General features: G+C 39.1%; 1 long non-coding RNA gene across 2 annotated transcripts; it reads left to right on the top strand.

The window, feature by feature from the left end:
- The first annotated feature begins 23,561 nt into the window (after positions 1 to 23,561).
- LOC147911742 (uncharacterized) lies at positions 23,562 to 51,935 on the top strand. 2 transcript variants are annotated; one of them, XR_015550619.1, is made up of 3 exons: positions 23,562 to 23,914; positions 48,994 to 49,038; positions 50,711 to 51,935. It is a non-coding gene; the product is annotated as an uncharacterized LOC147911742 (long non-coding RNA). The 2 variants fall into 2 exon arrangements; XR_015550618.1 differs by having other exon boundaries at positions 23,563 to 23,914; positions 50,767 to 51,935.
- Positions 51,936 to 72,089: the final 20,154 nt, after the last annotated feature.

Below are 72,089 nucleotides of genomic sequence, written 5' to 3'. Positions count from 1 at the left end.
GAACCCTGTATAGACTATGTTTTTTCTATACATACATACCTGTGGTAAGGTTTAATTTATAAATTAGGCGCCTTAAGAGATTAACAACAATAAATAATAATAAAATAGAACAATTATGACAATGTACTGTGATACAAGTTACTGTAGATCTTAGCAATTTCAGCATATGATTTTTTTCTTTATTAAGTCGAAAACTTTCACCTTTTTACTTAAAGGAAGCACTTTACGGCTTCTCTTTGGCATATCCAAATTGCCAGCATCACGACTCCTGCACTTTAGTACCATTATTAAGCAAAATAAGGGTGACTTGAACACAAGCACTGTGATGCCCGTGACAGTTGATCTGATAACCAAGACAGCTACTAAGCGACTAATGGACAGGTAGCAGATACAGCATGGATCCGCTGGACAAAGGGTTGATTTATGTCCTGGGTGGGACGGAGCAGGATGGCATGACATTTCATCATGCTACTCAGAATGGCAGGGCACAATTTAAAACTTCTGAATTATTTATTTCTAGAATTTTCCATTTAATATTTTCAGACCGCTGTTGGCCACGGGTAACTGAAACTGCAGAAAGCAAAATCATGAATAAATGGGTGACTACTGTATACAATGTCTTTTATTGGGTAAGAAGCATTTCACCAAAAATTATTTCTTTTTCAACCACTTATGTAAGAGTCATAAGTAATTATACTGACTGTCTTTAGTAAAGGTTAGTGCTGAAAAGGGTCCTAAACTGTGCCCTTACTTTTGGAATGAACAATGGTTGCCCTACCAGTGTTTCTCAAGGTGCGGTGTAAAGAATTGTGTCCATGATAACAATCACTTGGGGTGCCTGTTCAAAATAGAAATTCATGGGCCCTAACTCAATCCTACTGAATCAGATTTTTCAGGAAGAGGCCTGGCCATCTGTATATTTATTAAGCACTATGAGTAATTCTTACCAGCAAATAAGTATGCTAAAGTTTGGTAAGGAAATGTCTGCAGCAAAAAGGCATGGTGGTGGTTTCCTGTTCAATATGCAGATTCCTGGGTCTTCCTGACTCTCTCAGAGTGGGGCCCATCAGTTGAGAACCACTGGGTCTTTACTGAAGAACTATGTCTTTAGCATTGACTGTTTACCTGAACCCAAAATATAGTTCATTAGGTGTGTCAGAGGTCCAGTAATATTTTCAGAAGGGCTTTTTCTAGTTGAAAATGAAAGATAGAAATAAAAAGTATAAGATAATATAAAAGCTAGTGAATATTGCAGCCTAATAAATCCACACTTCAGAAATAAGTCATCTAGGTCTTGTAAAACATTGATAACATTTACATGGGAATTAGAGAAAAATTAAGTAGAACTAATGCAGTAAGTATAATAATACAATCATTATGATAACAGATATTTTTCTAGCTCTTTACAATACAAAGAGCTTTATAAAGAATATCTTTATATAGATCATCTCATTTGATCTTATAGCTACCCTGAGGCCTATATATGTAGGCTAGGTTTTACAGCTCAAGCAGTTGGATTCAAGATGCAATAGATAAGTGGCAGTCAGGGCTAGAACTCATGCTCATGTCATTTTTTCTAGAAGTTTTTTCCTAATCTACGTGTGACCCAGTTTTCTAATGTTGTTGTAGTTGCTTTCCCATACCCCAGTGACTCTTGCTGCTTGACACAGCTGTCCTAGAAGCCACAAGCATAGTTTATTACAGTCAAACAATGAATAACAGGGGACTTCTATCTTTAGGGAAAAGCCATGCTTAAATATCATAACACTGCTGAGGCCAAAGTGAAGGGGTTCTGTCATTCTAGGCCCTCAGATAAGACAGCCTATTATATATTCTACAAGAATTCTGCTGTATGTGATTCTACTCCCAGTGAGTTCCACCTTCATTCCTCCAAGCGGGAAATGTTCTGAGAAGGAGTCTGGCTTCAGCAACAAATGTTTGCTATAAGATTCTCATTTTATGGACTCCTCTCTCAAATGGTTATCCTGAATTCAACCTTGTGTTGTCCTTTTCCTATATATTCTCTGCAGGGAATGGTGGAAGTTGGTGGGCAGAGAGAAGAAGGCAGTGCATAGGACCTAACCATACTGACTGCTATCTTGTCTGCTCTTTATGCTCTTTGGAAAAAAAATAGAAATTTTGTACACAATATTAAAATACTACAGAAAGCAGAGTTGTATTGCCTTGCCAAATTCTTCTGTTTTGTATTTTGGAAACAGCAGCACTTGTCTGGATGTTTTGGCTATATTTAAATATTCATGATTATTTCTTTATTAACAAACAGCAATGTCCTTGGGAAAAGAGCATAGGCATAAGTTTGAGAAAAGAACGTTGTGCACCTCACAAAACATATCTGAGAAAACGTTTGCCCTCTGATTAGATACTACATTTCCCCCTGCTCAATTCCTCAACCAGGCATGTATATGAATCGTTGGTCTGAGATCACACTGGCCTAGAAATAACAATAATTTTATTCTCAGTATTAAAATGTATATTTTGTACAAGTAGATGTCAGTGAGTGTTTTCCTAGGTATTTGTGGGCAAGAGAATAATTGAAAGGGAGAAATCTAGGAGTTACTTGTAAGTAGTTAAACGGATTGTTCTTAGATTTAGAAGTTCTTTTCTCATTTGCAGCTTAACTGTTTCCCAAAAGGTAAAGAAGAGCCAGATATGTTGCACTCACAGCTTACCATTCCAGAAACTCCTCTGAGCAAGGTTAGAAGTAATAGGTTTCCTGGTCAAATCTGCTCTGAGAAAGTTGCCACAGCTTCTAGTCAGCCAAGTTCAGCCTTGACAGGAGAGGGAGACCAACTCAAAAAAATAAGGGGAAAGAGGCAGCTATGTAGAAGCAAAGGCTGGAGTAATTTTCCACCTATCCCATGACAAGTAGTCAGGCATTGCTTTAATTTGAGTTTGCTTTGTGAGGACAAAGCACATTTGGCCTAAATAAAACCTGTTTCAAGTGTTCCACCTTGAAAAACACTGCTTGATTACTGCTACAGAACAGGAAAGAAAAAAATTGGGGGTTGAGGGAGAATTATCACATGAAAAGCTTTAATTTTTATTTTATAGGAAATATATGATTAAATGTCCTAACGTTGTTTGCAAAAGTGGCCTCAGCCTAAGAAAAATATTAGATACCTTAACAGAATATAGGAAAACATGGCTTAGATTTAGGTATTACAGCAAACGAAATGGAAGAGCTGGAGAGACTGCATGAAATGCCACTAGGCAAATTCCTCTTGTCCAAAGTCATATTATAAAGGGCCAGGTTCAATATGATAATTGTCAGTGCTGATAATATCAGCATAGAAAAACAATCTAGGGCTGCCCCGTGGCTTAGCGGTTGAGTGCGCGTGCTCCGCTGCTGGCGGCCTGGTTTCGATCCCGGGCGCGCACCGACGCACCGCTTCTCCGGCCATGCTGAGGCCGCGTCCCACATACAGCAACTAGAAGGATGTGCAGCTATGACATACAACTATCTACTGGGGCTTTGTGGGGGGGGGGGGAAATAAATAAATAAAATCTTTAAAAAAAAAAGAAAAATAATCTTTTTTTTTTTTTGTGAGGAAGATCAGCCCTGAGCTAACATCCATGCTAATCCTCCTTTTTTTGCTGAGGAAGACCGGCTCTGAGCTAACATCTATTGTCAATCCTCCTCCTTTTTTTTGCCCAGAGCCCCAGTAGATAATTGTATGTCATAGCTGCACATCCTTCTAGTTGCTGTATGTGGGACGCGGCCTCAGCATGGCCGGAGAAGTGGTGCGTTGGTGTGCGCCCCGGATCCGAACCCGGGCTGCCAGTAGTGGAGAGCGTGCCCTTAACCGCCAAGCCAGGGGGCTGGCCTGAAAAACAATGTATTTTAATGGTGAATTCTTGCAGTTAATTACTTATACTTCCTTAGTAACTAATTTTCTTATTTTAAAAATTGCTTTTCAAGATTTACATTATGAATACTTGGCTGTGTCATTGATATGTGCATGAGTTATGGGTTTAATTAGCCTCATGGCTCTTGGGAGTTGAACACACTGGAATAAGAACTATAATTATCTATCACATAGAACATACAACAGCTATTCTACTTATGAACAGGATATGTTCCAGGCTCCTAAAGGCTATTCTCAAGGCCATTTGTTTCTAAGTTCTAAGTTGCACAATAAAAATGACTGCTAATGACACTTATCAGTAGAATGCAGTGTTAGCCATTTGTTCTGGCTTATGACTTTTTGGTATCTGTGCCTGGCAAGTCAAAACTTTTTGAGCAGTTTCTGTAATATGGCAGAAAGCACTGGAGAGTGTTGGGCCCAAATTATTGCTGTGGCTCTGCTAGTGTTTTTAGGCTGTTAATACGGTAAATTATATTAACTGATTTTCAAATGTTAAACCAATTTTGCGTTACTGGGATAAATACTAACTGGTCATTATGCATTAGCTTTTTTATATATTGCAGAGTTAAATCTGCCATTATTTTGTTAAAAATTTTTGTCTCTATACTCATAAGGGACATTGGTTTGTAATTTTCCTTTTTTTTTGTAATGTCTTTGTTAGGTGTTGATATAAGGGTTATGTGGACCTCATAAAATATGTCAAGGAGTGTTTCTCTTTTCTCTGTTTTCTGAAGAACTTTATATAAGACTGTTACTTCTTTGCTGGAAATTTGTCAGAATTCACCAGTGAAACCATATGTGCCTGAGGTGTCCTGGTGGGAGGATTTTTGATAAAAAATAAATTTATTTAATAGATATTAAAATATAATATTAAGATATTAGGATGTTAAATTTTTCAAGAAATTTGTCTATTGCATGCCATTGGCATAAAGTTGTTAAAAATCATTAATCTTCTTATTGTCAGTATAATCTGTACTGATGGCTCCTCTCATTCCTAATTTTTTTGTATTCCTTTTTTTCCTTGGTAAGGAATCTATCAATTTTCTTTATTTCTTCAAAGAACTAGGTTTTGGTTTTGTTCATTTTCTGTAGCATTTGCCTTTTTTCTAATTTGTTGATTTCTGCTCTAATCTTTATTTTCCTTTCCTTCTATCTATTTGGGTTTACTTCACTCTTCTTTTTCTCGATTCATGATGAGAACCTTAATTCATTGATATTTAAGCGTTTCTTCTTTTCTCATATAACTATTTAAAGCTAAAACAGAGTACTTCTTTAGGTGCATCACACAAATATTTATGTTGCATTGTCATTAATTTTCAAATGGCTCCTAATTTGTTTTTTGATTTTTTTGACTTACAGATTATTTAGAAATGTTATTTAATTTCCAAATTATCCTTGATATATTATTATTGATTTATAACTTGATTATTCAGATAATATAATCTGTGTGATTTAAATCATTTTGAATTTATTTGAGACATTTTATAGCTCATCACAGGTTCTATTTTGCTAAATATACATCTTTTGTAAAAGAAAGTATATTCTATAACAATTGTGTATTTGGTTCTATAAGTAGATTGAGGAGGTTTATAGCTTTAGATCAACTATACTTTTAATGAATTTTTGCCCAGTTGTTCTATCATTTGATGAGAAAGGATTGTTAACATCTCCTACTACTATAACTGGGAATTATCTCTCTCTCCCTTTAGTTTTATCGCTTTAGTTTTCATGTATTGTGAGATGCTGTTACCAAATATAGAAGCATTTGTGATTGCTATGTCTTCCTCATTTCTTTTAGCAAAAGAAAATGTCCTTCTTTGGCTTTGTTAATACGTTTTTTCTTAAAGTCTATTTTATCTGATATTAATATAGCCTCTCATTTCTTCTTAACCTTACTGTTTGCATGGTGTACCTTATTCCATCCACTTATTTTCAACCTGTCTTTGTCTTTATATTTAACATGTGTCTCTTGTGAATAGCGTATAACCAGGTCTTGATTTTTCCATTCATTCTGATAATCTTGGCCTTTTAATTGGAATGGTTAGTCTATCAACATTTAATGTAATTATTGATATGGTTGTATTTACATCTGCCATTTTGTTATTTGTTTGTTTATTATTTGTTTTCTGGTTTTTATTCCTCTGTTCTCCCTTTTCTTTTGGATTATTTAAATGTATTTTGAATTCCACTTTAATTTATCTATTGGCTTTTTCATTATATCTCTTTAAATTTTTTAGTGGTTCCTCTAGTAATTAAAATACACATTCTTAACTGTCACAGTCTACTTGGAGTGAGTACTACTTCATGTAAAATGTAGAAACCCTGCAACTATATAGATCCGTTTATCTCCTTTCACCTACCTTTATGTTATAGTTGTCATATATATTACATCTATATACATTATGATCCCCACATGATAATGTTATAATTTTTACTTTAACAATGTTATGTATTTTAAAGAAATTAAAAGAAAAACAGCATTTTTTCCAGATATTTACCATTTCCTTTTTTCTTCTTTCATTCCTGAAGATCTGAGTTTCCCTCTATTATAATTTTCCTTCAGCACAAAGAAATTGCTTTTTTTGTTAATGTTAATGCTTTAGCACTTCTTCTAGTGGAGGTAGGTGGCAACAAATTCTCTCAGTGTTCCTTTATTTGAAAGTGTTGTTACTTTGCTCTCACATTTGAAAGATATTTTGTTGGATATAGAATTTTGAGTTGACAGTTTTTCAATTTTTTTCCGGCAAATTAAAGATGCTGTTCTCCTGTAAAAATGTAGTCTCCTGGACTACATGCTTTCTGAAAAAAGTCAGCAGTTATTTAAATTTTTGTTTCCTTGTATACAATGTGTACAAGGTATGGATATCTTTGAAGTATCTTTTTTTTTCCCCCGAAGTTTACAGTTATTATCTTCGGGAGGGGCAGTTTGTTACATGTTTACTCCTCCATGTTGGAAGTGGAATTTATGGTAGAATTAAACAAATTTGGCCATTCTTAATTCTCAGAGTTCATCAGTAGCTTCCAATGATTGGGTAGGGCAAACTTGTAAGTTCCTTCCTGGTTCTATATTACAATGAAAATAAGTAATAAGTTGCATACCAAATTCAACCAATGAACAGACATTTATTAGCAAGCATGCATCCATTCTTTGTGAAGTCCCAGCTCTCTGTCCTTCAGGCATTTTGACAAGAACCTTGCATAAATGGTTCACTCCAGGCAGTTGTTGTAATCCAGTGGTAGGATTCCATTAATCTTCTAGTTGGATCTGGTGACAAGGTTTCTCCATTAAGGGGTGGGATATAGGAGAGAAAAGAATCCTAGGCATAGAGCACAATTTTGAAGGGTACTAGAATGCTGTGCTTACCAGTAATTACACCCAGTTAATGCAAGAACGGAGGTGCGATTACAATATTTCCAGCCAATTTACATATATTGAACATCACTAAATTAACCACAAAAACTTATTTCTAATGCCCATTAAGCTAATGAACCAAGCCTCTTGTTTAAATTCCGAAAATGATAGTTGATCCTGATTAGGGCCTGTCAAAGCCAACTACAGATAGTGTGCATTCTTGATTAGGGCACTTCAAATAATAGTTAATTCCTTCTAAGGATATAGATTAAAACAAAGTCACACATGTATGTCACACTGTCTATGCTGAAATATTTTAATGTAAATTATAGACAACACAAAAACCATGCAGTAGCAGAGTTTTTCTTCCCCCTTGTTATTGTATCATTATTGATGAAGTTCCCTAGTCCTCCTTTGTTGTTCTGGTCAACTCCCACTCTCCAATCCCCCATCCCTAAATAAAAACAGATGAATATACTGCTTCATGGTACTTATACCCATAATCACAGCACACTCCAAAGATGAGATAAAAAATAAGAAATAGTAATTGTTTAGCAGCACATGTTCTGCCTAGATGAATTTTCTCAGCCATTCACAGAACTTCCCATCTCTGGTTAAAACGTGCCAACTGACACATAATATTTTTACAGTAGAAAAATAAAAGATTCCCTAGGATTAAAATTGCCCTCTCAAAGAAAGGATAGATTAAAAAAATCACACTTAAATCTTGTCTTAGTCCATTTGGGCTGCTAAAATAACAAAATATCACAGGCTAGGTGGCTTATAAACAACAGAAATTTATTACTCACAGTTCTGGAGTCTGGAAGTCCAAGATCAGGGTACCAGCATGGTTGGATTCTGATGAAGGCCCTTTTCCTGGTGGTAGACTGAAACTTCTCACTGTGTCCTCACATGGTGGAAGGGGCTAAGGAGTTCTGTGGGGTCTCTTTTAAAAGAACACTAATCCCTTTTAGAAGGGCTCTACCCTCATGACCTTCACTTCCTAAAACCATCACATTGGACATTAGGATTTCAACATAGGAATTTTGGGGGGACACAGACATTCAGACCATAGCAAGGCTGTATGGATATACTTTATATCATACTTGGTATCTTCATATTAAAATAGCACTTTGACCCTAGAATAGAGAAAATAGGCTTAGCATTATTTTGATTGCATGTGAATTTTATATAGGAAGAATAGTTTATTTATTAGAATAAATTAAGTACAGCTGCTGACATCCGAATAAGTAAATGTTATAGATTGTGTTCCCTGGAAACAATCTGAGATGGAGAGTTGGGTGCAGGTTTATTGTGGAGTGCTCTTGGGAGATTTACCAGCAAGGAAGTGAGGAAGGCAGGGTTGAGCAAAGGGAGAAGCTGACATATTATAAGGTTACAAATGAGACTTCAGGCAACCTTATGGGAAACTTTGGGGCAGAGATGAGCTTTCAGAGTTGTCTCAAATTGAGGTAAGTGGGCTGGAGCTTTGTATCTCTGTCTCAGCTAGTCATTAGCCATGGGACAACCCCTGGGAGGGAATATGAGCATTGATTGAGCCAATTCCTTTCAGTCAAGAAGAATGTTCAGTGAGGAACTCAGCTGCAGCCATTAGCAGCTGACAAATCCACCCTCTTCCCCCCTTAGAGTGTATCAGCCAAGAACATATAGATGGTGCAGAACCCCATCCACTCTCTACACTTGAAACCGGCGAATGGCCATTGATGATTAAGCAGCTAGTAACTATGGGGGATTAGAATTTGCCAACTCAAAATACGTCTCTGCCTGAACATTTTGACCCCCACCCCCACTAACTGACTAAAGGAGTTTGGGATGGGAGGCCTGCCCCCAGAAAAGGCCATTACCATAGACAACCTCCAGGTACCTGGGTGGGTCTGCTAAGCCCATTCTTAGTTCTAGTTACCCTTTAAGAGACATTTACATTTGTGAAGAAAATCTCCATCTGTAAAGGTATCTTCTTCCCTGTACCAGGAAGAAGAGGGGGATGGCCTTACCTAGAAACTTATCAGAACAGAAGATGAGGACTTAAATCTGCATGATAAACTTACCCATTGTTAACTGTGCTGTTTAGGTAATATGCTATCTGACTCCCACTAAGTTCCTACAGATAACATCCCCCTGGAGCCGAGGTCACCATGGTAATGGGTGTTTGGGCTATTTTTTCAGGAACTGAACCCCTTGTCCGCTTCAGGCCAGATTGAGACCACCAACCGATCAACTGGGCCCTTTTGACGGCAAGAGGTTGGAACTCCACCCTCAGGGCATGCTAATGCTGACATTCTGTGAACATGTGTCCTACGAAGAGGCATGAAGGCTGACTACGCTTGCACAGATCATCAATTACCTCATCTTTCCTCACCTCCAATCATTTCAGACCACCTTGTCCCTTCTCCATAAATACCCCTGAGACCCTATTTTCGGGGAGGCAGATTTGAGACTTGTTCTCCTGTTTTCCTCACTTGGCTGCCTTGTGATTAAACCCTCTCTCTCTCTGCAATCTCGGCATCTCGGTGATTGGTTTTCTGGGCAGCGGGCAAAAACGGACCTGGTGCGGTAACACACTGTTCAGAACTGCTTGTTTCTTATAGTAAGTTTGCCCCAACTGGAATAGTTTGTCCAGGAATCTGGTTGGTCTTATTAATTTTATTTCCTGGGGAACCTTATAAGAGAAGGATTTGAAGGACAAATAGCCCTGCTGCTGCATTTGATCTTGAGACTACAAATGATATATATAATCCTTCTCCTCAAGCATATATTCTAGATTCCTCTCACCCTCAGCTAATACCTTTGTTGCCTTAAGTAGCTTGCCTGGTGGGATGATGTAGATTCTCATTCTTGAGCCCCTGGTTACTCTGTTAAGAGACACAGAGATCCACCACTCAGATCCTGCTTCAAGAAAGGACACATTGCCCAGATGTGAGGAATGTGATAAGCCAGCAGTTTCTAGCTGTTAGCTCCTTCAAGTCTCCTTTGGCTTTTGTGCAGAAATCATGTGCTTCTAGAATGACCTCAGCCAATGACAGAATAAGACTGTGGTATAAGAGCTGAGCCATTTCTGCCCAAAGTGGGAATCTTCTAAAAGTCAAACTCTGCTCTAGAGCAACCTGTTGTGCTGGCAGCATTGTGTCAGATCATGGTCTGAGGCTTACCCCTACCCAATCCTGCTTCCTCCCTCTTCCTTTCACAAGGAACGTATTCCTCACCAACACATCTTTGTACTCCTAACTTTATCTTAGTATCAGCTTCCTGGAGGACCCAACCGACACAGCAGTAAGAGAAGTGGTCTAAGAAAGCAGGCAGTGAGATGTGGTTGGAGGACTGAATCACTCAATGTGTGGCTGGCAGTGAGGACACCATCCTGGAATGTGTAGGATTCCAAAAAGGAAATCCAACTCCAGTCTCGGGAAGGCGCGGACCCACAGACACAGGAGACCGAGCTTGATGCAAATGCACGAGGTTTTATTAAGCGGAGCTCCGGGTCGACACGTATCTCTCGCAGGAGACAGAGGGGTCGACCCCGAACCTTAAGGGGCAAGCTCTTTTATAGGATTCGGAAGCATAAAGCGGGAAAAGGTTGGCACGGTCTTACATGATTGGCTAATTTAAAACATTTAAACAGTTACATTTTATGGCGCGAATTGCTATGGCGCGAAGCAATTATCAGGTTACACACACGCGTCCCCATCTGGACCCCCTCCACCCCGACCCTCCCAAACTTATCCCTCTGGAGCACTCTCTTGTTCTCAATTTTCCCCGAACAGTTTAGGGCGAGTCTTCTATGAATAGAGTCAGTCAGGATCGATAAACGTTCCCCCTTATACCAGGAATCCTTAGGGTGTGGAGGTGCCTGTCTCTAAGGTAGTAACTTTTAAATTTTTAATATAATTTACTTCCTTCATTCCCCACTTCTTCTTTTGTCCCTAGTTCTAATCTTAGAACTTAGTTTTCGGTGTCTACTATCAGTGGCTCATTGCGTGGGAGAGCTTGGTAATGGCGTTGGAGCATCATAGCATGCACTGCATTGACCCTTTTTCTTATGAAAGCAGTAATTCTATTGAAAACACACGGTCCGAAAACTAAGAGTAGACAAAGAATCAGCAAGGGTCCTGCTAGGGAGGATAGTAAGGTCGTCATCCAGGGGAACTTAGTGAACCAGGATTCAAACCAGCTCTGTTGCGCCTCCCTGCTTCGCTGCCTCATGTCTAATCTTTTCTTTAATCTTTGCATTGAATCTCGGACTACCCCTGTGTGATCTGCATAGAAACAGCAGTCTTCTTTAAGGGCCGCACAAAGTCCTCCCTCTCTTAAAAACAGCAGATCTAATCCTCTTCTATTCTGGAGCACTACTTCAGACAGGGAGGTGAGGGACTCCTCTAATTTAGAGATGGACTGTTCTAAAGTCCTGAGGTCTTCATCTATAGCATTGCTCAAGGCAGTTAATCCCCTTTCTCCTGTGACTAAGGCCGTAGTGCCAGTCCCTACGCCCGCGGCAACTCCCAGTCCCAGGAGTACAGCCAGGGTGAGGGATACTGGTTCTCTTTTCCATAATCTGGATCTCTGGTCAAATTCATCCTCGAAACTATTGGCAGTATGATAATAAATTCTAGGCACCAACTGCACAAGCACGCAAAAATCTTGTGACGAATTGAATACGCTAGTTGAGATGCAGGGGGTTAGGCCCGTGGTGCAGGCCCACCACCTATTGGGTCCTGGTACCAAAAAATGACCAGGAGTAGTCGGAAGGCTGACTTCAATCTTATTACATAGAGCCTGGTAGCCTGGGGGAATTTTTCCTAAGCATAGTCCTGAACCGGTCCCCGACACATCCGTTAGGGTTAGCCGCCCTTCTTTGCCCCAAAGACAAGTCGTGTGGTCTGGGGTGTTATTATAGACCCCCATGGTGGCAATTCCTTCATAATAAGGGGGGCTGACCGCTAGGCATAGCCAGCATGATTCAGTCATTTCAGGGTTGGAATCATTCAAGGCGTAGTAAGCTCCCCATACTAAGTTAAACAGTCTGTGCCATCTTTGCTCAGCAGGTACTGCCGGAGGTGGCGTAGATGGTGGTCGCAGAGCAGATCTGGTGACCATATCTACGGCCTCATTTAGGGTTATGGATTTTACCTGGGGGGGTTTGGGGCTATTTAACCCTATCGGTCTGCTGGCGGGGGATTTTTGGGACAGAGGGGGCCTCTGATCGGCTAGGATCCCGTTTGGCCCTATTGGTCTGCTGGCGGGGGGTTCTATTTTTAATCTAATAGAGAAGGTCAGGCCATCATCGTACCGTTCTTTGTACAATCTTATTCCCCATGAATGACCATTCCCGATCCAGGTTTTAATTGTTTTTCCCTTCCCTGTGAACTGAATGGTTAAGGGGTGGCACCAGGTATTGCATTCTGAGCCCCGACTCATCTGGTGGCTATAATTTTCTCTAACCCTGATTAAATCCCAAGAAGAGGAGGGTTCCCAATAAGTAGTCCCACTGGTTTCACATCCCCAGTTTTTACAGTAGAAGTCTTCTTTGCCCCCGCACCAGGAGTCAATTGAACGAGGTCTGTGGTGACCGGGGCACATGTAAAAGGGGTATGCCTTTAGTTTACCCTTGCGATGGGGGGAGTGGCATCCTCCGGCTTGTTTTGCCCCCCTTCGTCGACCCATGAAATCCCAGTCGGGGGTTCCTATAGCCAGTTTACAAAGGTCAGGGTGTAAGTCTGGCCACCATGTCCAAGGGGAAGCAGTTTTTTGGATTGACCAGGTTATATCTCCTACCTGGGAGACGACTTGCCACGTGAGCAGTTGAGGAGCGTGGGGATTAGGATTGGGCGACCTGCTCGCCGTTCCCATGACGCAAACGCAGCTTAAGAGGGTTATCAGTCTTTTCCACCTTCCAGAGATCTGCTGCATTCTGGGGTGCCTTCTTTACGTGTGTGGCGTGAACCCAAGAGGTTATACCGTCCACCTTGACTGCTGTGGGCGTAGTGAGGAGCACCACGTAGGGCCCCTTCCAACGTGGCTCTAATGACCCCGTCCGATGTCGTCTCACAAGGACAGAGTCCCCAACCTGGAATTGGTGCGGGATGAGCAGATCACCAGGCTGGTAGGCCTCTTTTAGCTGGTTCCAGATGTCGCGCCTGACGGCCTCGAGTGCTTTCAAGCGGGCTGACAAAGGTATAGAAGGTATAATGTCAGGGTCATGTATCCCTATTTGTGCCAAAGGGGGAGGGGTTCCATAGAGGATTTCAAAGGGTGTAAGTTTTAAGGGTCCTGTGGGGTGTTCGGGCGCGGAACAGGGCAAAGGGCAGGAGGGCTGTCCAGTCACTATCGCCGGTCTCTATGGACAATTTAGTTAGGGTCTCTTTAATTGTTCTATTCATCCTTTCTACCTGGCCTGAGCTCTGGGGTCTATAAGCACAATGTAATTTCCAATTGATCCCCAGTTGACTGGCCAGTCCCTGACTTACCTGGGCAACGAATGCAGGACCGTTGTCAGATCCAATTACCTTTGGGATCCCGAATCTCGGGAGGATTTCTTCCAATATCTTCTTGGCTACTACAGAGGCAGTCTCTTTTCGGGTGGGGAAAGCCTCTACCCATCCCGAGAAGGTATCTACAAATACTAGAAGATATTTATTTCCATACCGGGCCGGTTTGATTTCAGTAAAGTCTATCTCCCAAAAGGTTCCGGGCCTATCTCCCCGGAGTCTATGTCCAGTGCGGTATTTGGTAACTGCAGCATTTGTGAGAGCGCAAGCTCTACAATCCTTATAAATTTCCTCAGCCGCCTTTCTCAAATCTGGTACCTGGTACAGGGAGGCCTCAATAATTTTAATTAGTTTCTGAGGGCTCAAGTGGGTTAGCCGGTGTAGATGTGATAGATATTCTCGCCCTTCTGCAACGGAAAGGACTTTCTCTTCTTTAGTTAGTTCCCCACCGGAGACAGTTTTGTTGACCTTAGCTCCCTGGAGAGTCAGGACCATAGGTCCTAGTGCCGCCGCTTGTCTTCCAAATCTGCTAAGCGGTTCCCTTGAGCTATGGGGTCGGTGCCTTTCTGATGACCTGGGCAATGGATGATTGCCACCTTTTTAGGCAAATGTATAGCCTCTAGGAGGCCCAGAATCTTTTTTATTTTTGATATCTTTTCCGGCCGAGGTAAGCAGCCCTCTTTGTTTATAAATAGCCCCATGAACATGGGCAGTAGCAAAGGCATACCTGCTGTCCGTGTATATATTCACAGTCTTATTTTCAGCTAACCTTAACGCCTGTGTCAGGGCGATAAGCTCAGCCTTTTGTGCAGAAGTCCCTTCCGGCAAGCTGCTTGCCCACAGAGTCTTTTTCCCGTCTACCACAGCAGCCCCAGCCATCCTCTTACCTTCTGCCATAAAGCTGCTGCCGTCGGTGTACCAATTAGGGGCCCCAGCCCATGGCTCATCCGGCAGATCGGGTCGGGTCCCCGTTTCTGATGCCAAGATGTCGCCGCATTGGTGAACAGGTATTTCATCATCTGCTTCGGGCAGTAGTGTGGCCGGGTTTAAGATGGCCGGTGGGGCGAAGGTAATTCTCTCAGTTAGGAGCAGACTTTGGTAGTGAGTCATCCGGGCGTTAGTCATCCATCGATCTGGAGGCTGTCTGATAATGCTTTCTAAGGCATGGGGGGCTACTACGGTTATCTGTTGGCCCAGAGTTAACTTATCTGCATCTTTTACCAGCTGGGCAGTGGCGGCGATTGCCCTTAAGCAGGAGGGCCATCCACTGGCTACCGGATCCAGTTTTTTTGATAGATATGCGACTGGGCGCTTCCAGGGCCCAAGGGCTTGAGTTAGGACTCCCCGGGCGATTCCCTTTTTTTCATCTACATACAAGGTGAAGGGCTTGGTCAAATCGGGTAGGGCCAACGCGGGTGCCTCTAATAATGCCCGTTTTAGAGTCTCAAAAGCCTTCTGGTGCTCTAGAGTCCAGACAAAGTTCCCACTTTCCTTAGTCAATGGGTACAGTGGAGCAGCCAGGGTAGCAAACCCAGGGATCCACAATCGGCAGAAGCCGGCTGTCCCCAGGAATTCCCTTACCTGGCGAGCGGAGGTTGGGGCCGGAATCTGGGTCACAGTCTTTTTCCGTGCGTCGGTTAACCACCTTTGGCCGTCCTTTAGAGTGTAGCCTAAGTAGACTACTTTTTCCTGGCACAACTGTGCCTTTTTCGACGCCCGGTATCCCAACTCACCCAACTCGGCCAGGAGGCGCTTGGTCCCTTCTTCACAGTCTCCCGGGGTTTCCGCCGCCAACAGTAGATCATCTACATACTGTAAAAGAGTCACTTGAGGTTTTTTAACCCTATAATCTGTCAAGTCCCTGTGGAGGGCTTCATCAAACAGGGTAGGGGAGTTTTTAAAACCTTGAGGTAGTCTCGTCCAAGTCAGTTTTCCAACGATCCCCATATCAGGGTCGCGCCACTCGAAAGCAAAAAGTAATTGGCTTTTTGGGTGAAGCCGTAGACAGAAGAATGCATCTTTCAGGTCCAAGACAGTGTACCATTTTCGTGATGGGGGGAGGGAGCTGAGTAGGTTATATGGGTTTGGCACGGTAGGGTGTAAATCCTGCACTCTCTTATTTACTTCTCTCAAATCCTGGACCGGCCTATAATCATTAGTTCCAGGCTTTTTACAGGCAGGAGGGTGTTCCAAGGAGACTGGCAAGGAACCAGGATTCCTTGTTGGAGCAGCCTCTGGATATGGGGCGGATTCCTTCTCTGGCCTCTTTGCTTATTGGGTATTGACGCACCCTTATCGGGAGGGCTCCGGCCTTAAGATCTATCACGACTGGGGAATTCTCGTAGCCGTCCCTAGTCCCCGGTTTCAGCCCATGCCGTTGGAAATTCGATCAGCCACTTATCGGTATTGAGCCGAGCTCTAGGCTTAGGCTGCTGATGGAGCCGATATTCTTCCTCTAGCTCCAGGGCCAATATCATGGTGGTAGGTGCGGACCAGGATACTGTAGGCCGAGGTTGAGCAAAATCTATTTGAGCTTTCAGTTTGGTTAAAAGGTCTCGACCTAGCAACGGGCTCGGGCATTCAGGAATCACTAGGAAGGAATGGGACACCCTTCCTTTCCCCAAGTCCACTGTCCGGGAAGTAGTCCATGAGTATTGTTTCTGCCCAGTGGCTCCAACAACCAGAGTCTTTTTAGTTTTTAATTTCCCCAAAGGTTGCTTCAGTACTGAATATTCAGCCCCAGTATCAATCAGAAAACTCATAGGGGTCCCCTCAACAGTTAGGGTTACCCTAGGCTCGGGGAGGGGGGCCGAGCCCCGTCCCCGCTATTCTTCGTCCTCTCCTAAAGACAACACCTTGGGTGTGGCCCTTTTCTTGGGGCATTCCCTTGCCCAGTGTCCTCTCTCCTTACAATAGGCACATTGGTCCTTGTCCAAGGGTTGCCGTCTGCGTGAGCCTGGTCGTGGGGCGTTGCCCAGGTTCCCTGACTGTCTGTGATCTGGCCCTGTCGCTTTTATCACTGCGGCCAGTATTTTAGTTAGTTTTTTTTCTCGTCTCCTGTCTCTCCTGTCTTCCCTCTCCTCAGCCTCCCTTCTCTCTCTCTCTCGCTTTTCCTCTTCACTCTCCCTTTTATGATACACCTTTTCAGCCTCCTTTATTACGTCCCGCAGGTCGTAGTCTTGCAGCCCCTCTAGCCTTTGTAATCTCCTCTTTATATCTGGGGCTGACTGTCCAATAAAGGCCATAATGACAGAGGCCTTCTGCCCTTCCGAGGACGGATCAAAGGCGTGTACCTGCGTGTAAGCCTCCATCAATCGTTCTAGAAAACGGAGGGGGTTCAGTGGGTCCTTGCTGAATCTCTCTTACCTTAGCCAAATTGGTGGGCGCCTTGCGGCTCCCGGAGACCCGCCACTAGAGCCCGGGCGTAAGCGGACAGCGACCCTACCTTCAGCCGTGTTATAGTCCCAGTTGGGTCGGTTGTGCGGAAACCCTTCTTCCGCCTCAGCTATCGCTGCGGGCTGCCCGTTGGTGCCTCGGATATTCTTTCTTGCTTCCTGTGTGATTCTTTCTCTCTCCTCCGTGGTGAAGAGTGCCTGTAAGAGCTGTTGACAGTCATCCCAAGTGGGCTGATGGGAAAACATTAGGGACTCTATCAGGCGGTTAATCCAGCGGGTTTTCTGAAAAGGGGGATGGTTATTTTTCCAGTTATACAGGTCTGAGGAAGAGAAAGGCCAGTACTGGAGGGGTGACAGCTGGTTGGGCCCGCAGGAGCTCCATACTCTCTTAGCGGAGCGCCACCGTGGTATCAGGCCCGTCCGGAGTGGCTCATGGCGGCTTCGGGTTCCAGCGGAGGGACCCGAGCCAGTCGCCCTCCGCCCTGATTGCGATCCTGGAGCGGGGGAGGGGTAAGGGGGAGGCGAGAAAGGGGGCCATTCGGGAGGAGGCTCAATCTCAGGGTAGACCCCGGGGGGGGCCGAAGGGGTCTCCGACTCCGCTGTTCGAGTTGATTTCGATTTTTGCCGTGTCTCCGCATCCTGCAGCGCCAGGACTCGGGGGCTTAGTTTTTCTGCTTTTACCCATGGCTTAACCCACGGGAGTGGGTTCTGCACCAGATCCTGCCACACTGTAATATATGGTCGTTGGTCAGGATGGGACCCCGGTTTCTCCTGGAAAACAATAGCCCTCACCGCGAGGATAACAGTTAGATTAAACGTCCCCTCAGGGGGCCAACCCACATTGAGGGAGGGCCACTCAGAGGTGCAAAAAGTCTGCCAACGCCCTTTTTTTATTTCTACCGACAAATCGTGCGCTCTCGCTCTCACTTCAGTCCAGTGGTCTAAGGTCAAAGAGAGGGGGGTCGTCATAATCTGTCCCATCCCGTCAAATGAGGTCCACGTAACGAACAAAAACAGAACAATGAACATCAAAAACACAGCAAGACAAAAACAACTTTGCCCGGTTGGTGTCTGTACAAGCCAACCGAAGGCGGTTTCAGACGGGAGGGGTTTTCGTGTCCTCCCTGGGAAAAAGAGTGCCGTTTCTTTTCTACCTGAAAGGGGTAGTCAGGCTTTCCTGACTCCCTTGTCCCTTGGGGCGTCCCCAGGGTTGCAGCCTGCAGTTCCCAGCACGTCTGCCACTGCAGCCGCTGGGCCCTCTCGGCCCAGCGGCGGCTGCCCAGATACCGAGACCAAAGCAATGCTTGGGGCGCCGCACACACTCGCACACCCAGTCACTCAGGCTTACCTCCAAGGGTCTTCGAGTCTGGGGTGACCACGCAGATCCCGGACGAGCCCCCAAATGTAGGATTCCAAAAAGGAAATCCAACTCCATTCTCGGGAAGGCGCGGACCCACAGACACAGGAGACCGAGCTTGATGCAAATGCACGAGGTTTTATTAAGCGGAGCTCCGGGTCGACACGTATCTCTCGCAGGAGACAGAGGGGTCGACCCCGAACCTTAAGGGGCAAGCTCTTTTATAGGATTCGGAAGCATAAAGCGGGAAAAGGTTGGCGCGGTCTTACATGATTGGCTAATTTAAAACATTTAAACAGTTACATTTTATGGCGCGAATTGCTATGGCGCGAAGCAATTATCAGGTTACACACACGCGTCCCCATCTGGACCCCCTCCACCCTGACCCTCCCAAACTTATCCCTCTGGAGCACTCTCTTGTTCTCAATTTTCCCCGAACAGTTTAGGGCGAGTCTTCTATGAATAGAGTCAGTCAGGATCGATAAACGTTCCCCCTTATACCAGGAATCCTTAGGGTGTGGAGGTGCCTGTCTCTAAGGTAGTAACTTTTAAATTTTTAATATAATTTACTTCCTTCAAATGTGTTGGAGGATAATCCCCGGCACTAGATGGAGGACTAATTGCTAAAACTCACCAGTGGTGACTTGGGAGAATTTTCTAGTGTGGTGAAATGCCTTGGCAGGTGCAATGTTCCAGGAATATAAAATGTTTGAAGCAAAAATGCATACAAGCACAATGAAATTTGCTGTTAAGATGCACTGGTGCCCTAGAGAGGGATAATGAAAAGATAAAGGTAGTCAGCAAATAGTGGGAAACTAAGTATGAAGGCCAGAGGATCTCTTTGGTAGCTTACAAAGAGGCCTTTATATCCTGCAATGGGAGACAAGAAGAAGCTGAAGACCAAACTGAGGACTTAATAGTGGCAGGGTTTCTCCTTGGCACTACTGACATTTTGGGCTTAATCGTTCTTTATTGTTGTCCTGTACATTGTAGGATATTAGTGGCATCCTAGTGTCTACCCACTAGATACCAGAAGAACCCCCACCCATCATGACAATAAAAATTAACTCTGGAGATTGCTAAATATCCCCTGGAGGGCAAGATTGCCCTCTCCAGCCCTTTACGAACCACTGAGTTAGAGTCACTGAGCTTCAAAGATGATTGAATGCTCAGTCTAGGTAGATGTTATGCCAAGGCCAGGGACCTAGTTAGGAAAATCTGGGACCCTGACACATGAAGTGGGGACATATGGCTGCATGCCCTAAATATTTTGAATCCCCAGACTCCACCGAACCCTCACAGATTGCAGAAGTAACCTGCCATTCTCTAGTAAGAGTTAGCACTTTCTCCCCCAACCACATCTGTGCCAGAAGACACCAGAAAGGCCTTTCCTACACAAAGCAATAGGGATCCCATCAGAATTTGCCACATCTCCTCTTCTGGCTACCAGAAAGATAAGCAGGGGTATGACACAGCATAATCCAGCAGGACATGTACTGATCACGATAATAGAGGCATGATACCATACCTCAAAGGAGCTATAAGAAGTAGCCAACAGGGGGCCGCCCCCCTGGCTTAGCGGTAAAGTGTGCATGCTCCGGTACTGGCTGCCCAGGTTCGGATCCCGGGTGCTCACTGATGCACTGCTTGTCCAGCCATGCTGAGGCGGTGTCCCACATACAGCAACTAGAAGGATGTGCAGCTATGACACACAACTATCTACTGGGGCTTTGGGGAGAAAAAGGGGAAAAAAGAAGGAGGATTGGCAATAGATGTTAGCTCAGGGCTGGTCTTCCTCCTCAAAAAGAGAAGGATCGGCATGGATGTTAGCTCAGGGCTGATCTTCCTAAAAAAAAAAAGAAAAGTAGCCACCAACATGTACCAGTAGGAGCTGAAGGAATATCTACCTGTGTGATTGGATTTTGAAGGTGCTTGACCAAGGAGATTGGATCTTAAGACTAGATAAGGAAGAGTTACTGACTTGGGAGCACTCTCCCGGAATACTGGTTTAACATCCTATCAAGAACTCCAACGGGGCCAGCCCGGTGGTGCAAGCAGTTAAGTGCACACGCTCTGCTTCGGCAGCCCAGGGTTCACGGGTTCGGATCCTGGGCATGCACTGACGCACCACTTGTCACGCCATGCTGTGGCAGCATCCCATATAAAGTAGAGGAAGATGGGCACAGATGCCCACAGATGGGCACAGCTCAGGGCCAATCTTCCTCGGCAAAAAAAAAAAAAAGAGGAGGATCAGCATTGGATGTCAGCTCAGGGCTGATCTCCCTCACACACACAGAAAAAGAACTCCAGGGAATGGTGCAATCTTACTGCTAGGACACCTCCTAGAAGTTTGGAGAAAGCAATGGCCCATGCTGAATGGTGATGAAATGTCATGGTAAACAGTGGACAAAGGATTAAAAGGCTTAGGAAAGTGGGAATACAGGAGTGGATAAAATGGGGCCAGACCCACCAGAGGGTTATATTCCATGGCAAGGCCATCGGGAATATGCTGGTGAGAGGAGTAACAGCATCATTCAGAGTTCAGTGGTGCTTTTCCTCTGCAGGCTATGGCTGATGGTGGGAGATGTTGCTATGGAGCTTGTTGATAGTAACAGGGAAGATGGAGCCCTGAAGGACTAGTGGTCAAATGAGGCTAAATGTGAGCCTTAATGGCTAGAAGCCAAGGAGTCACAATGATTGTAATGACCAGCCAAGTTGGAGCTGCAGCCAAAGGGGCTTGATCCCCCAAAAGGAGATGATTAATAGAACGTGGTATCCATAGGGATAAAATAGATGAGCAAGCACTGAAGGTTCTACTTAATACATATAATCAAAGAAAATGAGACTTGATGACAGGAGGCTGAGAATATTGCCTCAAGAAAAGTCATGGTACCTTGTACAGTTGTTGAACCTGAGTGGATTTCAGATCCATAATCCACTGACTGAAGAGATGGCCAGGTCCCTGGGAAGAAGAAGCCTGGAACACTATGGCAAGCATATACTGTGATGTTTCCTCCAGTTCTTCCCTAAAGGGACCTCTGGTCATTTGTTCTGGTGATTATACACTGGGAAAAGGGGAATAACCAGATACTTCAAAGAATACTGGGCATAAGCTCTGATTTGACATTGACACCCAGAGACCAAAACATCATCATGGCCCCCTTGTTAGAGAGGGAGCACATGGAGCCAGGTAATAAATAGAGTCCTGTTCAAAGTCTGGCTTACAGTGGGTCTGACGGGCTCACAGATCCACTTGATGGTTATTTCTCCAGTCCCCAAAGATATACTTAGTATTGAGATACTTAGAGTTGCAGTAGCCCCCTATATTGGGTTATTAGCCTATGGGGTAAAAGATATTATAGTAGCCAAGGCCAAATGTAAGCCTCTGAAACTGACCTCCTCCTATCCAATGTGGTAAATCAAAAACAATATTACATTCCATGGTAGGGGATAGCGCATATTAGTACCACCCTTAAAGATCTAAAAGATGCAGGAGTGATGGTACCTATCATAGCTCCACTTAATTTGGCCATCTGGCCCCTGCAGAAACCACATAGATCCTGGACGACTGAAGACTATGGTAAGCTCAACCAAGTAGTAGCCTGCATTATAGTTTCTGTGTCAGTCATGGTATCATCAGTATTTCAGAAGGGAAAAAATTCCAGATCAACATTAGTCTGCTCTAGCATCGACGCATCATAGGCACCGCAGCTACACTTAGGGTTACTACTTGGCTAAGTTTGTGGTAGTCCACTGTCATTCATCATGATCCATCCGGTTTTTGTAGGTGCCAGACTGGTGAACTAAATGGGGGTGTGATGGAGATGACCATTCCTGCATTCTTTAAGTCTTTGAGGGTGGCACCAATCTCTTACCATTTCTCATGTGAGATAAGGCATTGTTTTTGATTTACTATTTTGGTGGATGTGCTGCGGTGGGGGGGGGGGCGCGATTAGCAGTGAGTGATGCAACTGTGAGCAATCGGCAATTCATGTTCCCAGTAGTTATGGGATGGGTATAGGAACTCTTTAAGAGGAGATCTGGGCGGAGCACCATAGTATCCACCAAAGTAACCGCCAAAGTAACCAGTACAGCACATCAGTGTGTGTGTGTGTGTGTGTGTGTGTGTGTGTGTGTGTGTGTGCCCATGCCCGCGTGTTTTAAGAGGAGTCTTTTCTTTCATCTGTGCAATCAAGATGGCACAGCCTTCTGAGTGGTTCTGAGTTTTTGATGTAGGTTAGATCACAGGTTATGGCACAAAGAATGCTACTCTTGGGGGTTTGAGGAGGGTGCTCTTCTCACCCTCGAGGGGTCATTTCACAAGGAACTGGATACTGCCAGTCCCACATCATGTCTCCTCGTCCACTTTCACAACTCTGGTAGCTGAGTCCCAAACTCTGGTTTTGTCTTTGATCTTTGGTGTGGATTACTTGGCTAATTCACCTTTGTTATTTCTGTTGCTCTTGGCAACAAGTCTATGAAGTAGTCAGGATGGGAATTATTAGGCTCATTCTGCAGATGGGGAAATGGGGACCGGGTAGCTAAGTGATTTGCCCCAAGTCAAGTCTCAAAGTTTGCATTTAGGTCAATGTTCCAAAGTCTGGTATGGGGATATCTGCATGAGAATCACCTGGCTTCTTGTTAAAATGCACATTCCTAGGCCTCACCTCCCAAATGCTAGCTCCAAAATTTTTGGACCAGGAAATCTGCATATATATGAAGCACCCTGCCCATTCTTGTGTACATCAGAGTTGGAGAACAATCTCTCTATATAGCCTTGCTACTCAAAATTTTCAGGTAGTAACTGAGAGCATATTGGAAACTCAGAATCTCAGACTCCACCTCAGAATTACTGAATCAGATTTGCATTTTAACAAGATCCCCAGGTTTTTCTTATGCAAACCGAAGTTTGAGAATCACTGTTCCATGGCAGTGCTTCTCCTACTTTAGCCTGCATCAGAATTTCCTGGAGGGTTTGCTAAAAGTTTGCTGGGCCCCACCCCTAGAGTTTCTGAATTAATGAGACTGGAGTGGGGCTGTAGAATTTACATTTCTAGCAAGTTCCCAGGTGATTCTGACGCTATTGGGACAGGGACCACACTTTAAGAACACTGCTCTGAGATAGTGATTTTCAAATATGAGTGTCCATTAGAATCTCTCAGGGAGTTTAAAAAAGTAAAAGTACGTAGATGCTGAGGCACTTCCCAATGAATCAGACTGTCTGAGGGTGGGGCCCAGGCATCTGGAGTTTTAAAACCTACTAGGTGATTCCAATAGGCAACAAGGTTGAAAACTTCTGCTTTATGTGAACCACAACTTCATTCTAAGACCATGTGCATTCTACTGCGCCATACTGCCGATCTGCAAAACAAAGAATCTGTGTGACCACTTCAGAGTGAAAAATAGTAATTCATCGGCTGGTGAGTACAGAATTCTTATATGAGGCTTTTTTTATTTTGACCAAAATATTATGTAGAAAACTGTCTTTCTAATATATCACTTTGTTTTTTTCTTTTTAGTCCGTTATTTGAACACATAACTTCCCATCTATTACTTGAATAAGCTATCAGTTCAATATTTGTTCACCTTATTTTTTATTCTTGTATTTTTTATGACTTTGTATTCATTCCCCTCAGCCTATTTAATCATTGTAGGGGAGGAAGACAAATTCTCTATTCTCTAGGTCCTTCTGGTTGGTCTACAAATTAAATTGACATGAGACAGAATAACAGGAGAAAATCACACAAAGCTTTATTACATGTATACATGAGAGAGACCCAGGAAAGCTGAGTAACTCAGCCCGAATGGCAAGGTTGCATCTTAGACATGGCAATGCATCTTAGATAGCATCTTCAGCTAGAGACAAAGGAGGGTGTTGGTGGTAGTGGGTTGGGACTTCAAAGGGGAGGAAGGCAATTTAAATGGAGATGGAAAAGCAAATGTTTGGTAAACAGAACTTTGATAAGAGTGGGCTTAGCAAAGACACTCCCAGTCTACTGATACTCAGAGTTATCTATGGAGCTATCTTAAATTTCTTTCAGGCAGTTGCGGGGGAGGTCAAACTTTCTTTCAGAGTCTTTTGTTCTTAAAAATAATCAAGGCAAGGCAAAGAGACACATTTTGGGGTGGCCAATTCTGATCCCCCACATTGTTGATGTAAGAGGGTATAGGTGTGCATTTAATATAATTTAGCCCCTGTCCTCTCACTCTACGGCCAGACTCACCATTCACTGCTAAATAAAATTCATATTCAAAGGGTTTCATTTCAAATTATTTAAAGAATTTCAACTGGCAATTATCTTTAGAATTGTATTGAATCTGTCATTGCACTTGTTACTGCACAAAATTGGGGTTCACTTGCCTGATGCGTGTAAACTAGCCAATTAATTATGACATCAGCCTTTGGGAAAAGAGATCAGCTTTATTCTACAAGACTGATTTGCAGGGAGAACAGGTTGGGATGTGCCCTCAGATCTATCTCCCTGATTGAGGATTTGGGGTGAAGTTTAAGAGGTAAGGGAGAACAGGCTGGCACTCAGAAATTCTGGTGGGACAGGTTTTGATTGGTGGGCTTCAAGCACTTATGGTAAGGTTTTAAAATTTATGACAGCATTCTAAACATTTATGGTGAGGTGGGGAAGGAAATTTAACACCAATCTTCCTGAATGAGGGACCACTCGCTTCTGATAAGTGTCCGACTTTCAAGTTCTGGTTGTGTCCTGGTCCTTGGGTTCCATGAGAAGGAGGATCCTTGGTTCCTCGGTCATTTCAGGTCAAGATTTCTTCTTTTGTACATGCTCTAGCTATGTGACTTTGCAGATTTTCTGAAAGGCAATTCTTAATCACTCTGTTGATAAGAGATGGGGTCAGTTGAACTGGTCTTGGAGGGCCCATGGTTACACACTTATTTTTCTATGTTGATCCACAGAAGTGTGTGTCTGTAATATTTTTTATATTGTATTCTAGGGTTCAAATAATTTTGTAGGAAGGAATGACTTTTCTCAGAAGCTATAAGATCAGAAGAGAGTATGCTTGTGTTTGTTGGGGTGTGGAGATAGAGGAAGGGAGAGGGAGTATACATTAGGAGTTTGGATGCAGGAGTCAAAGAGGGGACAGATGGAGAGACTGCTCACTCCAATCCGAGTGGGGTCAGGGAGCAAATGCTGCTGCAGTTGCTCTCCAACTGCTAGGGATTCTTGAAAACCCGAGTGAGGGAGATGTGATGGCACCACTGGTCTTGAGAGGTACCAATAAGACTTTGAGGTCTACTGGCATTCTAGTAGCTGGGAACCCTGACTCCCAGATGCTAATCTGTGACTTTGTTTACTGTGTGCACCAGAAGTCATCATATGACTTGAAAGTCTGATCCATAGCTAGAAATATTTTTGTATGTGTGTGAAGCTGGAGAATTAACTTTCTCTTTTGAGACTTGGGAAGAGACTGAGTAGGTTATCATGAGACTCTTCCTGGGCATAATGGCCACCTGGCAGAGCTGCTTAGTTTTGATTTTCATTAAGATAGGAAGGCTGTGTCAAAGCCAGGCAACTATATCTTCCTCACTGTTTCAAGGGATCTGGAGAATGACAACATTATTGTCACTGGGTATTCAATGCCACTATCTTTCCCAGCTAAGTTTTAAGGAGTGACAGAGGATTCTGGGGATATTCCTTAATGTTAACATGTCTTATATTCTGGCTAGTATGACAGAAAAGAAAACAAAGACTAGACGTCTTTTTTTGTGATCTCAAGTCTTTGCGTCTATGTCTCCATTATTGCTGAGTGCGGTGGTCCTTTCAGATAAAACAAGATTGGATTAAAATGCAAGACTGGGCTCAGAATTAAAACCCTCTTGAATTATGCTGTTCGATTTCAGGAACGTAATTACAAATATGATTATCCAGGAGTCAGTTTCTGGTTTCAATATGTGCCACATGGAAACCAGATGTGCACACTCGTGCAAAGATCTTGGGAGACTGATTTATTGTGGCAGCTCAAATGTTTACAGCTTGCACTTTGTACTTGAATAGATTTTCTTTGGAGAGAATTGACTCAATGCCTTTGAACATGTTTTTATTTGTGATTGGTTATGTAGTAGGGATTTCAAGCTCAATTTGGATAAGAATCTTGCTCTTTGAATTACTTCTCTATTCTGCATTCAACTACAACTTGCTTGCAATCCTCTGTGTGCCCTCCCACTTACCTCTTTAATCATTCTTACTAATAAATAGTTGAAGGCTTTAGGGAAATATAAGATTTTTGTTGAGCTGTATTTATAATTTTTCATTTTCCAGTTTCCTCAGCTGTAAAACGAGATTGGTGAAAATACATGTATATCAATGTGGCTGATAAATGCTCTATAAACTGAGTTAAAAGCTAATGCAAAGTCTGAAAATAGCAATCTTTAGAAAATATTAAAATACACTCACTACGTTTTCTTTTCCCTACAATACCAAACCGATTTCCTGGAGGATAGGGTCCATGTTTTCCATGTCTTTGGTACCCATCATGGCACTGAATAGAACAATTTGCACAAAAGATACTCTGGTTAAACAAGTGAACGTATCTGTGTAACCTGACATAAGTCAATCTGTCTGTCAAACAATTGTCAGTGTTTCTTAGTAGATATGAATAGCTTCAGAAAATTAAAGGTGCATGTGAGCTACATATCTCCTCCCCTATAACCTGCTACCTGGTGGTATGTTATAATAAAAGCCAGTCTCAGATCACACTCTGGTACATGTGCAAACATTTATTAACGAACAGTCACAAAAACAGTTGCATAGTCTATTTCTGTAAGCAGTTCCTACTCTCTGTCCCTTAGGGCTCCTGGGCACTTAGACAAAGCACTTCACATGAAAGAAAATCTCTGAGGCAAAGGCACCATATTATGAAGGCAGAGTCACTTACCATATTTGTAGGCTCAGGTGATAGAATTTCTCATTTAGTGGCAGCACATAGATCCAATAGAACAGGGTTCTAGATCTAGGGTGCTACTTCAAATATGTAAAGCTGCTGGTCTTAACAGACTGTTCAGTCTCTTTCAGGAAAGGCTTGAGGTAAACGCTTTCTAGAAACCACATATCCTCATGCTAACTAACCAAGCCTCTGGTGCAGATTTAGATACCTGTATTTGGAAGGTTTGCAGTAGCTTCCTATGGAGTGAGGGCCTCTGAGATAGGGTCCTTCAGATGCTAACTAACCACCTCTGGAGTATGCATTCCTTATTAGAGCACTTCACATGGTAACTATCAGAACCTAGGATGTAGGAAAAAGTTAATTAACACACTGTCTATGCTGAAATATCTAAAATTAAATTACAAACAATATAGGAATGTTTCTCTCTCATCCTTTGAGTCAAATACCCTCTGAAATGACACTGTTCTTAGGATGGGTGATTCTGATGGGCTCTGCCTTTATAATTTGGGGGGAGGAGTCTCAGAACATGTCTAAAGATGCCAGGCCTGTACTTCTTTCCCTATTCTGATGTGGGTTGTGTTTGAAATCCGTTTTTTTTTTTTTTTTGGTGAGGAAGATTGGCCCTGAGCTAACATCTGCCAATCCTGCTTTTTGCTGAGGAAGACTGGCCCTGGGCTAACAACCATGTCCATCTTCCTCCACTCTATATGGGACGCCGCCACAGCATGGCCTGCCAAGCAGTGCGTCAGTGTGCGCCCGGGATCTGAACCGGTGAACCCCGGGCCGCCGCAGCGGAGCGCATGCACTTAACTGCTTTCCCCACCAGGCCGGCCCCTGAGATCCCTTCTTAATGGCTCCTTTTGGAGTCAAAGAGTCTTGTTGGCTCTCATAAATTGCAGTTATGTTCCTTGGACACATTGCACACCTAAAGCAAACTGGCTCAGTGATGCAGACCCACAAGATCAAACTGCCTGACAATGTGAAAAATCCCATTACCTACAAGCAACAGTTTTGTGTTCTGATGCTACATGTCTCTGAGCGAGTTCCCTGTGACTCCAGAAACATATATCAGAGGTCTACAAACTATGACCCTAGGGTCAAATCTGCCCTGCAGCCTTTATTCGATTTAGTGGTAAACAAAGTTTTATTGGAACATGGTCATGATCATTCATTTATATATTGTCTATTTCTGCTTTTACACTACAATGGCAGACTTGAGTACTTGAGATAGAGATGGTATGTGGCCTGCAATGCCAAATATATTTACTGTTTGGCATTACAGAAAAAGTTTGCCAACTCCTGATACAGATTATAGTGGAGTAGCAAAGAGCATGCATTGTGCCTCAATTTCCTCATCTTTCAATGGCGATATAGCATTACCTATCTCATAGGGTGTGTGATGATTAAATTATTGGTACATGTAAAACAATTGGAGCAGTGGTTGAAACAGCGTTTATTAAATGTTAGTTGCTAGGTGAAAGCACTTGAGCAAACTTGACTTAATATTCTTGGTGGGCAGTTCTCTGAGAGATTCCTCCTTATGTTTGCCTACTTGTTGTCCTTTATCTTCCTGTTCATTTCTACAGAGAGAGAGCCTTGGTTCCACACATGATGACCTCCCACCATCTCCATCAGGCGCTGGATGTGTCCTCCCCACCAACAGATCTATGAGTGCCTTTCAAAGACTTTCTCTTTCTATCCCAAGACTGCACTGCAAAAGCATATAATTTCACCCTGCCCTCTTGCTTATTTACTCTGTTTTCCAGGTTTATTGAGGCATAATTGACAAATAAACATTGTATATATTTAAGGTATACAAGGTGATGTTTTGATATGTGTATACATTGTGAAATGATTACCACAATCAAGCTAATTAACATATCCATCACCTCACATAGTTATGATTTTTTTTGTGGTGAGAACATTTAAGTTCAACTCTCTTAACAGTTTTATATCAGTGAATGGATGTGCTGCCCATTCTGTCAATTCTGTAGAGAAGTGTTTAAAAACACATGAAAAATATGATTGCTAAAAAAAAAATCAACTCTCTTATCAAGTTTCAAGTATATGATACAGTATTACTAACTATAGTTATAATGCTGTACATTAGATCTCTAGAATTTACCTTACAACTGAAACTTTGTACCATTTGACCAATATCTCCCCATTTCCCCTTCCCCCAGAACCCGGCAACCACCATTCTACTCTCTGCTTCTATGAGTTTGACTTTTTCAGATTCATACAGTATTTGTCTTTCTGAGTCTGGCTTTTTTCACTTAGCATAATGTCCATTTACTCTTTCTCTTTCTTTTGTTCCAACGGTGACTTATAACCTAGTTCATGTTTTGATCGACTAGGTCAGTATCACAGGCATAGCTTTGACCTGTGGTAGACTAGAAATGTGTTAGAAGTTGTGATTTTTCACATGGGTGTTTGGAATCCAGATGCTGTGTATGTGTGCCAGGGGAGCAATCCAATGCACCCACTCAGGAGAGTGAAACTCACGTGGACAGGGAATTCCAGGTTGTGGATGATGCACACCCATTTCTGGAGCTGGGGCTGGAGTGTGGTAATCAGACGAGAAATAATTAAAGACTTTCTCTAAGGGTGATGGCTTCCGCAGGTGAAGGCCAGCGGACGAGCAGGGAGATGCTGCCAGTCTGCGTTATTCTGCACATTAATAAGCTTGTGGGATATTCACTCGAATCTTTCCAAGTCATCAGACCTTGTTACAGTCCAGATCAGTGGCTGTAACTCCGTGGGAAGCTTGCAATTTTAACAGTCTTCATTCCCTAGTTTCAACCGGTGCTTGAAAAATATTCGTACCTCAGGGAGATGTGCAATTTTATGAAGGATTACGGGTTCTGTATACCAGCTCTGAAAAAAAGTGGTTAGTGAAAGGCTGGCACTGAGATGTAGAGCAGCCAAAAGGTGGGAGCTGAGCTGTTGATATTTTTGTACGAAAGACAGGTTTTTGAAGACCAGCCATATCTCAAGGCATTGATAGATTTTATTTAAACAACATATGTTCTGCTGACCCATGAGTCGTCACAGGCTGCTGACTCAGGGAAGCTGAAAAAAATGAACTGACCTATTTATTCCTTCACATTGCCCCCTTCCCCAGGGTCTTATCAAAACAGAATTTCATTGCTAAAGGTAATTACCCTGTTCTCTCCAACCCTGCAGTGTATTCCAGGTGAAAAATTACTGGCCTCTGGTCTCAGCCCTTTTGTTTCTTATGGAGGCACTTATCCCCAGTGAGGCCAGAGGAATTATGCTAAGAATAGTAATAGCCAGAAAAGAAAGGACCATTAAAGCCTTTTTCAGGGGTGACCAATAGGTAGCATCTGGTCAAGAATAGACTCTCTGACCCAGGTGCAAAATTTCTGCTTATGCTGCATTTCTAATGTTTGTGCAAGGAGTTAGCTGAAAAATAGAGAATGCTAATTTTAGGTGTTTAATCATTTTGGGGGATTCATTCATTTAAAATTAGCACACAAAAGGAAAAGTCTAGGCACTTTAAGGAGGACGCTTATTTATTTCATTTTATATTCTGCACACCTTAGCTTCCAATTCTGATCGCATTTTCATGGGAGACTCAGAGGCGGATGCTGTTTCCCAGCTGCACAGTCTGTTACCATGAAGATGCACATTTAAGCCTGTTTTGGCAGCTTCTCTTCCTCAGAACAGTCTGCCTATATTTTATGACTGTTTTTCATTTCCTTGTGCTCCTTACCTTGCCACTAAATTGTATGTGGGGTTGAGAAGATCCATGCTTAAAATGATAAGTAATGGGGGATTTATTTTTTAGCCAAAAGATCATTCTCAGGTAAATCTTTGGTTCTTTATCATAGCCATGTTGATTAATTAACCGCAGTGATCCATTTCCTCACTTTTTAAAAATTTTATTGCAAAAACAATGTAACAGTGCTAAAACATTTTGAAAAAGGACAAAAAATAACTTTCCACTCTTAGTCCCATGATGCAAAACAACTTTTTTTCTGCTTATTCTCTTCCAAGTAATGCCCACAAGCATATACCTTTTTACATAGTTTGTAACTGTCGGGAGAGAGGGAGAATCTCCCTCTGCCCTTTCCCTTAAGGTTCTTCTGGCTGGCCAAATAATTAACAAGACAGGTTAGCAGGAGAAAATAATACCAAGTTTAATAACATGTATACATGGGAGAAACTCAGAAATGAGCAACTTGTCATTGTGTATAAGCTGCTTGATAAAGTATTGTAGCTAAAGGCATGGAAGGTGTCGGGGGTGGTGTTTTGGGATTTCAGAGGGGAAGAAGACAATTCACATGGAGAGGGAAATGTAAATGTTTGTCAGACAATGCTTTGCAGGGCCACCTATAGAGAATGTGGCCAGAGAGACAGGAATTATAGTAATCAAGAGTGTGTACATTTAAGTCTTCTTCCGTCCTGTTAAGCGTTTTCACAGATAAGGTCATCCTCCCCTCTTCTCGCTACACAGAGGGAGATACCTTTACAAATGTAAATATTTGGTAAACAGAACTTTGTTAAGAATGGGCTTAGCGAGGACCCTGGCAGTCTGTCTACACCCAGAGTTAAATTCCTTTAGGCAGTTTGGGGGAGGAAACTCAAATGATTTTCCTGAGTCTTCTGCATCTTCATTGTTTTCAGCTCAAAATAATCCACATATCAGAGTGGTGCGTCTTGGGGTGGCCTGCCCTGAGCACCATCATAACCATTGCGTGCATACAACTGTGTATTCTGCTTTTTATGCTATATGTTTTAAACATTTTGACAAATTACTAGTCATCACAGATATATTTAACAACTGTGAAAATTCCATGGAATGGATGGGATACAATAAACTTAGCTGTTCCCTTATTATTAATAAAGTCTTTTATGCCCCTTTCTTCTCCTCTCTCCTCCTTCCTCTTTCTCTCTCTTCCTCCTCCTTCCTCCACTTCCTCCCATCTGCCCCCTCCTCCTCCTTCCACCTACTTCTTCCTTTTCCTGTCTTATCCTCCTCCTTCTCTTTCTCTTCCTTCTCCTCCTCCTCATCCTTTCTGCTCCTCCTCGCTATTATAGATAAAACAAAAAAATCTTTGCATGTATATATTATATACATTTATAGCAAGTTATAATTAATGTATATTATGTATATATATATTCCTTCTGCAGACAACATAGCTGATTTTTTTTTCCTTAGAGATAAATGCGGTATGAAAGATTACTAGGAGAGAAAAAGAAACTTGAATTTTATAACAGTTACTTAGGTACAAAAATAATAGTTGTGCTCAAAAATTAAGAAATGCTAAAGTAAATAATGATATATAATTATTGAATTATTTGATATTTTAACAGTTTCTTTAAAATGGTCCATATGATAAGCATTTTATCCATATGATAAAATGGTCCACATCACAACTGATATGAAATTGTCTGTATTTGAAACAATTCACTCTCCAATGAGCAGTATTCTGAAGTGTTGATATATACAAAATATTTTATAGAATACATTTCAAAAAGTGTAAAAATCTATTTTAAAAATATAATAAAATATAAAAAGAACATACTTTATTGAAAATGAAGAATGCATGAAACACATTTTATGTGTCCTAAACATAGGCATACTCAGGTTTTAGGGTATAATCCTCTTTCATAAGAAGTTTCTAATTTCTCTGTTTCACTCTTTTGGATTTCAATTTTGAAGTGTTCTTTGTAGTTGCTTTGAATACTTTTCACCAAAACTTTAGGGGAGTTCTGACAAAGTATGTGCCACAGAATGAGCAATGGCTACGTGCAATATTAAGGGAAAGAATTAAAAACAAAACAAAACAACTCTTTCTATTTAAATTCCAGAGAAAGCTTCAAATGTTCCCAATGAGAATTAAACTTTTCCCTGATGATTTGCTTATTCCTTGTTCCTTTTCAAAATGGACACACAAGTTTCATAGCAAGTGGCTTCTTCATGAGTAGTACTCTCCCAAATTCCTTGTCTGTCATTAAACTCAGGAGGGCTTCTTTCACAATTATTATGCCATACACTGCCGTCTGTGCTACAGCTTCAAAAGTGATTTATAGAGAACACGTTCTCCATTCACAACATCCAACATCCACAAAGATTCTGTAACCATCAGCATGCCCCAGGATGGTTGGAAACTCTAAGTGGGGAGAGTGGCTATTGCTAGGGCTATTATTCTGTTACATTTGGCTTCTCTTGTTCCCCATACACTCCACCCCATTCACTGACATTTAAAGCAGGAAGGCTTTTTAAAATACACTCAGCCTGACAAATGTTGGGGAAACCTATTGTTAGTATCCCCAACTCTTAAATCATTGCCATCTCCCTTCTTATTCTTGACAGCATCATCTCATAGTGAAACAACTAACACATTTGTGAACGATTCAATTATTTCCTTGACCATCCAATGGTTTAGAATTTGTAATATTTATGTGAAAAATAGTTCTGAATAAGAGACTATTGATGTATCATATTCACATGTGTTTGAATTTCTTTCTCTTTAAAAGTTTTATCCTCCATATTTGAAGTCGTAGTATAGGGCTTGCCATTAGGTTATCCAAATATGTTTCCTTATCTGTCTAGTTCTTCAGGTTAAGTTCATAGAACTATCTGGAAGCAAACTATCCTTGGATTTTGTATTCTCTGGAATATCTGCCTCAAAAACACCTGAAGATTTTAGTTCTGAATGAGGTTTAAGAGCAATAGAGTATTTTACTCTGAAGTCAAAGTAATTTTGAATGTCTTTTCTTGTGAAAACAATAATAGGACCGTCATTAATTCTCTGCAAATTCTCTGTGATTTCAAAATTTGGCATCATTAGAAAAAATCACCTAGCATTTTCTTAACTTGGTCTTTATTAACCTGCAGCCTGTTTTGCTGTGCATTTGCAGAATTGTCTCCAAGTCAAATACCGATTGCATTGCTGTGGACAAGTCTTTCTGGCTTTCATGCCAAATAGCAACACACTCTTGGAAGACTGTTTAACAGGCAATGTCTGGATTGATTTTTGAAGTGCATTGCAATCATCTTTCCACACTTGATTATTTTTTCTTGGCAGCTAGCCTGCTGCTTGGTGCAGAGGCTTGCTGCTTGTTCAGGGTACAGAAGCCTTGAAGTAGTAGCCTGAATTGAGGCACAGAACATAGGCCTGGTCATAAGGAAAGTGTGGTGCAGACCTCAGTGAAGCAAAGGAGCACTAAAGGAAGGCACGGAGAAGGAGCTGCTCAGGGCCTGGGGGCTTATCTGGAACCCGAGAGTGGCCCAAGGGGAAGCCAAAGTAGAGAGACTTGATGCAGCCAAAATGGTAACTGATGCTCCTTTCTTACTCCTTTGTCCCCTGGTGCCAGGCCCTGGCCAAACACTGCACTACAGTCCCCTTTGCCGCATGCTCCCCTGAGGCCGGAGAGAAAGAGCAGAGGGGCTGAAGGAGAAAGGCTTCTCATTACGACCTCCCTCTTCGCTCCCCTGAGGCCGGAGAGAAAGAGCAGAGGGGCTGAAGGAGAAAGGCTTCTCATTACGACCTCCCTCTTCACGATTCTCCTTTTGCCTACCTGCCCTCTAGGCTTCCCACCACTTAGAAGATCATTTAATACATACAAAGGATCAAGATAGCTTTTCCTAATGCTATATGTCTGTGCATAAATGTCAGGCGCTCAGAGAGGCCTTCCCTGGCCCATAAAAGCTAAACTAAGCCCCGTTGTCCACCTAATAATTTGTGTTTTCCTACTCAGGATAGCATAGGAGCTTGGGCTCTGCAGTCAGACTGCCTGGGTTTGATTCACAGTTGCTCTGCTTCTAAGCTATTTGACCTTGAGTGAGTTGCTTAACATAGATGTACCTCAGTTTTCTTCCCTATAAAAAGGTAGTCTACCTTTTACAACAGTTTCTGACAGAAACATACTCAGTAAATGTTGGTTGTTATACTAATACCCTCACTGCAGTTTATAAGGGCACATTTATGGGTCATTTACTTGTTCAATGTTTCTCCCCCCCACTACAGAACAGGGATTGTGTGTTTGTCGTTTGTCACTGCATCTCCATCACACAGCACAGTACCCGTCACATAGGGACTTAAACAACATTTGATGAATGAATCACTCTTGTAGTGTTTCAAAGTTGAACAATTGCATTTTCTTTGCAGCTTTATAATAATTCTATTTAATTATTTACTTTTATGTGCCTTAATTATTTATAGTCAAATTCTTTTCTTTTTCAAATGTTTGTTCTACAAATGTTATATCTCAGCCATTATATAAACCTCTTTTGTGTGTGCCTATATATAGACACACACATATATGCATACCTGTATACACATACATATATACAATATGTATCATACACACTTTTTAAACAATAATAATAAAATGGAAACAAATATGCCTACCATCCAATTTAAGAAATAAAATATTACCAGTGCATTTGAAGCCTCTTGCATGTCTGTTCCCAATCATATATGCCCCCAACACCCACCCTAGGCTACTATTCTGAATTTTCTGTTAATTATATTCTTACATCACTTGACCGTTATACCACAAATGTCTGTATCCTGAAACAATGATTGTTTAATGCCACCTGTTTTTTGACCCTTATATAAATGGACTCACACTGAATATATTCTTTTGTGTTTTTTTCTCTTTTTCCCCCTCCTCACTTCTGTTGTGTACAGTCGGAGTTCAGTTATTTTCCCTGTGATATTGTATTTCATTGTATGACTATACCTCTATTTATTTATCCTTTATACTGTATGGATATCTGGATTGTCATCCATTTTTCTCCTATTAGGAACAGTGCTGCTATGAACCATCTTATACATGTCTCCCAGTACACAGGTGCAAGAGCTTCTCTGGTATATACCTAAGACTGTAATTGTGGGATTGTAGGGTATGCCATCTGAAACTTTTCTAGGTTGTTTCTCCTTTTGTGATGCCCACATCCACTGATGATTTTATATCAATTATTTTACTGTAAGGTTGCAAAATGGTGATATTCCAATTCTATCATTCTTTCTTCGTTTATTAGCTGGAACACTTCTATGAAGGGAAACTTTCTCCTCATCTACTATTTAGTTACCCAATGGTACAATTTATTTAGGAAAGGAGAAGGTCAATGGTTCATTGTTTTCTCTTTTTCTACCAGTTTTCAGAATAAGGACTTGGTTGCCTAGCATCCTTCAAAGTCTACCAGTGCATTTTTTTTTTAGTATCACTATGAACACATGAATTTAAACATATGGGTTAGACACATTTTAACTCATTGAAATGATTATTCTTATTGAGGCTCAAGTTGTCCCATCTTTGGCTAATGTGAACCTCTTTGACAGGTACCCGAGATTTTTGTACACAACCCCAGTAACCTTTGGTAGCTTCCTTACCCTCTTGTATGACAATGTGTCCCAGGCTCGCTCAGTTCGTTCACTTCCAGTCCTAGACCTGTAATCTTCTATCTTTCCAAGGATCACTGCTTTCCTTTAGTGGGAAATAGTGTCTCAAGACCATAATCTGGACACTCAGCATTCTTGTTGCCATTATGTTGATTATTATCTCTAGGACATTTCAGTGGGCAGAGCTAGGAAATATTTTTCTTTAAGGAAAAATAACATCAGGAGTTCACACTGATATTCCAATTAGAATTCAAGATTGCAAAAGTTTTAGTTAACCTCTTTGATCTGTATCTCTTTTCTCTCACATTGAAAATTCTACTTCCCACTGACACTGACATACTTGTTTGTTTTATCCTATAATACACACACCATAATCTCAGAATAACAATCTAGAACTACCATCATAAATGTGATTTCTCAAAGTTTAATTTAATTTTATATTGTTGTATGTTTTTTTTGGGGGGGTAATTCTTTTTACAAGTCTCTTGAAATAATTCTGTGTGTTATTTGCCACCACCTGATATGTAGCTAGATTTATGTTTCATTTTGCTTTCAAGTTTCAGAGACTGCTTTATTTGGATTTAGCTTTTAATAATTATGTAAAAATAATTATGTAAAGTGAATCTATAAATCAAGATATATTCAAACAAATATAGTTTCTATTCCTGTATCCTCCATCCTATTCCTTTCTTCCTCAAGCATTTTTTGAGATTTGGGTTTGTGCTTTCATTTTTTAAAATATAAGCCAATACATATGAATTATTTCCCTAGGAACCTCCAAAGGTGAACAATAACTTTTTAAAATACCACTATGAACCTATGGATTTACACATATTTGATGTGTTTTAATTCATCAAAATTATTATTCTAATTGATGCCCAAATGTTTCTATATTTGGTCAATGGAAGTCTCTTTAAGTTTGTGCCTGAGTTGTTTGGATACAACTTCTGTAGTCGTTGACAGCTTCCTAGATTTCTGGTATACCAAGATGTACCCCCCTTTCTTAGCTAAACAGTAGCATAATATACACGCTTTTCACCTTGCATGAATGTAATATAATTTATTCAAATGGTACCCTATTGGTGGACATTTGGTTTGTGTCCAGCCTTTTGCTATTATAAATGATGCTGCAATAAATAGCCTTGCACATAGCTTTTCATATTTTTGCCAATGTGTCTTTCCTAGAAGTATGATCTCTTGGTCAAAGAGTATATTCATACACAATATTAGGAGCAATTTCTGAAAAAACAGATCATCTAGTAAATTGTAAGCCATTTATTATCTGGCTGGCTATACTGTTAGAATAGGCTTTCTTATGATAGATGATCAGTTCCACTCTTGGTCCTAGTGAAAATGGGGAAAACAGGTTAATTGGTCTTTCTTGGCAGTCAGTAGAATTTGACCGATGTTGTGTGGAAGATTTGCTCACTGGCTTTGTTTATTCAAGATTCTTTCCATCTGGGCTGATGGAGTTGACCTTGAGGTTGAAGCATGCCTTTAATACTGCTAGGAAACTTGAGTGAAAAGAGCATATGAAAAAACGTTGTTACCAGTAGTCTACATACTCCACACAGGGTATGGTTTTTTTACAGGAGGATCAAGCCCCATAGCCAGTATATAAGTATATATTTTTTAAAATAGTAGTACTTCTTAGGTACTTAAGAAATGAACCCTACTTGTCTCCTCTTATCTCATTTCTCTTGCTTCTCCTCTTCCTAACTCCCCCATGGATGGCACCTTGATATTCCCACTTCTCCCTCATTCATTCATTCAACAGATATTTATTGAGTTAATTTCTATGCATGTCTCCACTGGGATGTTATTTTCACTCAGGGTCCATGTTACTTTTTGCAGAAAATTCTTAAGTTTTTGCTTATAACCTTTATCAAAGTTCACTTTGGATACAGAGTGTTTGTCACTGAATTGTTAAGGAGCCTCCTCGCCCCACCACAATACAGGCAGCAAAATGTAGTCTGCCTGTACTACTACTTACTAGGAAATGGCTTCTCTCCTATTTGTGTCAGTTTGTAATCTTCATCTCACTCACTCCAATCTGACATTTAGTATCCTAAAACCTTGCCATGTGGTAATACTTTTCTTCAGGTTTTCTGCTGCATTACAGTGAAGGGGGAAATATTGTTAGCTCCTTTAAGTAGGAAAAGTAACATCCTTCTTGATTAAGGTGAAAACTGAGGATGAAGAAATATGTATACCATGGCACTTCCTATGAAACAGCATTAAACATTTTCTCTGCTATATGCCCTTTGCAGCTTCTAAAGGTTCTTCCTATTCAATCATATTATGACTTTTATTATATGGACAATACTTGCCCTTGCTAGTACTCTCCCTGGAGATCAAATACTCATTTATGGCACAGTTTTACGTATAGGCAGCCTGCATTCCTTGGATGGGAGAGATCTGATCCTTGACAGTACCTACCTGGATTCCAGGCCACTGTGCTCTGCCTATAAAAACCATTCTATTTTATCACTGAGAATTTGCTCACCATTTTGCGAGGTCAGCCCCCTATAAAAAAGAAAGAAACTATGTCAGAAGATAGGTGGAAGAGAGACATTTCCTAGGCAATTATTTATATGAAAATGTAAAAATCTTCCTGAAATAACATATACTTAGTAAGTTAGAAATAAAACTGACATGGACAGACTCAAAACCTTGAAAGTCCCTTTATGTGAAATAAGACTTGCAGAGAGGGCCTAAATGCTCACCAATCCCATTTACTCTTGTTGTACACATAGGAAGACTACATTTCTCAGTCTTTCTTGCTGTTATTTTGGGCCTCTATATCTGGATCTAGCCAATGGGATGTGTGCAGAATTGAAATATACCACTTCTAAAACTATACATAAAACCCTATAAGTTTTAAGTAATAACTTGCCTGAAATCACACAGCTATTAACTTGTGGAGGCCGGGTTCAAACTCAGCTCTATCTGACTCCAAATTCCATGATTTTTGAGAAATGTTGTCAGCAAAAGGGCAGAGTAGAAAGCATGACCTCTCATTCCTCCACAGAAACACCAATAAAACAATATTGGCACCAAAATACCTTGAAGAGAAATTCATAATTCAGCTAAGAAGTGGAAGCATCCTGGAGGAGCACAAACTTGGAGTAGTTACATGTATATTGGGTAAGAAAAGCTATTTCTCTTTGCAAGTGTCAGTCTCTCCCCCAAACTGGTTTAGCTGAGCAACAGGAAGATCACATCAGTCCATGATTTCTCCCACAGGGGGTAAGAGAATGTAGAGTATGTACCTTGCCTCTTGGTCCCTCAGGGTGCCTTCTGTGGGGCCAGTTTCTCTCTTATCTCATACTGAGAGCTGAATGGCCTGAAAAGCCTGGTCCTATGGGACAGCTAGGAACAAAGGAAGTTGGTGGGGGGGGATTAAGCCCTTAAAGCTGGCACTGCTCTGTGAGATTGGCAATAGGCACAGAACTGAGCAATAAAAAAAGAAGCAAACAGAAATGCTGGAGCTGAAGAACACAATAACTGAAAAATTCACTAGAAGGATTCAAAAACAGACTAGATAAAGCAAAAAAAAGAATAAGTGAATTAGAAGACATGCCACTTGAAATTATCCTGAGGAGCAGAAAGAATGAAAAAGAGTGAAGAAAGCCCAAGGGACTTATGAGACCCCACAAATTGAACCAATATGCACATTATGGGAGACCCAGAAGGAGACATCAATAACATAAAGCGTTGGGGGAAAGGAAGCAAATTGTAGAATTTGTGTATGTGATTGAAGTTAAATTGTTATCAGGTTAAATTGATTGTTATAACTATTCATTGCTTTAAGGCTCATGGTAAACACCAATGAAAAACCTGTAATAGACACACAAAATATAAAGAGAAAGAAACCAAAGCATACCATTAAAAAAAAAGTCATCAAATTACAAAGGAAGACAGTAAGAGAGGAAGAAAGGAAAAAAGGAATTACAAAACAGGCAGATAACAATTAAAATGGCAATAAGTTTTTACTTATCATTAATTACTTTAAATGTAAATGGATTAAATTCCCCAATCAAAAAACATACAACGCATGAATGGATTAAAAAACAAGACCCGACTGTGCGCTTCCTACAAGAGACTCACTTTAGCTTTAAAGACACACATAGCAAGAGAGTGAAGGTTTGGACAAAGATATTCCATGCAAATGGTAACCAAAAGAGAATTGATGTGGCTATTCTTATATCAGACAAAATAGACTTTAAGTGAAGCACTGTTATAAGAAACAAAATATTATACAATGATAAAGGGATCAAATCATTAAGAGGATAGGACAATTATAAATATATATGTTCCCAATATTGGAGCACCCTATCTATAAAGCAAATACTAAAAGATCTGAAAGGAGAAATAGCAACAATACAATAATATTAGAGATCTTCAATACCTCACTTTCAACAATGGATAGATTATCCAGACAGAAAAACAAAAAGGAAATATTGAACTTGAACAACACTATAGACCAAATAAACCTAACAGACATATGCAGAATATTTCATCCAATGTTGGCAGAATTCTTCTCAAGTGCACATGGAATGTTCTCCAGAATGGATAATATGTAAGGCCAAAAAATAAGTCTTAACCAATTTAAGAAGACTGAAATTATATCAAGAATCTGTTACAATCACAGTGGTATGAAACTGGAAATCGATAATGGGAGGAAAATTGGAAAGTTCACAAATATATGGAAATTAAATTAAATTAACACTTGAACAATCAGTGGGTCAAAGAAAAAATCAAAAGTGAAATAAAAAAATATCTTGAAACAAATGAAAGTGGAAACATAACATACCAAAACTATGGAATGCAGTAAAAGCAGTTCCAAGAGGGATGTTTATAGCAATACATGCCCTCATTAAGAAAGAAGAAAGATATCAAATAACCTAGCTTTACACCTCAAGGAACTAGCAAAAGAAGAATAAACTGAGTCCAAAGTTAGCAGAAGGAAGGAAATAATTAAGATTAGAGCAGAAATAAATGAAGTAAAGACTAGAAAGACAATAAAAAAATGAACAAAACTAAGAACTCTTTCTTTTTTTAAAGATCAAAAAAATTGACAAGGTTTTATCTAGACTAAGGAAAAAAAGAGAAGACTCAAATCAATAAAATTAGAAATGAAAGAGAAGACCTTACATTGGATGCCATAGAAATAGAAATGGTCATAAGAAACTACTATGAACAATTATATATTATCAAATTGAATAACCTAGAAGAAATGAATAAATTACTAGAAATATACAAACTACCAAAATGGAATCATGGATAAACAGAAAGTGTGAACAAACAAATAACTTATGAGGAGATTGAATCAGTAATCAAAAACTTCCTGACGTGTAAAAGCCCAAGATTAGATGGCTTCACTGGTAAATTCTATCAAATATTAAAGGAAGAATTAATGTCAATTCTTCCATCCAAAAAATTGAAGAGGAGGGAACATTTAAAAACTCATTTTTGGGGACCAGCATTACCCTATACCAAAGCCAGACAAGGCACTATAAGACAAGAAAATTACAGACTAATATCCCTGATGAACATAGATGCAAATATCCTCAACAAAATACTAGCAAACAAAATTCAACAGCATATTAAAAGAATCATACACCAAGATAAAGTAAGATTTTTTTCCCCTTAGGATGGAAGGATGTTTCAACATGTGCAAATCAATCAATGTGATACACCACATTAACAGAATGAAGGATAAAAATCATATGATCATGTCAATAGATGGAAAAAAAGCATTTGACAAAATACAACATCCTATCATGATAAAGACTCTCAACAAATAAGCTATAGAAGGAAGGTACCTCAACATAATAAATGCCACATATGACAAGCCCACAGCTAACATTATACTCAATGGTGAAAAGCCAAAAGCTTTTCCTGTAAGATCAGGAACAAGACAGTGATGTCCATTCTTGCCACTTCTAATCAATACAGTATTGGAAGTCCTAGCCAGATCAGTTAGGGATGAAAAAGAAATAAAAGGCATTCAAATCAGAAAGGAAGAAGTACAATTGACTCTGTTTGCAGATGGTATGATCTTGTATATAGAAAACCCTAAGATGCCACCAAAATTTATTAGAACTAATAAATGAAGTAAAGTTGCAGAATACAAAATCAACTTACAAAAATTGGTTGCATTTCTATACATTATCAATGAAATATCTGAAAAATAAATTAAGAAAACAATCCTATTTATCATAGCATCAAAACCAATAAAATATTAGGAATAAATTCAACCAAGGAGGTGAAAGACATGTACACTGATAATTAAACAAATTAGTGAAAGAAATCGAAGACAGAAAAAATGGAAAGGTATCTTATGTACACAGATTGGAAGAATTAATATTTTTAAATGTCCATACTACCCAAAGCAATCTACAGATTCAATGCAATTCCTATCAAAATTCCAATGACATTTTTCATGGAAATAGATAAAACAATCCTAAAATTCATATGGAACCACAAAAGACCTTGAATAGTCAAAGTCATCTTGAGCAAAAACAAAGCTATAGGCATCACACTGCTTGATTTTAAAATATACTGCAAAGCTATAGTAACCTAAACAATATGGTACTGACATAAAAACAGGCATGTAGACCAATGGAACAGAATAGAGAGCCCACAAAGAAATCCACCCATTTTTGGTCAACTGATCTTCAACAAAGTTGCCAAGAACACACAATGGGGAAAGGATGTCTCTTCAATAAATGGTTTGGGAAAATTGAATATTCACATGCAGAATAATGAAATTGGACCCTTATCTCACATCATATACAAAAACAAAGTCAAAATGGGTTAAAGACTGAAACGTAAGACCTGAAATTGTAAAACTGCTAGGAGAAAACAGAGAGAGAAACTCTTGATGCTGGTGTAGGTAATGATTTTTGGATATTACTCCAAAAGCACAGGCAACAATTCAAAAATCAACAAATGAAATTGCATTGAACTAAAAAGCTTTTGCATAGCAAAGGAAACAATCAACAGAGTGAAGAGACAATCTATGGAATGGGAGAAAATATTTCCAAACCATATATATGATAAGGGGTTAATGTCCAAAATATGTAAGGAATTCATACAACTCACTAGCAAAAAAAGGGAAACAGCTCAATTAAAAAATGGGCAAAGGAACTGAATAGATACTTCTCCATGAAGGCATATAATGGCCCACAGGTACATGAAGAAGCGCTGAGCATCCTTAATTATCAGGGAAATGCAATTAAAATCACAATGAGATATCACCTCACACCTGTTAGTATGGATATTATCAAAAAGACAAAAGAGGGAGCTGGCCTGATGTAGTGGTGGTTAAGTTTGCATGCTCTGCTTCAGTGGCCCGGGGTTCGTGAGTTTGGATCCCAGGTGTGGACCTATGCACCACTCATCAAGCCATGCTGTGGTGGTGACCCACATATAAAATAGAAGAAGATTGGCACAGATGTCAGCTCAGCGACAATCTTCCTCAAGCAAAAAGAGGAGGATTGGCAACAGATGTTAGCTCAGAGCCAATCTTCCTCACCAAAAAAACAAAAAATAAAGACAAAAGATAACAAGTGCTGTCAAGGATGTGGAGAAAAGGAAATCCTTGTGCACCGTTGGTGGGAATGTAAATTGGCACAGACATCATGGAAAACAGTATGGAGGTTCCTCAAAAAATTGAAAATAGAATTATCATAAGATCCCCAATCCCACTGCTGGTTGTATATTTAAAGGAAATAAAATTTGTATCTCAAAGAGATATTTACACTCCCATGTCCATTTTAATCACAATAGCCAAGATATGGAAACAACTTGTGTCCATCAATGAATGAATGGAGAATGAAAATGTTGTATACATATATAATGGAATATTATTTATTCATAAAAATGAAGGAAATCTTTCCATTTGTGACAACATGGATGAACCTGGAGAACATTATGCTAAGTGAAATAAGCCAGACATAGAAAGACAAATACTGCTTGATTTCACTTAAATGTGGAATCTAAAAAAGTTAGACTCTTAGAAGCATAGAATGATGGTTACCCTGGATAAGGGGTGGGGAATATGGAGAACTGTTGGTCAAATGGTACAGAGTTTCAAACATGCAGGGTGAATAAATTCTGGAGATGTAATGTACAGCATGAAGACTGTAGTTAGCAGTACTGTATTTTATACTTTAATTTGCTAAGAGTGTAGATAATTGTTCTCATCCAAAAAAAAAATGTAACTATGTGAGGTGATCAATATGTTAATTAGCATGATTGTGGTAAACATTTCACCATGTATATGTATATCAACACATCATGTCACACATTTTAAATATGTACAATTTTGATTTAAATATGTGAATTATACCTCAATAAAGCTGAAAAAAAACCCAAATCCCATGATTTTCAATATTACAGTACACTGCCTCCCTGATGTCATTTGGGCTTGCTATTCTAGATGGGAGGCAAGATCTAAGTAGTACTAAGGGTTGCATGAGTCCATCGTTTGCCTTTTTTGAGGAGGACATGCTCAGATTCGGAATAGGATTTTTCCTAAGCCATTGTTTCTGGGCAAATGTTCAAGGCAGAATTACCCATAATCTACATTGGGAAGGCTGCAGGGTTGGGATGGGTTGTGCACCAGTGCTTCCTAGCCTGCAAAATCACAGTTTCTAATATACTCTCAGCTAGCCTCTGCGGCTTGATTCCTTGTGGCCTGACTTGTGAGGTCATCTCCAAATAATCAACTCTCCTTTTTGATTTCTATTTCTTCTCTTCCAGCAAGGTAGAGGTCTTACACACATACCCTTGCCGTACCAAACTGTAGAAAGCTAAAGGAATGGTGTTTATCAAGGAAAAGGGACACTATCACAAAACCTTACTTCTCTGTTATAAAAATATCTAAGCTTTGAAGGTCATCGAAATCCACATCTTGTGTCAAATACAGAGCTCAATTATATTTATGTCTGAGTTTGTTCATTTGTAAAGTGTACACAAAATTTCTTATTTATAAAGTACTTCATTTATTTATTCATCAAATATTCACTGTTCATTCCTAAGCCCTTAAAGCGATACTACTTTAGTTTGCTAGTTCTGCTGTGACAAAGTATCATACCACAAACTGGGTGGCTTAGAACAACAGAAATTTATTCTCTCACAGTTCTGGAGGCTAGAAGTCCAAAATCAAGTTGTCAGCGGGACTACGCTCCTTCTGAAGGTGTTAGGGGAGGATCCTTCCTTGCTTCTTTGTAGTTTCTGGGGGTCTGCTGACAATCTTTGGCATTCTTTGGCTTATAGACGCATCACTCCAATCCTCTGTCTTCACATGTTCTCCCTGCGTGTCTTCACATGGTCTTCCCTATGTGCGTATCTATTTCTTTGTCTAAATTTCCCCTTTGTGTAAGGACACCAGTCATATTGGATTAGGGCCCACCCTAATGATCTCATTTTGATTACCTCTCTAAAGACTCTGTTTCCAAATAAGGTCACATTCTGAGGTAGTAGAGGTTAGGACTTCAACATATCTTTTTTGGGGAATACGATTCAACCTATAGCAGATGCCAAGATAAATAAAGCACAGTCCTTGATGTCAAAGAGATTCCTATTTAGGGGAGATTAGCTGTACAGAAGTAACTTCTACAAAGCATCAGGCAAGGATTTTAAGTGAATGACCATGCCAGTTCTGAGGAGAGAGCTCACTTTGAATGGGGAAAACATGGAAGGAATATGATTGTGAGCTCCTGTTGTGTAACATAGAGGACAATTTCCAGTGTATATTAGGAAGTATTTTTAAATAGGTTGCAATAAATTACTTTTAGTGTCCATTCTATAGCTGGCATATCTCTGAACACTCCTGTCCCCACAATGGTCCCTCTCTAGCCCCCTTAGCCTGCCTTGTTTATCACAATACTAAACACAGTCTCACATATTATGTAGTTAATTGTTTATCTACCCCTAGTAAAATGTAAGCTGTTTGAAAATAGGGCCCTTGTGTATCTTACCTACCGCTATATCCCCAGTGACTAGATCAGTGCCTGGCACATAGTAGGTGCTCAATATATGTATGATCAGTGAATAAATAAATGAATGATCCAGTGCACAGCTTGAAATAGCAGCTTGTCAGATGGTTTCTTTCAGTTCCTTCTCCTGAGAAGGATCGAGAAGGCACAGTGGCCTTTGGGCCTAGCAACTACCTCTAGTGGTGAGAGAGTCTCCTCACAGTGTACCAGTGTAGGGGATTAAAATTAAAGCTGCTGAGTAATTAAGGAGCTAAAGAAGGTGGTGAGCCCTTCCATGGTGGCCAGCACTGTCTTGTTAGGTAAGAGGAGAAACAGAATTTGGCTGCCAGGACTTATTTGCGTAATTCCATTCCTTTTTTCCTCTTGGCTGTTCTTCATAAGTTAAAAGCCTATGTGCAGCAAACCCCTGCAGTTTCCACAGCATGACAGTCAGGAGGAACCGTGTGGCCAGAAAGCTTTGCAGTACAACACAAATGGAGGGGTTCAGTAGCTCCGCAGTGCCTACTCTTTCACTTCACTATCAGACAATGGCACAATTACAAGCAATTACTTATTAGATGTTTGAAAACTATTGTAAAAAGCCAGCACCATTTGCCAAAAGTAATTTAATGAAATTGGGAATAATTGTGCCCCTGAACTGAAGTTTTGTGATTTGCCCACATTTAGATGACTCCACGGAAATTATTGACAAATGAATGAATAAAAACACATAGACAAAAATCTCTGTGCAGTTGGTGGAAATGCATGGCGTCAATACTGAAGGCCACAGATCTTTAATAACTTAAAGTGAAATTTTTGACAAATGGATAGGAAGTAAGCTAACATTTGCTTGATAGAATGCAAAACACAATGACAAAGGAAAATAAGATATCTTAAGGCTCAAGAATCCATTTGATTTTTTGACTTGGAGTTGATAACAGTTGTAAATTTCAAATGTTGGTTAATGGCGTTTTTTAATTACTTAATACATATGACAGCAATAAAGCAAGTTTTCACCAATTTGGATGAAGGAAGTTTTAAATTTGTTGAAACTTTAGTTTATAGCATAGTTTTAAAGAAATGGAGTTTCTTTACTTTTTCATACACACAGTAGTTACATAGGCCAACTAACTATCGCCTTGTCTGTAAAACCCAATATTTTCCATGAGTTGACGAGAATGATTTATTATTAACACCTGAATTGTTTGTAAATTGATGCTTGATTATAGTAGGCCCTCTGATGGGGTTTAAACATTCCTCTTCACTTTTGTTTATTGATATGTTACTGGTTTAGCAATCCTATCCCTGTGTTTTATTTTCTTTGTTATCAAATGACTTTACTTTTTTGTAAATGCTTGTTTATTTAAACAAAATCAAGAAATACAGAAGTACAACAGAGGGGGACATCACCTCAAAGCCCATTACCCAGAACACCATCATTAACATTGGTGAATATCATTCCATATATCTCTCTATGCAAATATACAAATGGCTGGATGTCTGGATAGATGCATAAAGCAGTTTTATAAAAATGGAATTATACTGTATTCATTTTAAAATTAAAAGAAGTACATTGAAATTAACTTGAATTTAGTAGAAGAAAAAGAAGTCAAAGTAAAATTGATAAAATTGCCAAGGTTAAGCAAAATAATTATTCAAGTATTATTTTTTATGCTTTTTAAGCTCCATGGGAGATTTTTAGAGAGTAGTTGTTACTTATTTTTATTTTTTAAAGGCTATTAGCATTTAGATTGACTTCTAAAATCCTAATTCCCATAAATGTTTAGTTTTAATTCTCTATTTAAAAGCATTCGGTGCTTACCATTAGTTTTTTGGCCACAACTTCTCCATCCCCAAATTCTATGTTTGTATTAATCTCTTAGTTGACTGGTTGCATCTTCAAGTAATTTTTTCAGGTAGGGCTCATGGTAGCCCTTGAATGTGTGCATGCTTGAAGAAGCCTTTTGCTTTTATACACAAAGGGCAACTTGATTGGTTATAAAATTATATGCCATGTTTTTCCCCCTCTCAGGATTGCAGAAATGGCATTGAGTGTTGTGCTTCATTTTACCATGACTTCTCCACCCATCTTTTGTCTGGCTAGATTTCATCATCGTTTTTATAAGAGTTCTCTATTCCCAAGATCCCCTCATGTTGAATGTTGCTATAGAGAAGTCTGAGGCCAGCCTAACATATTTCTTTCTCTTTTGCAAGTACCTTTTTCCCCTTGTCTGGATGACCGAAGAATTCCTGAAGGCAGTAAGTAATGGCGTCTACTCTCAACAATTCAGTCTTGACTTTTCTCTGGGCTGTCTATCCAACCCATTAGTGTGATTTTGACCAGATGATGGGTATTAGGAAGAATTTTAAAGCTTTATTAATACTTTTTCCCTGGGTACTACCTCTGCAGGTTGTGGTTGGGTCAAATTTCTTGCTATAGCACCCTAGAATATCAGAATCTTTTTTTTCCCATTGGCCATGACTTTTTGGAAGTGTTTGGCATGAGGTTATATCCTTATGTTAATTTGCTGCTGGTAAATTCACCACTCTTCCATTTTATTGTTTAAAATATTGTTGTTGTTTCTCATTGCATGAGATAACTTTCCTTCATTCTTCTGACTTATGTGGAAGTAGAACACAATACTTGTTTCTCTGATTTTTCCCGTCACTTTATTCTAAAAATTTTCAAACACATAGCAAAGATGAAAGAATTTTACAGTGAATACTGTTATAGTCACTTGATCTATGCCCAGTTGCGAGACAGAAACTACATCAGAATTTTGAACAGTGAAATTTAATACAAAGAATTGTTAACCAAGTGAAAGCTGGCTAAGTATAGGCAGTCATCACTTCTCACATTAGTGCAGAACCATGAAAATGACAGTGCAAGCTGAAACTTTGCAAAATGATCTTAATAATCTATGAAGTGAATTATGATTGCATTTAAATTTTTGTCAAAATATTTAAAAATTCTCTTATTGTCTGTTTTAAATGTATAAGGGAATAAAAATAGCAAAACTAATATTTATTTAGTATACTGTAATTTAAAACATTAGAAACATTGAGTATTAAAGTGTTTTATTTTTTTGTGAAACCTTAACAAGAGTAGTTTGAATAGTGCTTGCCTTCTTCTTCTTGGCGTACAACTTATGATATGGAACAAGCCTTGGTGAATTGTCATACTCTTAAGTTTGTATTAGCTTCCAATATTGTGTCCTTTGCACTTTCAGTGTTGTCAGATATCTCTAAGATTTCCTTTAATGTGTAAGTTTTTGCTGGCATCACTTGTGGGATATCTTCATCTTTTTCATGACAACAACTTTCCACATTTATTTGAATAATTTCACCCTCACTAAGTTCCTCTGGCTGCATCTCTAGGGTTTCTCGAATGGCAACAGTGTCAACGTTCCCAGGGTTAGCTGTTTCTTCTATAACTTCATTCATGCTTGATTCTAATTTCACTTCTACCATTATCACTTTCTGTTCTTTTTGTTTCTTTGCTGTACTTTCATCTTTGTTGACCAATTCTCTTTCAATTATCCATTTTTGTAAAATATCACATGGGTTTATCACTGGGAGACAAGGATTCAACACAACTACATGCTTTGCTGTCTGTGCATGAACTGAATAATCATATGTGCAGTGACCAATCACTGACAGACTTTGAAAGAAGTGACATGATTTGTCAGTGATCATAATGTGCATCTGTTATTTGTATAGTGATTTGTAGACTGAAGAGCGACCAGTGAAGTTTGTGCTTTATGCAATTACTCAGTTACTATACCCTTGTAACTAAAATTCAAACTGTGTTGTTAGGGAACTGGTGTTATTTAACTAAATTGTGGCAAATCACAGCCTTACAAAGTCAGGTCTGTCTCTACTAATATGGATAAAAAAGAATTCTAATGTATAACTGAAGTATTAACTGCAGAAAGAAGCCACCACTCTAGGACTGAAGGAAAATTGACCGTCTGACCTTCCTTTAAGTTCTGAGATTCAGATATCTGAGGAGTTGTAACTGTGAAAAGAAGCATAACTTCTACTGCTGTGAATAAAGAAGAGGACACTCTAGAACCATAAGAGCAGCTATGGAGAAGAAGAAAGTTGCTAGAGGCTGCCAAGAACAACCTGCCACCATGGGGAACACTACACATATCAGCTGCATCTGAAACACTCACTGATTCAGAGACAAATTACAAACAAGAAAAAAATAAAAAGGAAGTACTTTTGTCTATCTCCAGGCTTGCAGTCACCTTCTTGCACCCACTATTGGCAGAGTGAGACTGGGGACCAGTTGACAAAGGAGAGAATGAATTGCAGAGTCTAGCTCCAGAATCACAAAATGGGGCCAAGGAGAGTTGGGTTGGAGCTATTAGGCAATAAATTATTGACACATCCATTTCCCTGATTCTACCATTAACATTTCCTTATACTTGTTTTATACATATCTATCTACTGGCACATCACCTTTATTCATTCATCAATTCATCATATTTTTGATGTATTCCAAAGTAAGTTGCAGACATCAATAGACTCCCCCGTAAATAGTTCAGCATGCATAGTATTAACTCGAGTTTGATATTTGAGATTTTTCAATTTTAAAAATTGTAAAATTTTTAAATACACAAATGTAAAATTAAATTAAATGCACAAAATCACTGATTTTTGAAAAATTTATACATCTGTGTAGCCCTAATCCCTATTAAGATATTAAATATTTTCATTGGCCCCAGGAAGTTCCCTCATGCCCCTTTCCCAGTCAGTCTTTTACCCCTGCCGCGAGGCACCAATGTTCTGATTTTTATTTCACTATAAATTAGTTTCACCTTTTTTAGAACTCCATCGAGATGGAATCATAGAGTATGTACTCTTCTTCTGTGTCTGGCTTCTTTCCCTGAGGATGTTTTTGAGATTTATCTATTTCTTTTGTCAATATCAATAGTTCAACCCTTTTAAATGTTGATGAGTGTTGCATAGTATGGATATGTCATAGTTTGTTTATTCATGCTCTTATTAATGAACATCTGGGCTATTTCCAGTTTTGGGTATTGTGAATAAAGCTGCTATGAATATTCTTGTACAATTTGTCTGGTTTTTAAAGATAAGGCCAAATCTGTGTGTGTGTGTGTGTGTGTGCGCGCGCGTACTTTCTTACAACATCCTATATGTGATTGGGAATAAAAGTACTTGTGTTCTAACACAAGGAGCATTATCCCTATTCTAAAATTTAAAAAACAAAAATTTTATCTGTGTTTACTGATCAGGCTAGAGGAAAGCATTTGAATACAATCAATGGTGACTGGCTGAATCAATGTTCCCCCTCACAAACTGATGTGTATGTGTAGACATTGCCTCAATCTCTTATTACTTCTCATTTGTTTTAGTTGTCTATTTCTCCTGTTAAGAGAAACATGCACAACAAATAATGACAGATACATACAATGGAAACTTTGTTTTCTTTATTTTTTCTTTAATACTACTAATAGTCATTCTTACTCAATCATACACAACATGCACGATGTGGGATTTACTCTTAAAATATTAATTTTAGTGTTTTTGTATTGAAAAATATTTGATAACAATGATTTTAAAATTTTGATTAATATGGTATGGGCTCAAACATTTTTGTCAATTAAATAAAAATTGAGAAGTTTGTCTGTCTTTGTTTTACTAATTGTTGGAAATTAATCAGTGATCTCTCAATGAAACTAAAATCTAAATGTGTTAAAAGGCTTAGCGAAGAAGTGAAATGAATTAGCTAACAGTCTCCATGGAAATAGAGAATGAAAAGAGGGGGGAAAAGCTTAGTAGAGTTATAAGGTAATTTTTTAATGAACGCAACACTAACTTTTAATCTTGGGGGATGTGACCTATGCTTTTTAATAAAAGTTTATAAATGTTATTTTGATCATTTAAGTTTTAAATTTCTCTCTCACTTTGTTTCTGACTTGCACTGAGCATGGTCTTATATAATCATAACAATTGCATTACAGTGTTTGTTTTTAAATAGGGGCTAATGCCAACTTTCAAATGTATTGAGTACCAAGTATTGAATACCACGTATAATGTTTAATGAAGTCAATAGTTGGCAATTCAGAACACATTTTCTCAGAGAAACAGTGTTCTAAAGGGGTTTCATCCCTGAATCATATCTTCACTTAGATCTGCATAATGTTTCACCTGGGCCACTTATAACAGCCTTCTGTTTTGCTTGCATTCATTATTATTTCCCACCAAACAGACTCCAGAAGAGTCTGAAGAGTCATTCCCTTGCTTAAAAATAGTAACTAACTCCTCACTGCAATTAAGGTAAGTTCTAGATCTTTCCCCTTTTGGCCCTGCCTACTGTTGCAGCCCTGTTTTCCATCACACCTCTGCTTCAGGTTCTCCTGCTCCAGTCAGTCCCAGATCTCTACTTATACGATCTTTCAGAAACACATTGTAGTTTTTGACTTCTCTTTGCTTTTGTACATACTGTTCCTAGACAGCTTAACTATCCTCTTTTTTGGGTTTCACTGTGGCCTGGATGAAATATCCCTAAAGACCATCTTTTTTCCTTTGCTCTACTTCCAAGTTCACCAGCTAGCCCTCTGATCAGAATTTGGCTTCCTACATAGATCTGCATTCATTGAAGGAATATATAAGTCAAAATTTCTGGACTTTGAAAGCTGAAGGTCAGATCCAGGACCAGGGTTGATTCACCCTAGTCAGAATCACTTTGGTATCTCTCACCAGCTAGCCAGATTACCTTTATCTGTCTCTCTTTTTCCAGCTGGTCTTTTAAAATGTTAGTTCATCTTCCCCTTTCTCTTTTTCCCTCTTGGTTGTCAACATTTGTTTGCTTTTTAAGCATGGAGATAATGTGTATAAAGTATTTAGCATAATGGGTGGAAAATAGTAAAAGCCCATAAAATGTTGACTAATAAAAACAAAAACGACAGCAATTATAATAGTATCTTTGATATTTGTCCTGAAGACACTAAGTCTTCTTCAATAATCAGTTGATAACTTGCTTTAAAGGTTGTGTCTATACACTTTGGATATTTACAAATATAATTATTACATTTTCTAAATTCCCAACTCTGGAATTGTAGAGACAAACCACTCAAATCCTTATAACTGATTACTATTATTACTACTTTATATTGGGGCATTTCGATATGTTGTTATGGAAGTTAGTCAGTTGTTAATGGTAGTTATGAAAACCTTCAACAATCACAATTTTGTGCTTTTCTGATAAATTCCTCTTTAAATAGTATGTCAAGGGCTGAAGCACCTATTAAAGAATGGAACTGTGAGTCTAAACTAGGCAATTCATATAAAAAATCTTTTTGTTCTAACATTATTTTAAAAAGAGGTTCTTATTCTTGGATTTTCTTCCTAAAGTGTCTAATTCCTGTTGATAAATGTAGTTCAACTTCACAAGATCGTTTGCATTTGTCAAACTTTCATAACAAAATTCTTACTTGAAAAGCTACTGTGTAATTTATTTTGCATGTATACATCTTATTTAAAAATACTTTAGCATGAGAACCTGAATAAAATATGATGCTGGGTATATAGCTCATGTATATTTTATTAATGTGAAAACAGGCTGTCTAAATATACTTAAAACAGTATATATTGTAATATAAGCAAATGTATCATGTTAACAGACATTTCAAAAATGACTTAGCTTGGTATTTAGTATAGATTTGCACTTGAAGAGAATTTCAGGAGTAGGGATTTTATACATATTGATCTTCGAGTCTGGGACTCTGTTCTAAAATATTTGCTTTACTTTTGAATTTTCAATCGATGATTAGGCTATCCACCACCACCCTTATGTTTAAATGTCTTTATTTTACAGAAAATGTTGATTGTATAACCAATTTGCAATATAAACCTCACAATATTTTCTTTGTACTGTTGGGGAAGAGGGAGAATCCCCCTCTGCCCTTTCCTTTAAGGTTCTTATGGCTGGCCAAATAATTAAAAGGCAAGTTAGCAGGAGAAAATAATACCAAGTTTAATAACATGTATACATGGGAGAAACCAGGGAAACTGAGTTTCTTGACAAAATGGCAGAGATTCTCATCTTAAATACTATCTTCAGCTAAAGACAAAGGAGGATGTTGGGGGAGGGGGGAGTCAGATATGAGAGATTACCTGAAAAGCACAGTAAACAAGAGTAAGGTTATTATGCAGATTTAAGGCCTCACCTTCCACATTGATAAATTTCTAGAGGTGAGGTCATCCCCCCTCTTCCCAATACAAATAGGGAGATACCTTTACAAATGGAGATTTCCCTTATAAATGTAAATGTTTGTCTGGCAACTCTTTGCAGGGCCACCTAGAGAATGTGGCCTGGGAGAGACAGAATTTTTGATAAGAGGGGCTTGTTGGTGCCTTTCCTATTGTAACATCTATTTTACATTATATTATAGACATCATATGATAGTGGCTCCTTCCTGGAACAGGTCTTCTATGTTAAATTCTTTAGGCAGTTTGGGGGAGGTCAAATGTCCATCAGAGAAAACAATCAAGGTAAAGAGACGTATTTCAGCATAGCCAATTTTTATCTCCCACAGTGCTATGCAAAATCTTCAGGGCTGGCTATGACCGTCTCTGGATACCAACAGATTTTTGCAGACTATAATGTGCATCCAGTCAGTCCAGAAGAGGTGCTATTTTCACCTCCACAGTGAAAAATATATTGTGGATACCTGCCTGCTACTTTGCTATTTTGATTTCATTAGGTTCTACAAACATCTATTAAGTGCCTAAGATACCCCACATTTTGGTGAGGATCAAGATGAACAAGACAATGTTGCTGCCCTAAAGATTTCACAATCAAGCAGGAGGTGGATGAGAAATTGGCCACAATTATTCTAGTATCAGAAAAATGTGCTAGAATATACCTTTGGAAGAGCCACAAAGTACCACAAAGGTTTTAGAGAAGAAGTATTTGCATCAGGGAAGGCTATGTAAAAGAAGTAGTCCTTGAAGGGCAGATTGAGCATGGAAAGGCATTTCAGGCAGTGGAAACAACATGAGCAAAGGCACTGAGGGAGAAGAGAAATATTTGCTGTATACTACTTTGTGTCATGTGCTGGACTAAGGCTTTATATATGCTTGCTCATTTAATCTGCACAGTAACCTTGTAATGTGCATGCTACAATTTCCATTTTATACATAACATCAAGGCCCAGAGCTGGTAAGCAAAAAAGTGGCAGAACTGATATTCAACTCAGATCGATCTGACATCAAACTCCATGTTCTTTCCTCACTGAGGCAGAAGAATGCACTATCTGTTTGGGGAAAAAAATGAAGGGAGTTACTTAGAATGTGGTATCCTTGAAATGTAGCATAATAAACAAAAGGATCAATGAAGTGTCTAAAGAACCAAATATGTTCCATTAGGTATTAATAGTTATTCTGGACAATGAGCCATGGTCAAATATACATGGGAAATATGGCATGCTATATCCTAGTGCTGCCACGTATAGGTTATATATTGCTTAAATGAGTGCCATATAGTAGGCTACAATACAAAGAGTGACTTCTAGTGTTGTGCAGTGCACAGTCTGCACAACCATATGTGGCAGATCAGCTCTACCTCTTTCCTGAAGAGTCATAAATCACATTAGCATATGAAAGAGCTCAGGAAATCCTATAGGCATGAAATCCATTTAACCCAATAGATTTGAATATTATTTGACCACAGCAGGGAAAGTCGCTTTAGTATCTATTAACATCTCATGGAAAATTAGCATTCTACTAATGCAATTTGGAAAACACTGGGTTAGTCAGTCACACTTGATAAGTCAGACCAGAATGGAGTGACCTGGCCACATAACTCTTGTCTGGAAATTCTGCTAAAGATACTCATGTATTAGTCTGAATGATGTTGCTTCCATTTTCACATGGTGAATATTTTCCTTCCCCAATTCCCAGTTCTGGGGAACAGGTTTCTTTGAACAGAGTTTATGTGCTGAAAATAGGTTACAGGTGTGACAGGATATTTATTCCCTCAAACTTGGGGTGGCCTGATGGGGCCTGGAGCAGTTGGATTCCCTGGGCTGGTTACCTCCTGTACAAGCAGACTCGTCCATTTACCCAAGGGTAAACATTATAATTTCCTTGGTGTGCCACTATGTGGGAATGGTCAGGAAGCACTGATTTTGAAAATAGCCAGGAGTTACTTGCTAAGAAAATCGCGTCTTGTTTTATGAGGTAGAAATTTTTTTCCCCATAGCACCAGTAATATTAGTTGGTACAGCCAATGTTAGAAGAAACTAGCATGATTACAAAATATACTGCAAGGAAAGAAGAATCAGATGTTTCAGAATAATTTTTCTGATCATTTTGCTTATCAAGTTGTGAATATCATATTAATCTGTTTTCCTCTCATGATTAAAACTTTTTGGGATAACAGCAATTAGTCATTTATGTGCAAATATCTAGAATATGAGCAACGTGAATCCATGACAGTAAAGGAGGCATTCAGGATGAGGTGGCACAATTCTTTAAATAGTCACACTTAATTTCAATTGAAAAACTTTGCTTAACAGAAAGAATGACAAAAATGCTATTGTTAAAGAGAAAAAAAAAACTTTGGAAAGTTATGAATGTTTAAAATTTCCTGCAGTTATTTTTGCAAGGATTGATTCATATTCAGATTAGCTTCCTGCCAGATGGAAGAAACACACAGTAAATCAGCTTTTGCAAGAGAAAAAATAAAAAGAAGCACAAGCTGCTATTTAAAGGATTTTCTTTCTTTTTGTTTGCCATATTAATAGCACATTAACCCATAGGGAGTATTAATGCAAGAAGCTAAACCATGGGGGCTACCACTCTACCCTATAGGAAGACTAAATATTTTTCAGTCCAGTGGGTTGAGAAAAATTATTTCCTTGGATTGCACATCCAAGATAGTATTTCTGTTTAATGATGGTCGGGCCTCATGCATTCTAAAACAGAGAGAAAGGGATAAATGTGCGGAAATTGAAGACAAATTCTTCCTCTTGCACCCAGTGAACCACTGCTTTATGTGCTTGATCCTAGGAAGGATTAAGCACCCAGCAGCTGAGATGGATTGATGTGCTTGGGGGTTCACTAAATCAGGTTCCCGATGTCCTGGGAGTGGTGCTGGTGGAGCCTATGCAGTGCCTTGAAGGAGGTACATTTGTTCTGGCCAAGTCAGCCAAGAGCATAACAGCAAAATCTTACGCCATGCCCAGTGTTGGAGACTAGATTGTCTCTCTCTACACTCAATTAATTCTCTGTTTCTCCTGGCTTCTATTCTTCAACTTGTTCTTATCACAATGTTTTTGCCGTGCCCATTCAACTCTATACCCATTTTGCTCTCTCTTTGGTTTATGATCCAGGCTTTCTTCATGATAATACTCTTCTTTTCCCTGTAGTTTAATAAAATACCTTAGGTTGTGACTCTTCAGGCTTCATCCATCTCCAAGTGCTCTCTGTCTCCCATATACTGACTCCATGGGGACAGCTTTCCATCTGGCCTGTATGAGACTTGCTGGAAACTCTGATGATATTTGTAACAATTTAGCCATTAACATTCATTTACTGAGCACCTATCACGTGTCAATCCTCTCAACAGCCCCATAAGGTAGGTATTATTATCATTCCATTTTTGTAGCTGAGGAAATAAGGCTCAGACAGTTGAGGAAGCTGCTCAAAGTTCACAGAGCAAAGACTGTCTTTTCAACAAATGGTGCTGAAACAACTGGATATCCACATGCAAAAACATGAATCTAGACACAGACCTCACACCCTTTACAAAAATTAACTCAAAATGGATGCTAGACCTAAATGTAAAACATAAAACTATAAAACTCCTAGAAGACAACAAAGGAGAAAACCTAATTGATAATGGGTATGGCAATGACTTTTTAGATACAACACCAAAGGTAAGCTCCATGAAAGAATTAATCGATAAGCTGGACTCATTAAAATTAAAAACTTGTGCTCTGCAAAAGACAATGTTGATAGAATGAAAAGACAAGCAACAAAGTGGGAGAAAATATTTGCAAAAGTCACATTTGATAAACGACTATTATCTGAAATACACAAAGAATTCTTAAAACCCAAATATAAGAAAATGAACAGCCCAATAAAAAAATGGGCACCTTACCAAACAGTTGCCTCACCAAAGAAGATATATAGATGACAGGTAAGCATAGGAAAAGATGTTCAACATCATATATCATTAAGGAATTGCAAATTAAAACAACAATGATATACCAGTACACAACTTTATAATGGCTAAAATCCAAAACACCGACAACACCAGATGCCGATGAGGCTGTGGAGTAAAAGGAACTCTCATTTATTGCTGGTGGGAATGCAAAACAACGCAGCTACTTTGGAAGACAGTTTGGCAGTTTCTTACAAAACTAAGCATGCTCATCCAGCAATCATGCTCCTTGGTATTTACTCAAAAGAGTTGAAAACTTATGTCTACACAAAAACCTGAGCATGGATGTTTACAGCAGCTTTATTCATAATTGCTAAAACTCGGAATCAACCAAGATGTCCTTCAGTAAGTGAATGGGTAAATAAAGTGTGGTACTTCCAGACAAGGAAATATTATTCAGTGTTAAAAAGAAATGAGCTCTCAAGCCATGAAAAGACATGGAAGACACTTAAATTCATATTACTAAGTTAAAGAAACCAATCTGAAAGGCTATATACTGTTTGATTCCAACTAAATGACATTATGGAAAAGGCAAAACTATGGAGACAGTGGAAGGATCAGTGGTTGCCAGGGGTTGGGGCGGGAGAGATGAATAGGCAAAACAGAATTTTTAGGGTAGTGAAACTATTTTATATGATACTTCAATGGTGGATACATATCATATATTTATCAAAACTCATAGAATGTACATCATCAAGATTGAACCCTAATGCAAACTACGGACTTTGAGTGATAATGATGGGTCAATACAGGTTCATCAACTGTAACATATGTATTGCTGTTGTATGGAATGTCCATAATGAGGAAGGTTATGTGTATGTGTGAACAAGGGGTATAGGGGAACTCTCTGTATTTTCTGCTAAATTTTGCTCTCAACCTTAAACTGATCTGAAAAATAAAGTTTATTAAGTAAAAAAAAGTCTTCCAAGCAAACAACTTGTATTTGGGTAGAATCAAAGTATACAACAAAGGCTAATGATAGACTAGTTGCTGGTTCTCTTAAATATTTAGCAAAACACGAGTAGAGTTCCCAGTTGTCTTTGTTATGCAATTCCAACAGAAATCAACAAGAAAACCATATGTGTGCACACACTCACACATTGACACACACCTTCTTTTATTATGAGTGGGCAGCCTACCACTTCAGTGCTTTAAAAAAATGACTTTTGCCAGAAATTAAGAGAAACCTTGTACTTCCTCCTTTGATTTGACACTGGGCTCTAGAGACCATAATTTAATTATAACATAATTTATAAAATAGCCCATTTGACAGGTAACTAATCTCATGGGTTATGAAGTTAATCAAATCATTGTTGAAAAGGTTAAGATAAAAGATTAAAAACTTCCAAAATACACAAGCATTTAAAAAAATTAGTTTCCTTCTTCAAACTATTTTAATAGTACTTTTATAGACCTGTTCCTTCTAATTACAGAGTGATATATTGCACCCACTCCCTGTGTTTTCAGGGTCATTCTAGTGCTCCTTATAAGTATGCAAAATTATATTAGATGTTAAATGCCTTGAGCATGAGGTTCTTTGGCTTTTTAGTCTTAATTGTTGTGCTGAATTTCATATTTGGGTCTAGATTTAATATGAATAAATTATTCTCCAAATACATAATTTAAGACAATTAATATTCAGTCTTCTTTAATATAGACTAGAATCTAAGCCAAATTCATCTATGAACAAGAATGTTAAGCAGAAATGCCATTTAAAACCCATACAACTTGTAGTCAGCCAACATGCAAGTTATTCTGTCGTGGACAGACATTTAGGATCAATGCCTCCAAAGCCAATTACTATGTTCTTTGATGCTGTAGTTCCTGGCATTATAGGCAACCATGATGTTTTCTGATTTTTGTTTGCTCTTGACCCTTAGTATCTGGGAATTGATAGATGACAAAATAACATTAGATCCTGATAAAGTCATATCCCTGGGTCATTTTTCATTAAGTCCATTGCACTATTTACAGAGTGCTATCCCGCCTCTCTGCCCTGTCCAGTTCTGTTCATGATTGCAGCCTTGCTCTACCTTCTTATTTATGCTCGTTTCCATATTTCTTTTTACATTATATTATAATCATCTCAAGAATAGGAAACACGTTTTTAAAATATTTCATGGCATTTAGTCAAATAATTTTGCTCCAAATGGATGCTGAATTAGTAGGTAAGTGATCCGTGTCTGGACAAGTGTAGTCCATCTAGTCCATCTACTTTGGATAGAGAACAAGTGAGTGGTGAACAATTAAAGCTATTTAGAGTCACAATGAAGAAGGTGTTACATATCAACTCAATAGGCAATGTTGGAGTCAAAGTTTGTTGTTTTTTTTAAACTCATGAATGACTTTATCAAAGTAGGGTTAAAGAAGATTAATCTGACATAAATTGTAAGAAAAAGAGATAGAAGATGGAATTACGTGTTTTGTCTGCAGGTAATGCAAATAAGTACAAGAAAGATTTAAAAGAATCTTAAAAAAGTTTTAAAAGAATATAGTTCTAGATTTAGATAGTTCACTTTTTCACTAATGATAAAGGGGTCACTTCTTCAATGTGACGTAACAATCTTAAATATGCATACACTTAATAATAGAGTTTCAAAATGCATGAAGCAAAACTGGACAGAACTGAAAAGAGAAGTCAATGAATCAACATTTGTACTTAAAGATCCCAACATTCCTCTCTCATTAACCAAAAGCATAAATAGAAAGGAAATCAGTAAGTCTACACAAGACCAGGGCAACACTACCAACCAATGTGACACAATGACATACATAGAATAATCCAAACAACAAAAGAATATACTTTCTTTTCTACTGTATATGAAATAATCCAATAAGGTAGATGATAACCTGGCTATAAAACAAACTATAGGAACTTTAAAAGAAAACAAGAAGTATGTTATTAGATCATAATGGAATTAAACTGCAAATCAGTAAAAGATAACAGGAAAATTTCCAAATATTTTGAAATTAACAACATGCTTCTAAATAACCCATGGATCAAAGAAGAAATCATAGAGGAAATTGGAAAATATCTTGAATGGAAGGAAAATGGAAATATATTGATGGTGCTCAGGGCAAGTTACCCCAGGAGGCACTACTCTGGTATGCGGATTATTTTGAGCTGAAGACAATAAGGACTCAAAGAGCTCAGGAAGAATATTTGAGTTTCCCCTCCCAAACTGCCTAAAGAATTTAAAACAAAAGATCTGTTTCAGGAAGGAGTTATTATCATGATGGCTGTAAATATAATGTAAAATAGGTGTTACAATAGGAAAGGCACCAACAAGCCCATCTTATTGGAAGTTCTGTCTCTCTGGCCACATTCTCTGGATGATGGCCCTGCAAGGAGTTCCCAGACAAACATTTACATTTATAAGGGAAATCTCCATTTGTATTGGGAAGAAGGGCGATGACCTCATTTCTAGAAACTTATCAATGTGGAAGGTGAGGCCTTAAATCTGCATAATAACCTTACTCTTGTTTACTGTGCTTTAGTGGTAATCTCCTGTAACTGACTCCCCCCACCCCCAACATCCTCCTTTGTCATTGGCTGAACATGGTATTCAAGACGAGAATTTCTGTGATTGTGTTGAGAAACGCAGTGTCCCTGCTTTCTCCCATGTATACATGTTATTAAACTTGGTATTATTTTCTCCTGCTAACCTGTCTTGTTAATTATTTGGCCAGCCATAAGAACCTTAAGGAAAAGGGCAGAGGGAGATTCTCCCTCTCACCCGACAATATCAAAATTTGTGGGATGTTGCTAAAGCAGAGCTTAGAGGAAAATTTATAACACACTATTAGAGGCTTATATTAGAAAAGGGAAAAGTTCTCAAATCAATGATCTAAGTTTCTACCTTAGGGAAATTGGGAAAAAGAGCAAATTAAACCCAAAACAAGCAGAATAAAGGATATCAGAAAGGTAAAAGCAGAAATCAATGAAATTGAGAACACAAAAATCAATACAGAAAATCCAGGAAATGAAATCTGGTACTCTGAAGAAAAATTAATAATATTGATAAAGCTTTAGTCTGACCGAGAAAAGAGGTGACATAAATTTTAAATATCAGGAATGAACGACCAGATATCACAACAGACCCTTCAAATATTAAAAGGATAATAAGAGAATACTACACATAATTCTACATCCATAAATATAATGTAGATGCAGTGGGAAAATTCCTTTAAACACACAAACTGTTAAAGCTTAACAACAAAAAGGAATAACTCGAATAAACCAATATCTATTAAAGAAAATGAATGTGAAATGAACAACTTTTCAACAAATAAAACTCCTGGCACAAAGGGCATCATGGCAAGTTCTATCAAACATTTAAGGTAAAAAAAAAAAAAAAAATACTAATGCTACACAAACTCTTCCCAACTCATTTTGTAAGGACAGAATTACTCTGGTACTAAAACCAAGCAAATGCGTTATAAGAAAAGAAAACTACAGACAAATATCTCTCATGCAAATAGATATAAAAATCTTGATCAAAATATTAGTATATCAATCAAGTCTAGCCACATAGAAAAAGAATATTACATTATGACCAAATCAGTTTTATTGCCGTGACACAAGATTCAACTGTTCAACATTCAAAAATTAATCAATTTGATCCACCACACCAACACACTAAAGAAAAACTCTATAACCACCTCAGTAGATGAAAAAAAAGCAATTGACAAAATTCAAAATCCATTAATGATAATTTTCTCAGCAAACTAGGAACAGAAGACATCTTCCTTAACCAGAGAAAGAATATCTTTAAAAAAGATCTGCAACTAACACACTTAATAGTGAAAGACTGAATACTTTCCCTCTAAGATCAGGAGCAAGGAAAGGATGTCTGTTGTCACCCCTCATAACTATCTCTATACACCACCCATATAAACACCGCACCTAGCCAGTGCAATAAGAGGAGAAAAAGGGCTGAAAGGCATACATTTTGGAAAGGTAAAATTGAATTGGAAAGGTCTTTATTCACAGATGACACGTTTAGGTAGAAAATCTCAAAGAATACTCAAAAATGCTATTAGAACTGATGGCTGAGTTTAGCAAAGTCACAAGAAATAAATTTTTTTATACAAAAAAATTTTATTTATATATTAGCAATGAATAATTGGAAATTGAATTAAAAAAGGAATAATATCATTTATGATAGCATAAAAAACATTACATTTGTGGGTATAAATCTTACAAAACTTGTGCAGGAATCAGTATATTAAAAACTAGAAATGCTGATCGAAAAAAAATCAAACAAAATTTAAATTAATGGAAAATGTTCATAGATTAAAAGATTTATTGTTAGAATTTAAAATCTCCCCCAAATTATCTATAAATTGGACGCAATTTCAGTCAAAATCCCAGGAAGATTTTTTAATAGACATTGATAAGCTCATTCCAAAATTTATTTGGATAAACAGAGGAACTTGAAGAGGGAAAACAATTTTGAAATGAACAACAAATTTGGAGGGCTCAAACTACCTGATTTGCAAATTTACTATAAAGCTATACATATCAAGGCAGTGTAGTATTCTAAAAATGATACGTAGAGGTAGATATATATATATAGATCAGTGGAACAAAACAGAAAGCCCCTAAATAGATCAACACAAATATACTCAACTATTGTTTGACAAAGTTTCAAAGGCAGTACAATGGAGAAAGGATGGTTTTTTAGCAAGTGGTGCTGGAACAATTGGATATACATATGAAAAAAAATGAACCTCAGTATTCATACTCTGCACCACATACAAAATTAATTCAAAAGTGCTCATACTCCTAAACATAAAACCCCCAAAAATAAATATTTTTGAAGAAAACATTGAAGAATATTTTGTGGCCCTAGATTGGGCAAAGATTTCTTACATGCCACACCAAAACATAACACCTAAAAAGAAAAGTGATAAATTTGACTTCATCAAAATTAAGACTTCTACTCTTCATAAGACACTTTTAAGAGAATGAAAAGATAAGCCACAGACTGAGAGAAAATATTTGCAAATAACACATCTGATAAAGACCTTGTAGCTAGCGCATACTAAGAACTCTCAAAACTCAATAATGAGAAAACAATTCAATTTTTAAAAAAAAATAGGCAAAATGTTTGAGCAAACATTTCAACAAAGACAATATACGGATGGTAACTAAGCACAGGAAAAGATGCTCAACATCATTAGTCATTAGCAATTTAAAACCACAATCAGGGCCGGCCCCATGGCTTAGCGGTTAAGTGCACGCGCTCCGCTGCTGGCGGCCCGGGTTCGGATCCTGGGCGTGCACCGACGCACCGCTTCTCCGGCCATGCTGAGGCCGCGTCCCACATACAGCAACTAGAAGGATGTGCAACTATGACGTACAACTATCTACTGGGGCTTTGGGGGAAAATAAATAATAAAAAAATTAAAAAAAAAAAAAAAAAAAAAAAAACCACAATCATATACCACTACACCCCTATTAGAACAACTTAAAAAATAGGAAAAAAATATGAGAACACCAAGTACTGTCAAAGATGAGGAGCAACTACTGGCAAGGATGAGAGCTTCCATACACTGCTGGTCAAATGTGAAATGTTACCAGTCACTTTTAAAAAATGGTTTGGTGTTTTTTTAAAAAGTTATACATATACTTCTATATGACTCAATGATCCCACTCCAAGGTGTTCACCCAAGTAAAATGAAATCTGATATTCACACAAAGCCTGTGTACACAGTTTTATGGTAGTTTTATTCCTAACCACTCAAAACTGGAAACAAACCAAATATCTCTCAACTAGTGATTGAATTAACAGACTTTGGCAAATCCATACAATGGAATATTATTCAGCAGTAAAAAGGCAGGAACTAAGGATACGTTCAACAATAAGAACGACTCTCAAAATCACTATGTTAACTGAAGAAAGCCAGAAAAAAAGCCTACATAATGTATGTTTCCATTTTCTTGGCATTCTAGAAAGAGGCAAAGTATAGGAGAAAATATCAGATCAGTGGTTGTCTGAGGCTAGGGGTAGTAATAGGGATTAACTGCAAACGGGCATGAGGGATCCCTTAGGATAATGGAAATGCTCTAAAATTAAATTCTGGTGATTGTTGCACAACTCTGTAAACTTATTGGAAAACATTCAACTATATACTTATAATGGGTGAATTTTATACCTCAATAAAACTGTTTTTAAAAAAGGAGACATTTGCTCTCTCTTTACATATATATATGTATACACGTATAACACACACACACACATATGAATTACAAAAGCCTCATAGCCAGACTGCTCCTATAAATCAATAAAGAGAGATAGACAATCCAATAGAAAATGGGCAAAAGAGTTGAAAAGACAGCTCAAAAAAGGGGATATCCAAATGGTCAATAAAGCACATGAAGAAACAAACAAAGTAAGTATAGGTAAAGACGCTCAACATGATTAGTCATGACGGAAAGGGAAACAAAACCACAGTGAGATACCACTATACAAATACCAGAATGGCTCAAATTAAAACAAATGACAAGACAAAGTGTTAACAAAGATGGGGAGCAACTGGAACTGTCATGCACTGCTAGTATGAATATAAATCGGTACAACCACATTGGAAAACTCTTTGAGTATCTACCAAAGCTGAAAGTATTCATATCCTATGACTCAGCAAATTCAATTTTACTCCAACATATATGTATACATATGTTTACTGAAACACATGGACAAGAATGTTCATAGTAGCACTATTTGTAGTATCCAAAAACTAGAAGCAACCCAAATGTTCATAAATAGTGCAATGGCTGAATAAATTGTGGTATATTGTTAAAACAGCAAGCTACACAGCAATGCAGATTAATGAACGATTGTCACAGGCAATAACGTGGATGAATCTCACAAACATAAATTTAATGGAAAGAAATATAACACTAAAGAGAATATAGTGTATGACTCCATCTATGTAAAATTCAAAATCAGACAGAACTAGTCAAAAGGAAGTTAAGAGAAGAGGGCTGAGGTGGCCACGCTGGTGGCAGTGGCAAAGTCCTGGAGTGACATTGTGTGGCTGTGGCCGAGAGTAAAGTCTTTCAAGTCAGACATGGAGAGCTTAAGAAGTGATTGAAGAAAACACACTGACCAAGTGTATAGTACTTGTTATTATTTCAGTTCTTCTGAGATATTATCTCAGTTCTACTTGCACTGAAGGAATCTTTGTCTTGGGATCAGAGGAAACATAAAAACTAAACAAAATTCAAGAGAGAAACAGCCTCCGCCAGTCAAGAAATCCTCAAAAGTATTTCGTCATGGATAGAGAAGATGAAGAAAACACGAGTGCTAGTGGATGCTATTGTGCTTTGTTCTGGATAAATGTGATGATCTGACTGACTTCTCCTCCCCTCACATGCACTGAAAAGTTCTTACTGGAATTGTCATGACGATAGGCACAGATGTTAAAGATGCCAAGGGAATAATCGTTTCTACTGGAACAAAATGTATTAACGGCAAATACATGAGTGATGTGGCCTTGCGTTAAATGACTGCCATGCAGAAATAATATCTCAAAGATCCTTACTTAGATTTCTTTATACACAACTTGAACTTTACTTAAATAACACAGATGATCAAAAAAGATCCATCTTTCAGCAAGCAGAGTGAAGAGGGTTTAAACTGAAGAAGTTCCGTTTCACCTCTATATCAGCACCTCTCCCTGTGAGGATGCCAGAATTTTATCACCACACGAACCAATACTGGAAGAACCATCAGACCTCCTCAGTGGCAAGTATCTTTAGAGTATGGTTACTTAATCTCTTTCAGATAACTTTATTTTACAATGTTCAAGTACTTAGTAATAAAAATATGTGGAAGCTACTCAGTGGCTATCACAGGAAAGTCAGAACCTTTCTGAAAGGACAAAAGATGATGATTCTGGGCCTCTCAGGCCTTGTCTCTAAGGTCTTTTAAGTGAATCACTGCAAGATTAATCTTTTTTATCAATTGAAAACATTGCTATATATAGAAGAAATTACAACCGGACGTGGCACCGCCATGTTTTTGTTTCGCTCATGCATATGTATGCAGGTCCTGTGTCAGTGGCAGATACTTGTAGATGCCATGAAAATTACATAACTGTTGGCTTTCCGAGATGAACTTTGGGCTAGAGCTTGCTGAATGTTCATCCTTTCATAAAGCCACCCAGGACATGTGGTCACGATAATAAGCTGCCACCCACGGAGCGAGTCCATTTGCAGGCACTGCCAGAATCTGCCAGGGGCTCCCTGGAGGCAGTGTTCAGGCTCTCTTGAGAGGTCCTGATGGATCTAACTGAAATGTAACAATGACAGGGAGATGATGTTTCAGTGGTGTCTTGTACCTACCTTTTGTGCCCTTTATTACCTTTTAAAAAAAATTTCAGTGGCTAACAGTAAAGGGGACAAGAGCTTTCAAATTCAAGGGGGCTAACTTCTGAGCTCACCCTTATTTAGGAGGCCAGTTAAGGTATTTTTATCCTTTTGAAAATATCACTTTACTTACTTTTTTTAAGCTCATAGCTAAAGCCAGCATTCTAAACCAAAATGCCTTTCTTTTGGTGTGCATTTGTACTCTGCCTTGCTCTGTAGTGGTTGGCTACTATAGCACATCTTTAATTTGAGAAAATGGAGTGTGGATTTTTATTTGAAAGCATGTCTATAAGAGCACACAAATTAAGCAGGGATGGGGGAAACAGACGTTGTTTCAGATCAAATTTTACAGCTCCCTAACCTCAGCTTTTATTTTTTTAAGAAAAACAAAATAGACTCTGATAAAAGTTGATGGTGGGTGAGTTGAAATTGTAGTGTGGGAGATCAAGATTTGGCCACCCTGAAATCTATCTCTTTACCTTGGTTGTTTTCTCTAGGGACATTTGACCTCCCCCACTAACTGCCTAAAAAATTTGACATGGTGGCTCTTTCCTGGAACAGATCTATCATGATGGCTGTAAAGATAATGTAGGGTAAATGTTACAATAGGAAAGGCACCAACAAGCCCCTCTTATCAAAAGTTCTGTCTCTCTGGCCACATTCTCTGGATGACCCTGCGAGGAGTTGCCAGACAATCATTTACATTTATAAGGGAAATCTCCATTTGTAAAGGTATCTCCCTCTCTGTTTTGAGAAGAGAGGGGGATGGCCTCATTTCTAGAGGCTTATCAATGTAAAAGTTGAGGCCTTAAAGCTACATAATAACCTTACTCTTGTTTACTATGCTTTAGTGGTAATCTCCTGTAACTGACTCCCCCCACCCCCAAAATCCTCCTTTGTCATTGGTTAAACATGGTATTTAAGACAAAAATTTCTGCTATTGTGTTGAAAAACGCAGTCCCTGCTTTCTCCCATGTATACATGTTATTAAACTTGATATTATTTTCTCCTGCTAACCTGTCTTGTTAATTATTTGGCCAGCCATAAGAACCTTAAAGAAAAGGGCAGAGGGAGATTCTCCCTCTTCCCCCTACAGTAGCATCAATGTCCGTTGAACTTTCCGTGGAGATGAGAAATTAAATGTAAGTATTTTGTTGCCAAAAAAAGTACAGAAGCTACCTTTGGGGCGGAAGGGAGGATAGTAACTGGGAGGGGGGACCGGGGGAACTTCTCAGATTGGTAGTGTTGTATTTTGTGATTCTTTTTTACGACAGTATATTGTTATAATTGTTCTATTTTATTATTAGTTATTGTTGTTAATCTCGTACTGTGCCTAATTTATAAATTAAACTTTATCATAGGTATGTATGTATAGAAAAAAAAAACACAGAATATATAGGGTTTGGTACTATCCACAGTTTTAGGCATCCACTGGGGGGCTTGGAACGTAACCCCCGTGGATAAGGGGGGACTACTGCATGTCATTTTTTCAATTAACCAATTTTACTTAAAGAGAGTAATAGATCAACAATTAAAACAATTATTTCTACCATTTTCTTTCCCCAAATCAGTCTAATCTACTCATAAATATTTATACTAATTGGCCACAAATATTCTAAGCATTCTTCCAAAGCTTAAGGCAAAAATTTTTGTGGACTTTTGTAACATCAAAACACAAGAATTTCACAATTTATTCCATTCCTTTTCACTTTTGAGTAGATTCAGCTTTTCAGCTTAAGAGGAGTTTTATTTCAACAAAGCAAGCTTCAGAGTCATCAAAAGCCTGTCTCTGACCCTTCCACTTGACACCATATAATAGCAACATTAAGTACTGTGACTGATCTTCATCAAGAAATTCTTAGTATTGGCAGCAATACAGGCTTGGGCTGGAGTGCAGTTTACAATCTTGGAATCCTTCCTCAGATGTCCTCCAACTCCCTTCTGGTATCTCTGGCACAAATTTCCTCCACAAAATGGGACCAAGGAACTCAAACAATACGGTGCTTTACTTTCAGATAGAAATAAAAGAGTCTGTTGGATTCCCCACCCATGTTCACTCAGTAAATCTGTTTCTGGCTAACCTTTGTATGCATATCTTGCTGGCTACAGTGTAGATAGTGTGCCTTTGTATCTTCTCTCTTTATGCGTCTGAACCATAAACAGCCCTGAAATTAACCTGTGTCACATGGACTCAGGAAGGTAGAAGCACATGGGGGGCTCCTGGGGGAATTTCTTTTTGTGCTTCTTGCTGACATCTGCCAAAAAAGAAAAGAAAAGATACAAGCTCTTCAAAATAAATATACTCACCATTTTTGGTCATATCTTCAAAGTGTTTGTTTGTTTACTTTGGAAACCCTGTGCTTAGGATTTCAGCATGATACAGAAGAAAATACTTGATAACTTCACTCTTATTTTTAAAAATTTGTTGAGTGACTATGTGACTAAAAAAGAAATAGCTGCAGTCAACTGTAATATATGAACTGTCTTAAAGTCTTTCCTCAAACTCCAACATTTGAAAATGGGAAATTAAGCGATTTGTTGTGGTTAGGGCATTTGAATGGTTAATGGTAAGTACAGTTTGGAAAGCACGACTGGTAAGTTATAAAATACTTCCTTTATCATTTATCTCTGATGCTAGATGATTCTTATTTAACAAATATTCATTGAATGCTTATATGTACTGGGCCTTGTCCTAGGTGCTGAGGCACTGTTATGTGCACTGGGAATACAGCAATGAACAAAACAGGCAAAAATCCCTGGCAGTATGGAGCTTATCTTCTATTGGGTGTATAGACAACCAGAGGCAGATAATAATAAACGAGTAAATACATAAAATAGATCATATGTCATATAGGCAACAAGTACTATGAAGACAAAAATATGGGGCAAGAGTGTTAAGAAGTGCCAGAGGGCTTGTTTTAAATAGTGTGGTCGTGGAAAGCATTAGGAAAGCGAAGGAAGTGAAGGAGAAAGCCATGTAGCTATCTCTCAATAGGGAGCTATCTGGCGGGAGAGCTTTCTAGTCCGAAAGAGCAATGAGCACAGAAGTCCTAAAGTGGAGTTCACTTGGCCTATTTGAGGAACAGCAAGGAAACTAGTGGGACTGAAAGGAAAGTAGATTATTTTGTTAGGGCTACTGTAACAAAGGACCACAAACCAGGTGGCTTAAAGCAATTTATTCTCTCATAGCTCTGGAGGTCAGAAGTCCAAAATCAAGGTGTCAGCAGGACAATGCTTCCTATAGAGGCTCTAGGGGAGGATCTATTCCTTTCTCTTCTGGCTTCTTGTGACTGCATTCCTTGCAACATCACTCCAACCTCTGCCCCCTTCTTCACATCTCCTTCTCCTCTTTTTTTTTTTTTTTTTTTTTTCCAAATTTAAGTTCATTCAAGGACTATTTTTTTTTATTTATTTATTTTTCCCCCAAAGCCCCAGTAGATAGTTGTATGTCATAGTTGCACATCCTTCTAGTTGCTGTATGTGGGACACGGCCTCAGCATGGCCAGAGAAGCGGTTCCTCGGTGCGCACCGGGGATCCGAACCCGGGCCGCCAGCAGCGGAGTGCACACACTTAACCGCTAAGCCACGAGGCCGGCCCCTCTCCTTCTCCTCTTTGTGACTGCTCTGTATGTCTCTATCTGCCTCTCCCTTATAAGGACCCCTGGAATTATACTGGGCCCATTTGGATAATCCAGGATAAGCTCCTCCTCTCAGAATCCTTAACTTAATCAT

This window comes from Ceratotherium simum, chromosome X (assembly GCF_057802395.1).
Source record: "Ceratotherium simum simum isolate JZ-2026a chromosome X, ASM5780239v1, whole genome shotgun sequence".
NCBI classification, from domain to species: Eukaryota; Metazoa; Chordata; class Mammalia; order Perissodactyla; family Rhinocerotidae; genus Ceratotherium; species Ceratotherium simum.
This window is presented reverse-complemented; position numbering and strand designations above follow the sequence as displayed.